This window comes from Lissotriton vulgaris, chromosome 7 (assembly GCF_964263255.1).
Source record: "Lissotriton vulgaris chromosome 7, aLisVul1.2, whole genome shotgun sequence".
In the NCBI taxonomy this organism is placed as follows: Eukaryota; Metazoa; Chordata; class Amphibia; order Caudata; family Salamandridae; genus Lissotriton; species Lissotriton vulgaris.
The window spans coordinates 1,584,882,240-1,584,954,328 of record NC_141695.1 but is presented as its reverse complement, the minus strand read 5'-3'; positions in this window follow the sequence as shown (position 1 = coordinate 1,584,954,328).

Below are 72,089 nucleotides of genomic sequence, written 5' to 3'. Positions count from 1 at the left end.
CCCAAGAGCATAATCACAATGCCCCTGCACCTCTTCCACTCCCAACGTGCCCGCGTGTATGAAACCCCACCACACCATCAGATATTCGTGGAGTCAAACGTAAACCAGGTCTCAGACGGCTGTCCAATCAGTGGTGCCGCACCATCCTACCATGTGAAATGCCCACTCCACCAACATCCATGTTAGCTCCTCAGTACTCACCATCACGGCCGGCAACCAAGACCTAATTGTCCGTTCCCAAAAAGGAACCAAAGTCCCCACCGCAACCTCCTGAAGTTACACATAGCCTCCTACTGCTGTGCAACCAGCACTAATCCGATTATCCTACCTCCCGCCACTCTTCGAGCCGAAACTAAAATTGAACACATGTACTCCACAGTACCGATATTCAATCATGTTATGAGCCCGTAGCGCCCCCATGAACGAATCCAACTGCACTTACATCCCCTGTACTTTGCTCGTGCAACCTCGCAAGAAAACGTAACGTGACAAACTAAAGTAATGCCCGAGTTCCGTGCATAGCGCTGTACAACCCAACAAAAAACACCCAGCCACAGTGAAACATACAGACCCATTGTTGCCTAAATCAGTCCCGCCCTCACTAAACTCGCTTCAACAGTCCAGTCTTCGCTGATGCGGTGCAGCTACGCTATGGTCGCTCCTGCGATTACGCGACCAACTGCACAGCAAACATGTCGGCCATAATGGTATGGAGTCTAATGCCTGACTTTGCCTCCAACCCAAACGGGCGCGTGGCTAATAGCCCCCATATTCCCACTTCTCTGCAACAACTTTGGACCACCCTAAAGGCATAGAATTGTTGCCTCTATGCCCGCTCATGTCTCCATTCCCACCCGCAATAGAGATCTCTTATGTGGCTACATGGCCAAACCTCGCACAGGCGATTAACACACACTCCTGCCCGACCTTGCGAGCCACCACCACGGAATAACAACCTACCCACTGCTACCCCTCAGGGGTACTCCTGATCCCCAAAAACCCCTTTTTCTGTCCCTTAATGGCCGCTTGTCTGAAAAAGAACCCTAACCAGAACACCGCGTCCTTCATCCGTAGATCTTGCGATATCTCATTCTTGTATCTACTGGAACTAATGTGTTGGGAAAGAAATATACCACAAACTCGTGTCCAATGTATTTCAACATCCACAAACTTCTGTCCACTGATTTCAACATCCGACCATAGCGTTGGCATAACCACAGGACTCCCCCACTGTTTCCACAACTATACAAATATTGTCCAGCTAACACCACCTCCTCGTTCTATCTAAGAGCGACTTAAGCTTACCCCTGCTGCCTGCGTAAGGACCACCCCATCCTCCCGGTAGACTGCCTGTTGCAGGTTGCCTATCTATCCTACCCTACTGGCCGAATACGTTGAGGATCCCAGAAAACCTGATGTGGTAATGACGAACTCCTATGGTAGAGATAGCACAAGTGTGACTAAGCGTGTATAATGAAAAGCACATGACAATGAAATTAATATCCTTGCCCCAAAGGACGTGTAAAGCTTGCCCGCGAGCATTCCACAATTGTAGCCCCCCAATGTCATCCGCATTGTCTTATAAAAGGAAACGAAGCTCTCACCAAGACCCCAGCTGAGTTGATTGGTAAACGTGCAAAGATTGCACTTGCGGACCACTATTTTATCTTTGAATACCAAGTCTAGTCAAGTAGTCCTCCTTGCCGTTGCTCCATGGCCGCTGGCGAACCCCAGGCCGCTGGGGGCCCTGTGGGTGAGAGGGACTGGCGAGCCCGCCTGGGGCCTTCGTAATCCCCAAGCCGCTGGAGGCCCTGTGGGTGGAGGGACTGGCGAGCCCGCCTGGGGCCTTCGTAACCAGCCGCGTCGAGACCCTCGCGTACTCCGGGCCTGCTGCAGGAAGCACAGCCCTCCCTTCTCCTTGGTGCCACCGGGCCGCCCCAAGCCATACCAAGTCCGGAGCCCCACGCCGGCTGACCCCCTGCCAAAGAAAAGGTACTGCTGGTGTACTGGGACCTTGAACCGCCTGCCCCCCCCTCCCCCGCCCCCCTTCATCCCCCCGACCTCCTAGTACCCCCTCCATATTAACCCCCCTTCTCCCGGTCCCCTCCCCCGGCCAGCTCCCCTCCCGCCTACCCACCCCCTCCACCGGCACCCCATGACTCGAAACCTCTAAACCCTTTCCGCTCCCTTTCCCTGCCCTCTTGGGTCTTAACAATGCCGCAATGCTGGTGAGAACCCCCCCCCGCATGCCCCCCATTACCGCCCTTCGGTAGCCCCCTACCTTGCGCCCCCTTAAGCACCCTCCCTGCCAGCCCCCCTGTCCCCCTCTCTTGCCAGGCAGGTGAAGCGCTCTCCTGGCTCCCCTTCTGTGGTGGGCTGCCTCCCCTTGTCGACATCCCCTTTTTCCCCCCTTCTCCGCCCCAGTTCCCTGCACGCTCTCCCCCCGCCCCCCCCCCGATCCTGAAGGCGTGCGCTTCCATCCCTCCCGCCCCCTTTCCCGCCCGGTGCACCAAACGCCCGGGAGGCCCCGCTCACCGGCAGAGCCTCCGCGACCTCGCCCAGGGCGGCCGCAACACCCCTCCGCCTCGCTACCCGCCCACGGTCTCCAGCCGCCCCGCCCTCCCCGCCGATTCCATTCTGAAGGACGGCGAGGCGCCACTAGCAGCGCGCCTCGTCCGCCCTCCCTGCATCGTTGTTTTATCCCCACACCGCCCGTCACAAAACAGGGCCGCGCTCCTGGTATCCGCGCAGCCCTGACCCCTACCTGGAAACGCGCAAACTTCTGTGGCGGCGCGCAGGCGATGGCCGCCGCCGCCACGCCGCGAAAGCACGCCCCGCCGGGCGCCCGCAGAGCCACATCCGGGTAGTGCCCCGAGGACCCGCCCCTCGCCAAGCCCCCGCCCTAAAACTAGCGAAAGCTGCCCCAGAAAAGCCTAACAAAAAGCTCCTGACTAAAACTTTCCCGACAAGCTGCTAATTACGCACCCAGCCACCAGGTTTCAATACCTAAAATGGTGGCTGGGCGGAAGTGTAAACCCCCTATATGGCCCCTTTGGGCTTGTTTAGCATTAATTGGGCTGCCTTTGGGCTATCCCAGGCAGCCCAACAGCGGCAAAATGGCCGCCTCCATGATTCCCACTTCCCCCTCCCAAACCTGCCCAGGGGGCAGACCTCGCGGCTCGGCTGCCCCCCAAGTCCCCCTTCCAATAGTTGAAACTCCTTCATAAGTCTTTTCAGACAAATACTTCAATGTATTAGCAAATGCAATATTGTGCAAGCTTGCTTTATAAATACACAAAGCGTATATCAAAAAGCAGTATAATATCACAGTGGGATGCAAAATAGACTGTTACTGAACAGACACCTGTGTTGCATGTGTAAAGTTAGAGCTTTTCAACTATTTGCATTTACAACAATGTATTCCTTTTAGTACTTCCGTTAATTATATAGAGTAGAAGGTAACTTAAATAATACATAAAGGTCCTGAAAAACAGCTGTATTTCGTTATTTATTGTTATTTTGCAACGTTTGGTCGAGCTGCTGCAAACCCAAATGTTTCGAAATATCATTAATTAAACAAAGTGCAAACGAAATTGATGCATTAGTTCTGGGCTTTTTTTTTATCCATCTGGTGGTCACTATTTAATCTCCGGAATGCCAACTAGTTTTTAATCCGTGCAAAATCAGCAATTTTATAGTGAGATTGGGCGATTGCTGTGATATACAGCAGTTGGAGACTGGAAAATCTCGTGTTAAGTGCTACCTTGCTGTAATCAGAGTGCCTTAAAATCTTTGTTGAATTGTTATTTTACGATGTAAGAGGGACTCCACAAATCGTCCAGTGTGGGGACTGTGACAAAGCATATTACCACTGGGAATGTTTAAAAAAAAAAAACCTATGTGGTTTACATCTCGTTTTTAAGTTAGAAGGCAGAAACAAAAGCAGACTCTACGAGGAAACAACCACGCACTCGCAGAGGAGGACATGGTGAGAGGGAAGCGCACACAGTGACCAACGCCAAAGGCTAAGGGCCAGATGTACGACCGTGGAAATAGCGCCTCGCAAATTGCAAGATTTTTGCGCCACACAATTTGTGAGGCACTATTTCCAATGTACAACAGTGTATTTCACACTGTTAGCGATTCCCAAAGGGGTCGCAAATTGAGAGGCTTATGAATATTAATGAGCCTCTCGCAATTTGCGACCTCATTGTGAATGGCAGGTCCTCCCAGGTATGGTGGTCTGCTGGGTTCAGCAGACCACCATGTCTGGAACTGTTTTTAAATAAAGCTGTTTTTTTTTTATGCAGCCCGGTTTCCTTGAAGGAAACGGGATGCGTTTAAAAAAAAAAATAGACCGTTTTTGTTTCTTTTTTTAAGGGCAAGCAGTGACCCCTGGGACCACTGCCTGCCCTTAAAAATATTTTCCCTTGCATTTGCAAAGTGGAGGGGGTCCCCTGGGGACCCCTTCCCTTTTGCGAGTGCATTACCGTCCTCTTGAAGAAGGTGGTAATTTGGGAGTGTTTTGGGCCCACAATTGCGGACGCAAAACATTCTTACATAGGGTTGCGATCGCTATTAGGAAGGGAACGCCCCTTCCTAATAACAAGTCGCAAATACCTAATTTGCGAGTTGTAAAAAATTGCGACTTGCAAAACAGGGTTGTACATTCCCCATGCTGTTTGTGCATTCGCAAATGGGTTCGCAAACGCGTTTGTGCATGCAAAAATGGTCATACATCTGGCTCAAAGTCTCTGAGGAAACAACAACGCACTTGCAAACAGTGACGGGTGGCAATTAAAAATAAAGAAAGAGTTCTCCTTCACAATACATGAAGAACCACAGTGTAAGGAACATGTGCATTACCTGTACTCTTAGCCTTTACCGGAAGTGACGTGTTGGCTGTTGGAACCAGTTAGAAGCCAGCAAAGAAGAGGGACACGGGGGTCAACGAATAGTAAGCAGCAGGTGGGAATGATGTACTTTTAATGAATGCAGCAGGTCTTGCAGACAGGCGCTTGCACGCTGATGCTCGACCTAAAAAACAAGTACACCTGGGATCTCTGGATCCTTCATAGTCCTCATGATTGAGAAAATTCGATTCCATGTCCTAATATATGTGAACATCTCCAATGCATGTCTCTACTTGCTACACTGTCTGAATCTTCATGTAGAACTGTTTTTTATGTCCTAGTGACAATATTTTCTGTGTCGCAGCGTATGTTTTGTTTCAGTGCCAGTGTATTACATTTCACTGCTTGTGTCCTATGCCCCATTGCCAGTATTTACTTATCCAGTATCAACTGTATTAGTGTAGACTCTGCCTGAGTATCTGCGTATTTATTGTCTGTGCGTGTTACAACGTATTGCCCTTGCAAAGTCAGTGTCTTCTGTGTTTCACTTTTACTCATTTTCCTGACCCAAAGCCAGTGTATTTAATGTGAGTATCTGTGGATTCTATTTGTCCATGCAAGCCTAGGTGGAGACTGAATCACATGACCCAGTTTTGAATATAAAATAGGAAGAATTGCAATTAGGAAGGACGTGTGGCAGGCTTACCTACTTGTGAAATGTAAATGCATTCATTAATTTTAACGTAAGAAAACAATAACAAATGTATTGCCAACTCTCTGATGCTGCACACACCCCTCTAGAGCTGCTCATATGCTGCTTTCTCTCTCTGGCTCCTGCCACTTTTGCTCACCAGTGGTGGCTGGCGATCATTGAAAGCAGTGGTGGGCAATACTTGGCACGAATTCCAGCAAGCAAGCCAGAGTTCTTCTGAAATGGGTTGAGAGGGAACATTTCAAAATGGTGCGTTGTAGCAATACAATGCACCATTTTGAAAAAATGCGAATAAAACAATCCCCTGTTGGAAAATATCTGATTTCCTTATCACAACAAGAAAGTCCACGAGTGCCCTTCCATAGTCTATCTCTTCTTAGCAATAAGAAGAGATAGACTATGGAAGGGCACTCGTGGACTTTCTTGGTATGCTAAGAAAAATCAGATATTTTCCAACAGGTGATTGTTTTATTCGGAAATAGCCAAATAGTGTCCCATCATAGGCCTGGGATTGCGTTTAGTATACCATGGCCAAAATGCTGCCAGGGAAGTATCAATATGTCAATCATTACATACAAAATGGCAGGGCTTTTGTTAAGGCATGTCGGCATGTCACCATGGGGGTCATCCACATGTCAGAAAAAAACTCCAATCTTCAAGGGGCAACATTTTGCCCCGGATACCAGGCATGTCAGTCAGAAGTTTTACCTATGATATTGTCCAGGATCTACATTTTGCCAAAGACAACATCCTCTCAGCCATATACAATGGGTGCTCTTCTCCATAAACCAAGAATTACCACTTCACAAGCATAATAGAAACGCACTCACAGACAAATCTACTCACAAAATATTTTTGTTGACAAGAATTGGATCCTGAAGAAATTCTAGCATTATTTTTATTCAATACACCCAGGCCTTGCAGTCAGTGCTTCATACAAAAGTAGATGTTATTTTTTTAGTTGCACTTCCGGTGATGTTGGGAACTGGTTTCGTACTGTGTGTAGTCCTGCTCCTTTCTTCCATATTTTCGGAGAACATTTTCAGCTACTGTAAAACCAATCTTACCATTCAGATCTCTCTATACACAGATCTAAAATGTACTATTTCCTGGGCAAAGTAACGTTAATGATTGCTTGCGACTAGTACGGGTTTCAGTAAAAAAAAACGTTGCTGACCTGCAGGAAAACATTTTTGTAATCTGCATCACAAAGTTTTAATGATACTATTTATGTGAGCAAAATGTATTGCTTTCATGGCTAATTAGCAAGTTTAATTGGTGAAGGGCATTTGTGTTTTTTCATAATCCCACACTAAAAAAATAAAATAAGATCTTGCTGTTTGGTACTGCTATTAGCAACGTGTTGTTATCAGCCAACGTAATAGTTATTAACGAGGATGAAAGGATAAGTGGGCCCGCAGTGAATTAAAGTCATGACTTAGATGTTATTTCAGTCTCAGGTAATGAACTTCAGAAGATATGTAATGTCATAATTATGGTGCTGTATTTCACATTCAGAAATGATTTTAGCGCTTGAAATCCACTGGCATAACATTAAATTACAGAATATTACAACAACTAGAAGGTTCATATGTTCATGTATAGTCACCATTTTTCACCTCATTTGGTGCCAAATGACATCACTACTCAACGTAAGTGTTCTGTGGGGGGGGGGGGGGGGGGGTTGCCAGAGACCAGGCACACAAGATATTTACACTGCCCTGAGGCTGTAACCGTTGGGGACCATAATACGGTATCATCTGCTCCACACTACCTGTCTACCAGCTGTTTTGCGGTGGAAATGTGCATTTCCTGAGTACTGCATGGCACAGCACTGTGACTTGCTCTGGTTTGCAGCAGTGATCTGCTTAACACAATGACTGGAGTCAGCCTGGCACGCGGCCTAAAGACGATGGCACCTGGCGCGTGCTCCTACTAAGCCCACGGTGGTGTGGTGGTTGGCGGTGCATGGGTGTGCAGATCAGTCTGATCGGCTCCTGAGAAGGACCTCCACTGCTGCACTGCTCAAGTGAGGAGTGGTGCTGCATTCTCCTGCTGCAGGAGTCCCCTGGAGGGGCCTGCCACACCCGGTGCAAGCCCTGACTGTCACCCTCACCGCTCACTGGGCCCATTCCTCCGCTTCCCTTGGGCCTGCAGGGGCCCTGTTTGTGAAAGTGGGTTCTACAACCCTGTGGCTCACTTACACAGTGTGCAGCATCAGCTGCATGGCCGAAGATGAGAGGGTCTGCTTGTACCATCCAGGTGCGGGTGCCAGCGCACAGGGACTGAGAAAGCAAAAAACACACAAAAGATGGAGGAATGAAGAACAAATCAAACATTCACCACCAGTCAAAAGATCTGTGTTAAATCTATTGTTCTTTTGGTCGCCATGCCACCTCAGTTTAAACCCAGTAATATGGAAATCAGTCTGACCCTGCTCCTCATGGGAACACTTGAGCCGAACTGCCTAGCCAGGTCCTCGCTGGACCAGAAACAAGCATTCAGGGCCTAGTTTCAGGCTATTACCGCTCATCAGCCTAGCCAGTTTGATTCCAGTTACACAGTGAGCCGGGAACCACGTCTGGGCATACCTGGCACACTTTGGGCATGAAAGAAAAACACACACAAATGATGCCTAGAAAGAAGAACAAATCAAACATTCACCATCAGTCAAGAGATCTGGGTTAAATCTATTGTTCTTTTGCTCACGATTCCACCCCAGTTTAAACCCAGCCATATCCAAATCACTCTTGAACCTGCTCCTCATGGGAATAGTCCAGCCCGAACTGCCAAGCCAGGTCAAGCTAGCCTGGCTGATGAGGGTTGAAACAGAAACTGGTTCCAGGATGCCTCTTTCAGGACCAGGGAGAATCTGTCCTGGCAGTTCGGACTGGACTGCTCCCATGTGGAGCAGGTTCAAGACTGATTTGCATGTGACTGGGATTAACCTGTAATGGTATGGGGAGCAAAAAGCAATGGATTTAGGCCCAGATCTCTGTACTGGGGTGAATGTTTGACATTGTTCAGCATTCTGTCTATCAATTGTTCTTTTTAGATTTGTCAACCCAAGTGGGATAGGTGTGCCCAGATGTGGGGCCCGTGCTATCCATGACACTGGAGTCAAGCTACCCTGGCTGATGATGGGTGAAACCCCGAAACCGTTCTCAGGATGCTTGTTTCAGGTCCTTGGAGGACCTGGCCTGGCAGTTGAGGCTGGACTGCTCATATGGGAGTAGGTTCAAGACTGATTTGCATATGGCTGAGTTTAAACTGGAATGGCATGGGTAGCAAAAAAACGATGGATTTAGGCCCAGATCTCTGTACTGAGGTGAATGTTTGACATTGTTAGCATTCGGTCCAATTGTTCTTTTTGCAGTTGTCACCCTGAATGGGGTGGCTATGCCCAGAAGCGGGTCCCATGCTCTCCATGCTACTTTTGTCAAGCTAGCCTGGCTGATGATGGCTTGTTTCCAGTCCAGTGAGGACCTGGCCTGGCAGTTTGAGCTGCAGGTTCAAGACTGATTTGCATATGGCTGGGTTTAAACTGGACATGCATGTGGAGCAAAAATGCGATAGATTTAGGCCCATATCTATGTACTGGGGTGAATGTTTGACATTGTTCAACATTCTGTCTATCAATTGTTCTTTTTTCATTGAGCACAGGGCTGAGGCAGGATCCAGTGAGGCCTGGAGGTGCTGAGGACTTACAGGGACTGTGTGGTGCCTTCTCTGCTTTGTTCTAGTAATTGTGGATTCACCCTTGGGGCCTAGCCCGATGTACCCTGCTTCTGTGGTTGACTGCACGTGCGCTGTGAGTGGCCATCACACTGGCGTAAGTTTGGATTTGTAGTCTGGGAGCTGCGGGCCCAATAGTTTCTTCCCATCACTAGTGCTGCTCAGCTTGCCCACTAGGACCACTTTAGCATTGCACCTGACTCCATCATAGGGCGCTATGGGTAAGGTGGACAGGCTGGCAAAACTATATTTTGAATACCGCAAAGGGGGGAAACTGTCTCCCTAGGCTGGAGGAGGTACAGAGGTGCCTGATATGTACCTGAACATGGTAAGTTTCAGATATCAATGTCAAGTATGTGCTTAAAGCTATGTGGGAGAGCCTGACATTGTTAAAAATTGGGTCTCTAGGTGACAGAGGTATGCACCCTGTCCAAGTAGGGACCGCAATCCTAGTCAGGGTAATCTAGATACACACGAAAAGATAACTTGTTCTAACCTCTGGTATCGTGGCACAGAGCAGTCAGAGGCAATATGTAAAATATTTGTGCAACACACGCGTTCACAAACAGTAACACAATGAAAACACCACAAAAATACTCCACACAGGTTTAGAAGAATAGAGACTACTTTTATGAACAAAACAATACAAAAATGTCCAAAAATCCAATAATTAGAACCAGAGTTATGAATGTTTAAAGCATAGATCAAAAATAGTGCTTAGAAGTCAATAGTGCTAGGGGACTACTTGAGGTCGAACTAGACTGGGTTAAATCAAAAGTTCAGGCCGACGATTGAGGGCAGGTGGTTACAGGACTCAGACAGGCCCCACTGATAATGTAGATTGGATGGAGAAAGTGTTGACATTGAATACTTAATGCGAGGAGTAGAGGAGGCACTTCATCGATCCTGCGGATGGAGGCGAAGTGTCAGCCGCGATCCACACTGCCAATGAAAGTTTCACCATCAAAACCCTTTAAGATGGAGGCGTGGCATCGATTTCAAGCCTCGCTGTCTGTAGGCTCATGCAGATGAAAGGAGAAAACTCCAATTTGTTAAGGTGGTCCATATCCCTTCAGTGAATGGACTTTACAGTGGAACACACACCTGGGACTGACCATGCCAAATCAGATGGCCTTTCCAGGTTCTTCCACTTTGGAGATGAAAATTCTAAAGGGATTAGTCTCATCCTTTTTCGTTTGGTGGACGGCCATCTAGGAAAGTGCCTCTTTTTGAATGGTTAGGCCCCACTTTCTGCCTGATGCCTCATGTGATGTAATTTTGAACTGTAAGTGCACTGGGTCCTGCTAAGAAAGTTCCTAGTGCCAGATCTCTTTCCCAAACACTGTACCACCATTGGTACAATTCAGTTACCCATGTAAGTTCCTAGTAAATGGTACTGCAAGTACCTAGGGCATGGGTACTGAAGAGAGCCCTCTGGGGCTGCAGCACTGGTTGTGCCACTCCAGGGACCCCTCACCAAGGCTATGCACTCTGCCATTGCAGACAGCATGGCTTGGTGCAGAGAAATCTGAAGAGGCGACAATGCATACAGCCCTGTGTGCCATGCCACCCATACTCTGCATAAGATGTAAGTAATTCACCCCTTCTGTAGGACTTTAGCCCTAAGGCAGGGTGCACCATGTCCTATGCGAGAGAACGTCAACATGAGCAGATATGCCCCTACAATGTCCAGTTTATTCTAGGATGCTGTAAGTGAACAGGGAAGCCATGAAGCGCACATGGGATGGATATTTGTCAACCCACATTTTCTAGCTCCATGATGGCTTTACTGCTTTCTATGATATTTGGTACCAAACATCTTGTCCTAATACATGCTCACGGATGCAAGTGTTGGAATAATAATACATTCACACAGGTAACCCTTTCATAGAGTCTCCCAAAAACCTACCAATCACTGGTGTGGTCCCCTACTTATTTAAACCAGTCTACCACCACCAGATATGCTTCTGACCTCATGGGGTGAGAGCCAGCACTCTCAGAGAACAGAGGCAAAGCCTGCTCTGAGTGTTGTTGCTTCACACCACCTCCAGGACAGGATTTCCTTCCTGAATGGGAGGTTTCAAAGGTGATACTGCCTCTGAAATCCAAACCAGGGACCTACAGATAGTGGAGGAAGTGAAGCCCCCTTTCCTGCTCCACTTTTGGTTGGAGCCAAGATGGAAAAATTAGTTAAATGCGGAGGAGGTTCCCCACTTAGCCTGCACCACCCCTAGGGTGCAGCAGGCAATGTGAAGCCCTCTCCTGAAATTCCACCACCTTGGGATGTTGGAAAAATAACTTATCAGGGCTTGGGTAGTGCCCCTTCCCAAAGAAAGTGGTCACTAGAGGGTGAAGACACCTTAAGAGTAAGTAGGCCATTGGCTACTACATCTCTCTCATTGTAACACCCCTAAATTTCATATTTAGGTGCTATCCAGTTTTGAAACCTGAAAGAACTCCAAGAACCCCGAAATCACCAATAAACTCCCTTAGAGTGAGGGTATCACACCCATGCATCCAGCAGGCACTGATCCCATGAAGTCTGGTTTGTCGACTTGCTGCTCCCCAATGACCTTGATGCAGCACTGCAGCAATAAAAGGTCCAACAGCCTGGAAGGGATAGATCTGACTCCCCACCAAGGTTGGAGTACCCACGACGTACCTGAGTTGGAACAAACCAATACCAGAGGAATCATACCCCAACAGAAAAAAACAAGAAGATGAGTCCATACGGCATTCCCAAAGCACCAGAAGCAAGTACCCATTGAAGGATGTGCAGACACCCGAGATCCACTTCCTGATCCACCCAGCTGTTCCGAGATCACCTCTCCAAGTTTCCTGCTCCTGAGTGCAAGGACCTGAAGACGCATGAAGCCTGGCTGACCTGTCTGTTCTGCACCCACCCCCACCGGCCCTTACGCCGACTAATGAGCTGTGCTCCTGTGGTCCCCAAACCCTTGCAACCTCTTACATCCAAGGAGAGCCACAGGACTTACATGTAAGTCCTCCTGAGCATTGTGTATTTACGGTGTCCCCCTTAGTATGCGCGCACCAGCATCCAAGACACTCTGCACTCTGCTCTCGGCCGATCCGGTATGCTCCCAAATTTCTCTTGCTGGAACTTTGGACCTTGTCCTGGCATCAACCTAAAACTAGAAATGAACTTAGTGAAAGTATTGCCTGATTTTTTATGCAATTTTATACTTTCCCCCCATTGTTTGCAATAGTGCACAATTGCACACAAAAGTGATATATTAATTATTTTCTGAACATTGAAAAATCGTAACTTGGAAAGACCTTAGCATAAAACTGTGTTCTTGGTCTTAAAAATTACATAAAAATCAACTTTATTTTCATAAATTGGTGTCGTATTTATTCTTATGTGTGTGTCTCATTTATTGCCTCTGAGAGTACAACAAATGTTTAGCACTACCCTCTGATAAGCCCAACTGCTCGCCCACACTACCACAAAAAAGCATTAGAATGATATGCTTTTACCTCTGCTTACCTATTGGGGATTCACTGGACTCTCTGCAAAGTGTTCTTCTTTTTAGTACATTATATCCAGAGCTAGCTTCCTACATAGTCAGAGAAGTCCAGTGGATATTCACACTCCTCTTCCTGTTCCCCATCGGTCTCCAACAGCATGGTGATCTCAGACCTCTCAAAGTGGGGTTTGAGACGATTGATGTGAAGCACCCTGTGGGGTTGCCAGGGAATAGTAAGGTCCACCCTTCTTCTCAGTCAATTGAAGGGGCCCAGTCAAACAGTCCTGAAGCGTTCCTGTGTTCCACATGTTCCATAACCCACACTTTCTGCCCAGGCTGCATATCCACAGTGGTAGAAACCACTCTTTCATTGCAGCATCAGTGGCTTTTAGGTTGCATAAAGCATGCTTTCACAACATAGCCATTTGGCTCCAGAATTCCAGCATGTGGCTCACTACATCATGGGTAATCTTCCTTGGAGCTTGCTTCCACCCTTCCTTGACTAAACTCGGAGGTCCTCTAACAGGGTGCCCATACAGAAGCTCAAAGGAGATGTGGTACTGTGGTACCTCTCTGTAGGCAAAAAACAGGCATGGCAGAAGGATGTCCCACATATTCCTCAAGGCCTCAGGTAGGCCCTTAATCATGCCTTTTAGGGTCTTGTTGAACCTCTGATCTAGCCTATTTTGGGGGTATAGGTGTTAAAGGTTGGAGAACTTGTAATGTACCCCAAACTCCTTCCACATTGACTGCATGTATGCAGACATTAAGTGTGTGCCCCCGTCAGACACAACTTCCTATGGAATCCCAGTCTGGGGATCCACAGACCCAAGAATGTTGATGGCTGCAGGCATAAAGGATGTGCAATCACAGACAAGCAATTAAAGGGTCTTTTAGCCTCTGTCATGCCTTCCTACTGGTCTGACAGGCTACACAAGTCCTGCAGAATGCCTTCGAGAAAGACTTGATCCAGGTTCAATAACAATGTGGGTGAAGCCATGCAAAGGCCTTGTCTTGGCCCAGATATCCTGCCAGGTGAATCTTGTGAGCCATCCCAAGTAGGAAGGTCCTGTAGAATTGCAAGACTACCAGGGCTATTGTTGTTCCAGGCACAGGAGCCTTAGGCTTACTGTAAAGGAGGTTGTCATCTTAGTAAATGTGATAACTCCCAGAGACATCACCTGCTGCTTGGGCTTCAGCCTATTGGTTTTTGCCCTCAAGAGTTGGATACTCTCGTTGTGCCCTACAGAAATCCTCTTTTGTGGGACTTCCTTCTACATGCCATCCAGCAAGTATAGGCAGGTCACCAAGGGAAGCAGTGTCCTCCTCAGTGGGATCCAGGGTGGCCTCTCAAGGTGACCCATTTACCTCACTGGAAATCTTTCTCTAGCAGCTGGCTGGGCTATTGTTCCAGTCTCAGCTCTTTTTGACTCCTATCCTGTATAGCCATGGTCCTTGTTGTTGCCCAGATACAATCAGGTAACCTCAACATCTCCACATGAGCTTGGAGCAACAGTGTGCTCAACAAACAATCCACAGGTATGACAGGGATCAAAGCAACCTTCGGAAGAACTGAACCTCACCCCCACTCAAATAGAATAAGGGTCACTGGATAGTGACCCTCTCTGCTGTCAGTCACCACAACTTGGTGGAATGCATTTGGAATTACATGCTCTGGGGATACCAGCTGACTCCTTTCCAGAGGCATGCTGGTACCTGAATACCTCAGAGTCTCAACACCTTGCCCACTGATGGTGACCCATTGCCTATTCTTAGCAGTATTTGAGGGCACATGGATCTTAGTAACCATCTCACTGTCATCTAGGGACACTAGGGTAACCGCCCCCATTAACTAGAACATACTCCTCCGCTAGCACTGCACTAGCCACCCCTGGATTCTTTCTTTGGATTTTTTCTTTTTTCTTTCTGTGCCTATATGTCGACAGAACTTTGGTCCCCCACCCTTGGAGTTGTCTTATAGGTTTACTCCACTGGCCATGATGGAGGCCTGTGATTGACTCACTAGTTCTCCTCCTACAGTTCCGGAGATCTTGTTAAACCAGAAGGATTCCCCAGTGCATAGCAAGGGGGGCGAACGTGTACGTGACAACAATATAATATCATGGAATATTGCAGGTCTGGTTAATAGGTTCTCTGACCCCATATGGACGGCATTTGTGAAACAATTCTGTGTAATTTGCCTGCAGGAAACATGGTTAGTAGATAGTGTTTATTTTTTGTGAGGGCTATAAGTATTTTTTGCTCCAGCTTCCCCTTCTACGGCTGGTAAACCAAAGGGCGGCCTCGTTATTTATATATCTCTGGCAGTAGAATGTCAGATTCAGGTTCTGTCCTCAATTAGCCCATGTTTATAGTCTCTGGTCTTAGGAAGGGCAGCCAATAAAATGGTTCTCATGAATTTCTATACCTCTTCATCATGTCTCTCTGATGGGTGTAATATCACACTTTTCGGGTCTTTCATAAGGCAACAATGTGCTGCTGAACTACAAAATCTTATGGTTACTGGGGATTTTAACATACACCCCTGTGGAGACCCAAGGACTAGAAGCTCAGATGACCTAGGATGTCCACGGGTGAGGGGGATCCATTTTGAACACTGCTCAGGGGGACGTTTTGAATAACCTCCTACACAAATTTGACTTATTGTCTCTTATGTCAGTAACTGATCCGTGTAGCAAGGCACACATCCCTTCTTTTAAAGGGAGAGGTAGAGATACATTTATAGATTTTAATTTCATCCCCCCTAAAATCTTTATTTCAGGGTTTTACTATACAGGAAAGTGTCTCTAGTGACCACAACCCTCTCTGTGTCAAAATCTGTGGACCCTTATTGATAAATAAAAAAAGGTGCTGAGCGAAAGGGGTTGATAAGACCAACAGATGGTAGAAGATGGTTAAGATGGACAAATATTTTCACAGATGTTTTTTATAAATCAGTAAAAGAAACCTGTGCCAGTGAATTGCCTTTGTGTACCTTGCCGTGCACATCCCCGGGGGAGGTTATTAGCGCTTTTAATATTATTTCCACTAGAGTAGGAGAACTTTTAAGTGCTCCAGCGCGTAGAACAGCCATGCCGACCCCTAGATGGTTTGATTCGTCCTGTTCGCTGGCTGCAAGAAAGCTGCAGGAAGCCCTTGAGGGGAGCCCTAGAAACCAGATCTTGGATAGAACGTGCCATAAAGATTATAAATTGAAATTGGCAAAACGCAAATCCATCCTGAAGGCGGAAGCATGGAGGGAGTTCACTAAGGCAAGCACCCTGAGGAATAGCTCTAGGTTCGGTAGCATCGTTAACAGACCGTTTTTAGAGCACAACGAAGACAGCGAATCGGGTACACATATCACCAAGGATGAATGGGTACTCCACTTTAAAACTATGTTTGAGATCCCACCCAAGACAACCAGTCAGTCAGGTAGAGAGGTAGATGCCCCTGTATTAATACTTGCTCTGGAGGAGGTTGCGGGAGGTATCATCGGGTTAACAAGTAACAAAGCACCAGGACCCAATGGCATCCCTCAGGACCTTTTTAAATCTGACCCATCCTTTTGGGCACCCGGTCCTTGTTGACATAATTGATGCGGCGGCAAGGAAAGGATGCCCTGAGTCCTAGGCTACCTCGTCCATAGTACCGTTTTTTTAAAAAGGTGAGCGTGACAGTACACACTGTTACAGGCCGATTTCGCTGCTGGACTCGGTGGTTAAGGTGGTGGGCCATTGGTTACTTGACAGACTGACGACCTGGATGGAGGGGGAGAGTGTAGTTTACAACAAGAGGGAGAGGTATTTGAATAAGGGCAATGACCGCTCCTAATGAGTGGTAGGTCCAGCCTCAGCAGGCGTGCTAAAGTTGTGAGTGAAAACAAAGAATGCTGAGCTGTTCCTCGAGTTTAAGGAATGTACGTGTCAATGTAGTGTGTAGGATGTTGTAGAAACTCATAGAGTACTACAGTTGGGCATCCATTTTGTTGGATGTAATGCCCTCACACACCCTTTCAGGTGTCATGCTTCATCATCTGGGCTGCTCCTCGTTGGGTCGGCGGTGCAATACCCAACGGGCGACACCTCAAAGAGGGTCTCTTTAGCGGAGATCTTCTATCCAACTGCCGTTAGGTGAAGTGTGGGTGTGGGGCCAGAAGAGCGTAGACGTGTTAGTGTGGGTTAAAATAAAGCTAGGACTACCAGGAACGAATTTATTCTGGGGGTACCCTGCTCTAATTAAAAATAAGACTGACTGGTACTCTCTGGAATGTTATGCTTCCAATTACGAATCACGATTCAGTTAGTGCTCCAATCGGTCGACATGTTTCTCGTTTATGTGCAGTGACTAGCGATTCTTCAGGACCTAAAATAAAGAATATATCTAAAGTTTCGACTGTCTACGTCAGTGTGTTCTCACTAGTATCTAATGTTGAGTATACATTCAAGTGGATTTACTAACAGAAATTTATTTTGTTTCCTGTATTATACCTGTGTTGAGCTGCATCTACCTGGTTTGGGAGAGAAAGGAGCAAATCACAACAGGTTGGAAATAAAACATTGGGTGACTCTGTACATTCCTTGTGTCATGCTAGAATAAGTGCAACTAGCATGTGAGTTAAAACCAATGAACTGGTGTTCATGCAATTCCTCAGTGAGCAACATTGTGGGCATGCTCCTGTGGAAAACTGGAATTAAAAGCTCTTAATTAAAAACAATAAGTGCAGCAGCAATAATATGGTATCTAACTCACCTAATCGGTTTAGTATACAGATAACAACAGTATCCGGTGGGTTAAGCATCGGGTTGTGCCATCCAACATGTGGCTGGTCATGGGAGGAAACCGCAGTTACACGCTTGTCACTTATGGTGTGTGCAGCAGGCTGTGATTGTATGACAGTGGTGCCGTGAATGGGGGTGGTTGACGCCCTCTTTAATAGGCTCTGTGACAAAAAGTAGATCTGACAGAGCGGCAGGCCTTCCCTTGGTGGTGGTAATGCCCCACGTTAACAAGGGCCCCCACTCGTGTAGGTGGTGATAATCCGTACCTCCCTTTGACTCACTGAACTTACAAAATCGCTGCTAGGTCAGCAGAAGGTTATGAGTTGATTTGAGTATTTGATCATATCCCTCATGTTTAAAACGCCTGTGTGTCATACCTCTAATGACACCACTGTAACGTGCATTCCCAGTATTACCTAAGGGCAGCGTATCCCTTCTTAGTAATATGCCCCTCTTGTCATATTGGTCCCAATTTTACGCAAGAACTACGTGAGGGATCGCCAACTTGCTAATTAGGCCAGCGGTATCGCAGTAACAGCGAGTGTAATTGACTGCTACGGGTCCAGCAGTGTCAGCTACGTGACTATAGCAAAAACTACCTGGAGGTGGCGTGTCACTCTGTAGTCAATGTTAAAGCAATGCCCGGGACTTAAAATATGGAGAGTGCCCTACAAGGGAATCGGGTCGGCCTCTCTAAGGCAACCTAATGAGAATGGGCTGGTACACTTACTTGTTAGCTCCCGTGCACACCCCTGTGGCACCTACCCCTCGCCGCCGGATCCGGGTGGTGATTGGGGATACAGCGGCTTTGGCTTTTGATTGCGCAGAGTGAGTCACGTGGTCGCGTGACTGGGCTGAAAATATATGTCACAGGAACGGTGTGGTTAACAAGGCGGCCATGATGCAGTGGGGTTGTGTTCATAAGCTTGTATGGTACTCTTAACTACATTAATTCATAACTTAGCCAGTGTGGTCAAAAATAGGGTATGAATATGTGTTACATGTCCTTAATAGGACACCCAAAGTGAATAGCGGGCGGGGAATGATTGTATAAAATGTATTTAGGAACGTGTGTTGATGATGGTTTAATTTGTTCAGATCCACAGTGGGCAGTATAGTCAAAGCACTGGGTACAAATTATTGTATATGGTATCCTGTCGGGACCCTCGAAGGTTTGATCAGTCGGGAGAAGTCCTCACATGGAAGCACCTTACTCCTCCTCAGATCACATGACAGTGGTTGTTTGACAGGCAGCCATTGCAGAGTGGAGCTCTAAAGTGGAACCTAGTTGAGCACCCCAGTTTCAATTACCGTCTGGGGGCAGGTGATCTATAATAAATGTTCACTACATGGTGTAGGTAGTGTGGGGGGCATTTGAGTTCTCCCTGCCGTGCTGTGGTCTCTTGTATACAATTAGTGTTTGACTAGAATTGTCAGTTAAGGTGAGTTAGGTTTGTAGTTCTGTGTACAGGCTCGCCTACTAGGCACTCCATGGTATTTCCTCGTTCAGGCCTCTGCTGTCTGTTGCAAGTCTATGTATCCACCTTTGTTCCTTAAAGAACAAACTCTGTTTGAATGTCCTGGGGTTCGCTTCCAGGACCAACCAATGTAGTGAGTCAGGAGTGTGGTTCAGTTCAATGTAGTGTCTGCACATTTTGGTATTATTCTTCTTACACCAGAAGTTGCTCCGGTGTTTGGAAATTCGTGTCTTGACTGGGCGAGTCGTCATACCAATGTAGTACAGTGCGCATGGGCATATTAAGAGATAAATGCAATTGGCACTATTACAATTCGAATGTCCCCTCATTACCCAAGTGAAAGAGTCGGACAATTTGATTGTCTTGTGTATTTTCGTAAAGGGGCAGGCATTGCAACTCCCGCAGGGGTAATGTCCCTTCACTGTGGGCAATTGCCAGAGGGTGGTTTGTGTTCCTGAGGTTTTTTCCTTCTTTGGTCTCGTCTGTACCAGGATATCCTTGATGTTTTTGGACCTGGACAGAGGAACATGATATACTTTCAGACGTACAGTATGGGTTCCGTGCAGGTCGTTCAACCGTGGCCCACTGCCTTAACCTAACCCTGATACTTAATAAATACACAGTTGCATGTTCTGGTATTATTTCTTTAGCCTTCATAGACCTGTCTTCCACGTTTGACCGTGTGAATAGGGGAAAACTGTGGCGGTCCATGAAGGATATTGGGGTTATCAGCAACATTGTCCATTTCTTGGATGATCTTCACCGGTCAACCAAGCCCAACGTTAGTTTTTTGCAGGACCTCAGTGTGTCACGGAATTTTGATATAAAAAGAGGTGTAGAACAAGAATGCATTTTGTCCCCTTTTTGTTTAGTCTTTATAGTAATGATTTAGAGAAAGCCCTGTTATCAACAGGTGTAGATTATCCACATGCACGGTGACAAGATCTCCCTGTATTAATTTATGCGGATGACGCAGTCCTTATATCCTGGACCGCATTGGGGCTGCAAATCCTGCTTGACGCCTTTTCCGACTTTATGTCGGAACGTGACTTATCCATTAACAACTCAAAATCCTATGTTATGCAAGTGAGGACACACCCGAAAAAATGCTTTCAATTCAGGGTAGGTCTTTCCAATGTACCCCGCACAGATATTTTTTCATATCTGGGGGTCATACTGGATGATCAAATTAATTGCGGGCCGCTTAAACAAAGAAAGAAGGGGGATTTGGTACGGGTGAATGACGCCATTCTTAATTTTGCTTCTAAGTTAGGAAGTAGGACCATTGCTGCCTTGTTGAAGATCTACCAAGCTAAGAGTGTACCTATAGCCTCATATGGTAGCGAGATCTGGGGTCATACCTCCATCGACGCTCTACAGGTGGTCAAGAACACCTTCCTAAAACGTCTGCTGGGTGTCCAGGTGGAATGTCTAACTTGGTGGTACAGGAGGAATTGGGGGTGCCCTATTTAAGTGACACCCTGGCAATTCGGCCCAAACATTCTGGCTTAATATCTGGTTGAACAAGGGATTATCCCTGAGCCAGTTGATTTTAAGACTGTATGACTCTCGACTACGCACTCAGCATACCTAGGCTTAGATATATTAAGAGCAGTTTTGAAAAGTTTGGACAAGTCAATTTATATACCAACACTGAAATAAAAAACAAAAAGGATCTGGGGATAATAAGGGAGTCCTTCAGCAGTTTAAGGAAATTGAAGAGGAAGGAGCTGGATCTGTGGAAACCTAGGGGCCCATTAGGATGGCGGGCGGATTGCCCCCGCCAGGCTGGCGGTAGCCACCGCCGGCCTGGCGGGGCAATCCGCCATCCGCACCTAAATTCCCCCGCCATATTAGTATGGCGGCGGGACCGCGGCAGATGGAAAGACCGTCCGCCGCTTTCCCGCCCTGGTCGCCTTGCGGCCGGGGCGGAAAAGGATTAATATGGTGGCGGTGTCTATTAGACACCACCAGCCATATTACAATGGGCTAAGTTAGATGCCTTTCTGTGGCGGCGATGCTGCCATGGAAAGGCATGCAGTCTTCACTCTGGGGGCCCCCAGAGTGAAGGAGAGGTGGGGCGTGCACACGGGGGGTACCTGTGGTACCCCACAGCATTTGTATACATGAAGCAGCAGGCACCACGCGGTGCCTGCCGATTCGTGTATGCAAATGCATACATGCATTTTTAACATTGTGGCGGGCGGTGCAGAGAGCACCGCCCGCAACAATGTTAAAAATGAGGGATGAGCCCGCCACTGTGGCGGGTGCATCTTAATGCCACCATCGGGACCCCCCCCCTTATGGCGGGCGGTCCCTTTTTCCGATGGGATGGAGGGCGGACAAAGTCCGCCCGTCATCCTAATGGGGGCCCTAGTGTCTGTACATTTTTAATGCTAAAGACAACATCACTAGCCGAGCTTTATCTTCTAGGGCTTTTATCTGTTTATGAGCGGCTTCTATTGACCAGGTTTTGCCTGGATCTTTTCCACCTCCTGCTTGCTATTCCTAGGGGGAGCAGTAGAGGCCAGTTGTTAGCACCCCAGGGCTGCGACATAGAGTCTCCCCAGGACCTGCTACACTTTATGTTATTCTGTAAATTTTATGAGGTTCGCAGGAAGTCTTTTTTAGTCCTGATTTTGAAGAAGATTAATTTCAAGCAGGCTTGTCCAGCTCTCCTGTACCTACAATTGCTGAAGGAAGAATGTATTTTCTTCGTCGTTGGATATTTGAAATCTGCGGTGAAGTCTAGGGCTTGTTTTGATTAAAAGCTTTTAGGGTTTAAGATTCTTTTTGAAGACACACATATTTGCATGGGTTGGAATAATCTTATTGGAGAGTTTTAATCTAAGGGGGAGATGATGTGTGTCTGGACTTCACATTTTTATATTACAGATTACTATGGGTTGTTGTGTAATGTATTTTAATAATGATAAACTGTGTTGATATTTTATGAAATTAATATATTTTATGTAATTCTGATGTATTGGTAACTTTTATGGTTTTATCATTTCTGAAACCAAATAAAGTTTACTTGAATTGAACCTCCAGTCTTCTGGATAACCTTAAACATAAAGCTTTCAAGCTAATCTTGCACATGCATGAAATACTAGATCTGTCCCTGACTAAAATAAATTCTGGACTTGTCCAGTGAACTTGAGGGCCACATAAAGCATGCACTCATCTGTTGATAGCAGAGAACATTGAAAGAAGTAAGAGATGTAGTTTTTTTTTTACTATGATTTATTAGCATTACAAATAGGTGATAACAATGTATACATTTCGCTCAAGACATCAACTCATTATCTCAACCATGTGTTTGTATACAGATTTATTCAACATCCCCCTGCACTCCCCCTCCCCCCTTCCCCACCTCAGGCTCAGTCAACCAAGATCTCATCTCATACATGTGAATCCAGGTTACCTTGTGTTTGGGGGGAATCCTCCGGTTACTACATCCTTCATCTACGTGACCTTATGTGTGTAGATTAAGCATATTGCACCACACTTGTTCATTGAGGAAGAGATATAGCTTGTTCTGTCAAAGGTGTTAAAGTTATCAAAAATATTTTGTTGGAATGCTAGTTATTTAAGTTTTTTAAGGCACACAAGATTGTATGTCACACTACTGAAGTCAATAATAATGAACCACATATACATTGACTCCACAATATCAATAATCTACATATCATCAAGGTAAGCATAAAGTTCAGTATAGATTTACTATTCTTTTTTTTAAGTTTAAAGAAAAGTTTATTGAAAAATGGAGATTGCAGTAAAGAAATTTACAATACTTCGTCACTATTAGTTGAAAAATGCAATCAAACTAGAATACTATACTACAGTATAGGTCAGCAAGATAAAAAAAAGAGAAGAAATAGAAAAAAGATAAAAGAAATAAAAGAAAGGAAAATATAATTGGCATAAAACAATGTAACGCTTCTAAGAAGAAATTCATATAATAAGAAAGAAACGGTTATTAACAAAAAGCAATCAATATTAGGAGGAACATATCACCAGAAACATATCATGGTGGTTTAGGTACTTCTTCAATAGAAGGGGTATGAATTGGATGAGACTGAGCAGATTTGTCTAAAAAAGTAGTAATCGGCAACCATAACAAATCACGTTTAATAGCAAGTGTAATGGGATATACATATGCTCTGTCCAGTCTGTGGTTGAAACAAACACCATACCACCAAGCCTGAAAGGAAACAGTGGATGCATCTTTCCAAGATTTAGTAATCTGCTGAAATGCTACCGCTAGGAGGAGATTAATAATGGAGGTGTTAAAAGAAGAGGAAAGATTTGCTATTCTTAACTCCCCATCTATCTAACTTTACAAAATGATTGCAGTCTGTTTTTCAGTCAATATAGGTGAAGGATGATATTAAGACTTCAATAATAAGGTAGAGTTTGAGGATCAATATTCCAAGTTCATGCATCTGTTTCTTTATGAACGTTTGTCCTGCCTTAATGTGAGTGTCTCCCCACAGTGTTTATGTATGTTCTGCCCTTGCTATGGTATGTTACCTGAATCATTGTTAAGGCACTTGTCCTAATATCACTTTATACATTACCCTATGACAGTTTATTCCATATTTGATCTCTGTGTGCCTCTCTTGATTTTCTTCTCCCTGTCCAATATGGAGGCCCGATTCACAGAACTAACTTAAGGCAACATCCTAAACTTACTACCATTTGCTCATTTTGGAATTCACAGAAGGCACTTACTCATTTTGGTATTCACAGAGGGCACTTACTTATTGATGAGTAAGTGCCTTCTGTAAATACCAAAATGAGTAAGTGCACTTGCTCATTTTGGTATTCACAGAAGGCACTTACTCATCAATGAGTAAGTGCCTTCTGTGAATACCAAATTCAGTAAGTGCCTTCTGTGAATACCAAAATGGTAGTAAGTTCAGGATTTTGTCTTAAGTTAGTTCTATGAATCGGGCCGGAGATCCACATGACAATATAGACAGTGTATTCTGTGTTTCAGTGCTGTTGTATTAGATGCCACAGTGTAAGTGTTCCAAGTGTCATTGTCAGCTTTTCATCACCCAGGATCAGAAGTATTAGTGTAAACCCTGAATGACTGTCAGTGTGTTCTCTGTGCCTATTCCAACATATTCCTATGGCAGAGTCAGTGTATTCTGTGCTCCTGTTTTACTCCATTTCTTGCCCTATGCCATTGCATTCAATGAGGCCTTATTCAGTGGATTCTCTGATCAAATGTGCATGGGAGCCACCTTCACAAGATTATTGGTGGACCTCAGGTCACAGGATCTCATTTTGAACTAGGCCTCAAACAAGGATGCGTCTTAGCACCGTTTTTGTTTAATTTGTACCTGGCGGAGCTGTCCTCTATAGTCAACAGCGTCAACTCGCATCCCCCTAAACTATCTGGATTTAGAGCTTCTCTTGTGCTGTATACTGATGACTTTGGTTTGATCAGTCACACAAGGTTGGCCTGTCATGACTAATCTACACAACAGCTACATATGCAGCAAAGCATGGACTTCAAGTTAACCTCAACAAAACCAAGACCATGTTAGTCAGCATAAGAAGAACTCCACCACCCACATTTCACCTGGATGGCTAAGACCTGAAACTCGGGACAGAATACAAGCACTTAGGTGTAATCTCTGATTCGAGTGGCATATTCAACAAGCAGTGCAGCTTGATACAAAGGAAAAAAACTCCCTCTCTCAAAGGCTTGATTCTCCAACTGCTCCTTCAAGTCATGGCTGCTAAACATGTCTCCTCTATAGCACATGGTGCAAAGGCTCTTAGAGGGAGAGCGGATAAAATAATTAACAATGCTGTCTTTAATCCAGGAAACATTCAGGCACACAACTATTAAAATTGGACTCCAGCTCCGTTTTAGGTAGAGGCTCTTTGGATCTTAACTCTCACCCAGCCAACTTTAAATAAGGCACTAAATTCAACAGTAAGACAGCTTTCCTTTGTCAACGACAAAGCTCTGCTGTCAAAAAGGTAATGTGCCTGGACGATAATAAGCTCTTATGGTCTTTTGAAGCCTCAATGTACCTTGGGGAACTGTTTGGTTTAAATGCAATACTCAGGGTACCGAACCAAGGATTTGGTTGATTCCCTGCACGTTGCAAGCCACCAGTCTGGAGAAGAAATGCTACCGAGATCGCTTGCCAGCTCTGCCATTTCCCAATAGAAGACATTTGTCACATCATCTGCACCTGTTCCGCCATACTGCCAGAGCGAAGAGGTCTGTTGAAACAGCACTTTATAAGGATCAGAATTTGTACATGCAGGCAGGTAATTATAGCCTGTCTAAAAGGAAAGGATCTAATGCTCTGTTGGAAATTCTTGAAAATCATGACTCTGGCCGAATCAAAACTGACCAACCTGGACCCATAGAGCACAAACGCTTTCTAATGCTCACCATAAAACAGGTGTGGGTTATTATCAGATTGCGGGCACGTGATATATGTTTCCATCTGTTTCTCCCATTTACTCCCTCTCAGCCAGCTATTTCTAATACCCGACTATTACCCAACTAACTATTGGCAGCAAGAGTCCAACAGCACTTACACTGGCAAGCACTCACTCCTACTCTATGACCCACTGGCCAGCTCATGGCTCAGCACTCACTCACCTGCTTTAATGCATTACACTAAGGACTTTCTCTCAGCACCCAATCCCATTACATGCACTTACTTTCTCTGCTAACTGCAATCAGCACTTTCCTTATGACTGAGCACTAACATAACAATAATGCTTTACAAATCCTACCGGTCTTAAATTGGGAGCAACGTGTATTAAACAATTTTACCTTGTGAGTTAATAAGACACAGAGATCAATGTTACAGCTGGTCTTTCTTATTGTATTTTCTATTTTAACAGGTGTTTTTCAATTGCAAGTGTTAATTGACTGAACAATAAAGATTCATTCATTCATTCATTCATTCATTCATTCATTCACTCAATCATTCATTCGAACTTGGAGGACTTAGAAGTAGACACAAGGAGATGATGAACGGAGCTCTGAAACCTTTTAGACACTCACCCCCAGTCACAGATGTGTGTTGAATCCATCATTGTTCTCTTGCTCACTTCGCCACCCCAGTTCAGACCCAGCAATATGTAAATCAGTCTTGACCCTATTCATCATATGAACAGTCCAGCCCGAAAAGCTAAGCCAGGTCTTCCCTGGACCAAAAACAAGCATCCTTGGACTGGTTTCAGGGTGACACCCCTCAACAGCTAGGCTAACTGGAATCCAGTGGCAAAAAGAGCAAGGAACCCACGTATGGGCAAACACTGCCAACTTAGGGCGAACAAAGCAAACCCAGGGAGATGAAAGACGGAGTGCTGAAACTTTCACAGTCACATATCACTACTGTATGGAGAGGGATTATGTTCCAGCTATTGTGTAAGTGCTGTACAGCAAGCAAGACAATAGTCATTGGACTGACAATTTTCAGGGATCTCTTCGATACGTAATGGGGATGATCTGAAAACAAAAGTACTGAAGCTCCAACACTCCAAAAAGTGAGGTAAGTGTTGATTTAATATGACAATTAAGGGTCTATTATGATGTTGTTCCAAAAACATTCTGACCAAATCGGTTTTGAAATGCTCTCTGACCAAAACGGATTCGGGGAGTCCGTCCGACCGATTACAATAGTTCCAAACACTGTTCGGTCGGATTCCTATTAGCTTCAATGGGATTCTGTGTTCCGACCGAATACACAGGCTCCCATTGAAGAAAGGGGTGCTTGCTGAAAATCTTGCAGCCTGTGGCGAGCAACCCAAAGTGCCTGCCACACTGTGCACGGTTGGAAAGAGGGGACCCATGGGTACCCCCAAGGGCCCGATTTGAAGGCCCTCGAGTAAAGTGGTCCTGCTACGGGCCCCCAAAGTCAGCTTCCAAACGCTGATCCTTGTCGGAACAACCGATTCGGAAAAGCTGTCTGAATCGGACATCCTAATCAACCATTCGGAAATGCGGTCCATAGATCTGTATGAGTCAGCTACAAACGGCTCGGTTACTCTGAATGCTGTTCAGAACCGAGTTGGATAGTCCAAACGGTCTCCGAACAACATGATCTGTTGTTCAGAAATGTTTCTGAACCAGTCGGAAACAAGGCTTCTGAATCAGATTCGAACAAATCGAATGCCGTACGGAGCCTTCCCGAACAACATCGTAATCGTCCCCTTAGTAGAGAGGAAAAGTCTGAATTTATATGCAAATTTCACAATAAAGAAGACGTTTACTAAATTCTCAGACTTACGTGTACAGTTGGAGTAAATATATATTTGTGTCTTTACAAACTCTACCACACCCCCTTGAAGCTGTAATGGTCACATTTGTCCACGAAATACTCACATTCGTAAACATTGGCATATGTGTAGATGTGTATGGTGTAAGGATGCACATCTGCAAATGAAGGGCCTCATCTACAAGAAAATTATGCAGCTCATCTCTGCAAGCCATTTAGCTGCGCCGGTCTGTGTCATTTTCAATGCACAAGGATGCGTAGTTTTAACAAAAATATGGCACATACCGGTGCTTTCCCCTGCACCGGTGCACAATTGGCTGTCAAGAGCTAGCGCAGGCACCCTTGCGTCATTTTGCAAGGGTGTCTGCAATGCGGGGATGATTGTTTTTGTATAGGAAGGTTCCTGCACAAAAACAATAATTAATGCAATTTTCCTCTTTCTATGCATGGAACACCCACAGCAATACCCATGGAATGCCCTTTCAAGCAGAGTAATGCTTGAAAGGGGCCCATATTTACAACGCCGTCAAAAGTCTCCAGGGTGTTTTTCAGTGGCCTTGTAAATATGGGCAAACCCATTGCGCCGCCGGTCTGTCATAAACAGTGACTCACAGGCAGCGCAATGGACTTGTAAATAAGCCCCAAAGTGTGTATTTCTTGAATATTCCGTCATCTAAATTGTTTAGATTTTTGCATTTTTTTATGCCTGTGAAATTTCACATATTAAATGCCCCTTCAACTGTTTTTCTGCACATTATGAAATTATTTTCAATGCTTTGCCAGACGATTTTGAGTCTAATCAAACCCACGTCAAGTTGGAAAATGTGTACGTGAAATTTCACATATTAGTGCCCCTTCAACTGTTTTTCTGCACATTATGAAATTATTTTCAACGCTTTGCCAGATGATTTTGAGTCTGATCAAACCCCGTCAAGTTGGAAAATGTACACACAATTGTTCTCTGCAAAGTTTTCTGTTTGTGACATAGGCTATAGCAATAGTCACGATGTTAATGGAAATGTGAGAAAGCCAGTGGCGGCTGGTGTTAAGGGGCGAAAGGGGCGTTGCCCTACTAGATTCGGGACTAGGATCGCGGAGGAGATAAGAGAGACTGTGTACACAAAGCAGCAGCTCCCTTCCTTAAAAAAAACAACCAGGATTTTTATTCAACACACAGCAGCGAGCACTTCATTTGATTCAAATAAAGTACTCACTGCTTTGTGTTTTTTAGGAAGGGCTGAGGGCAGGGACCTCCTGTGCATGTGCTGGCTGGGGTGAGGGCTATTGCCCGCCTTCAAAGCAGACACAAGAAGAGTGATGTCATCATTGAGGGAATGGCCGTGAATTACATTGTCATCTACAAGGAGGCCTTCGGGCGCACATTACAGTGGCCCAGGAAAGAGTTAACAAAACTTCATTCATTTCAATGGGAGGGGGTGGGCCAGGCTGCGGCCGAAGGAGACAGAGGAAGTGGATTGGTCATCCCGAGAGTGGGCAGGGTGTAGAAGGGGTGCCTCTCTGAGTTCTGAATATTGCCTGTATCACCGTCTGGTGTTAAACTGTCTGGTTTGCTTTCGCTTTTGAAATGTCACATGTGCCCTGAAATTCGCGTGGATGCAGATGGTGGGCTCGGCTCTCGGGTTTCTGGCATGTTCAAACTTCACACTTGAGTGGGACTGGGGGAAGCTCTGTCTGTCCTGTCATACTTCAGTTCGTCAGAGCGTCACTTACAGCAGGGCCTGGAGCCGGTACGTAGGCCGAGAAGGGGACCTGCGACGTACGCCCCATCAGGCCCGGACTGGCCGTTGCCGGCACCGGGCAATCCCCCGGTGGGCCGCATGGTTGGGGGCCGTTTTTGTTACAGGGCCATTATGCTGCAAAAACGGCCCTGTAACAAAAATGTCCGAAAACCGGCCCTGGCACATAGCGCGGTCGCACCTCCTCCTCCTCCCGGAGGGGGGAGGGGGCCGGCCGAGCACTTTGCCAGGGCCGGTTCTGGTTCCCAGTCCGGCCCTGCGCCCCATGTCCAGGGTGTGGAGCGAGGAGGAGTACCACTGGCAGCACATCCACGGGTCAGTTCTGTGTCTTGGGGTGCAACAGTCTGGGAAGGAGGGAAAACCTTGCAAAAGTTGGCATTTACTTTCTATTTATTGGGCATGTCAAGTGCCTTTTGTGTATCACAGAGCTGTGATAAAATTGACACATTAATTTGACTGGCATTTTTAGCTTCACACTATATACATCGAGCCCGTGTTATCTTCTCCCTTCGCCCCAGTGATATTAAATCACTCGTGAGACAGGTTCATCCTTTGTCATTGAACTGGACTAGTTTAGTTTAGGCAATTGATACTTATTGATTAGTTTCTAAGTACAAGCCTGTCGCCAAGGGTGCATATGCTGTTTGCCAACTGGCTGACCATAGCGGATACTAGCTCTTCGCATCATCGCATACTCATTTTATGTGAATATTGATTGAATAATTTATAAGAACTTGTTTGAATACATCAATTTTGACACGGTCTGACTCTGCTTAGTTCTGGGGTGTACTGACATTTTGTTTTCTCACGTCTCCTTACTGTGATGCTCATTTTGCCACACACTACACACTATGTTTTGTTCTAGTGGGGAAGTCATTACCTGCCCTTGGCGGGAATCTGCTGAAATCCATTAATTGGCCCATGACTATTTATTGTGCTAAGTTGTAACACCCTTTTACTGTGCCCCTTCAATAAGTGTTTGCAAGCTAATCCTGTGTTCTGTTTATTGTGCCGAGACCCCTCATCATGCTTACCCCCCCCACCCCTCCACTGACACCCCAGATCTTGCTGCACATTGCTGGCAGTGGAGATGCCGTATTTGCTTCCTTGTGAAATGGATCCAAATATCGGAGTCAGGCCCAAAGCGCGAGATATGTGCTTACTGTGTAACATGTGCTTACAGTGGCCAGTCCTCGGATGTATCTTTAAACAGGACAATGGTCCCTAGACAGAAGAGGATTATTGAAAGATAAATATAGGCTAAATAGACACTATATTCTTTGTCCAGCCGGACAGATTTATTTTCTAGTGAGCAATTTTCAAAGAATTTATAAAGTAATAACAGCAGGACACCAGCCGATGTCCAACTGACACACTAAGGAAAAAGACAAACAAGGCAACTCAATCAGTCTGTGTAGTCAATTCATAGTCAGACTATAATAATTGCACACTATTGCTGGCATCAAATAATACAGTTCATATACATATAGTGTGACACTGTCGACGACGTTTCGAACCTATGAGTTAATAAAGGTTCATCCTCAGGACATTAAATATATGCCTTCTATTTTTGTAAAGTTGTAAAAAGTCACAATTAACTTTCCCAACCCCTACTAAGGACAACAATTGCCAAACATATATTAATGCAACAAAACAAGAAAATATGAAGGAGAGAAAAAACAAATTACATAGATTAGGACATTTCTTTAGGAGAAAATGTACACACACATAAAATATAACCTTGGTATGTTGCACCAGTTACCCAATAAAAACGAAACTAAACCATACTTGTGTGGCAAGGGGTTCATAAACATTGATGCATCATAAGATAAAAACATTTTTGTGCAGAAGCCTTAACCTCGTGAGTTATAACCCATGAATACCAAATGGCAAGTATAGTGCACGTGACTAGAGCAATGCTCGCGGGAGGTGTCTTGAGAGGCCACACGGTAGTTCTAAACTATGAATTCCATATCACAAGTGCAAGAAGTGGAAGGTATTAACCCCTTAAGTGCTTCGAACGTTCGGCGGCCGACGGCACCACTACCTCGGGAGTGCTGCCGTCGGCCGTTGAACGTTCCAACTGCACCTGCGCAATGGAACGTCCAGCACTGGAGCTGGACGTTCCATAGCTGCTAAGGTGTAAGGGCATTCTAAGAGCCCGTCACCTTGCCTAAGCACATCTAAAAAGAAATGGAAGGGGGTAAATTGTACCTGCAAGGTTGGCGCAGAGGACAATAGCCTGAGTGTTAGGAACTACCTAAATAATAAGAATTAAGTGATTAGAGTCGAGGGCAAAAAGTTGTGAGCCTCAGATGTATGGCATTTACACTGGCCCTGTGTACATGCCCCTAAGTTAACACTGATGTTCAAAACATCGTTTGACTTGCAAACAATGAATGTTAAAAACGTCGCGGGAGTGCATTTCAGCGATTTAGTTCCTCTCTTTTTTTACATGTTTACTTGATCTTGCATTCCCCATGAGTTAACTATTTTATAATATTGTTTATCTGTATTTTCTACTGTCCATACTTTGAGGCTGGAGCCATGCCAGGTGTTTATGAGGGGCTTTGATTGAGTAGGCAGGCACAAAGGTTAAAGCCAAACAAAGTGCCTGTCAGTGGGTTGGCCTCTCTGCAGAGCACACAGAACAATATTTGTGTATTCCATTTGCAACTGAAATTCTGTGGAAATGTGTGTGAAGGGGGTTCATTGATGTCAAAATATTTGCGAGGCAAAAGTAAGAGAAGTTAAAGTGCTTATATTTGAGGGAGTGCAGTGCATGTTGGGGGTGGTGAAGTGACAGATATGTGAGGAAGGGTGTTCGTGAGAAGAGTGAAAAGAGGATGTTAAAGAGCAAAGAGAGGGGGTTGAAGATGTGCAGATGGACAACATATGCAGAGAAAAAGAGGATATATATTTAACAGAAAGCACACATAATTGAAGGCCAAAACTCTTTCCACAGGCCTCAATGCTATTTAATTCACAGACTCGCTATTTCAGAATTTAAGCATTTTCAAAGTTAATTATTTATAAGAAATCATTGTTGTTACTCATTTATCTTAAGCAGCTAACACCTAGTGACAAAGCCAATCATACTGGCCTTAGGTGTATGTCAGTTGCTGCGCCATTTATCTGGATAAAGTTACATCTCAGAGAGAAACCAAAATACTGGTCTGATGGCACACTAGGGAAATCACAGAAATGCTTTAGGGATGTTTCTTTATAGGGAGCACACACTTTTTTCATCTCTCTTAACGACCTGTCTGCACATATTTCTATATGACTGGTTACAGCCAGCAGCTCTGGGTGCTTCCCGAAGTCGGGTTAGAGCATATTTTTCCACAGTTAATGCTGGGAAAGCATACATTTTAAAGGGTTAATGTTTTCATGCGGAACAATATACATATTACAGTACCTGTGGAACAAATTAATGCAAGAAGAAACAGGGCAGTTTTTAATGTGTTTAATATTTCAAGACTATACGTTCCCATTGTGTAATACGCCTTGCTTTATCGCTGCATTGATTTGCTTTAAAATGCACCATTTGCCAATCTTTTTTAAATTTCTTTCTCAGGAGAGGGACTCTCCCTAGATCGTAGGTTTGTCCATTGAACTTGTTCACATCGCTAACTAGTGTTTTCTATTGGGAAGGGTAGAGCCAAAGCAGTCTTGCTTAGTACCATAGCCCTCTTCAGAAGTCAGACTTGCTTGGCAACCCAGAAATTCTCTGTAATAATGTATGAGTTTTCTTTCATGAATGCCTAGATGAACTGAATTTTTAGTCCATTTATCACAGAAATAGTGCTGAAAATTGCACCAAAAAGATGCCAATTTAAAAAAAAAATCTTCACAGGGGGAGAACCACTCTTATTGCCTTCGAGCTAGCTCGCTCGCATACTTTGATTCGTTCTGCTTACACCCTACCAGTTTCAAATTCCACCAGCCGCCCCTGGAGAAAGCCTAAATTTCACAATTGTTTGAAGTTTGTGAAGTTTCCATGAACCTTTTCGAAGCATGTGAGAAATGTATTTTCAGATTCACACAAATCTGCTTAGCGAAAGGGAATCAGCACTTATTAACTTTTCATTTCTCCAGGAGTCACAACATTTTTCCTCTGAGAAACCACTTGCTCTACACCCTCACAAATTCTGAACAATGTTTTCTCCCATTCCATTCCTAGTCTGAGATCAACTCCTGCCCTTAACAGCAGTAAACAAACATCTACCTGCATGCAGGGTGGGAATACTCATTCCAAAGTTCCTGAAAATACACTAAGATGCATGTTTGTGAGAGTTGATTAACAGTCTGTGGCGTCCCCACCACGTAAAACTCACTATCTAATATTACAGGTAAGGAACTAGCAGCCTGAGGGTTAATACAACATGTAACTTTACACTCGTACCACAATAAATTCAAACACCCCGGGACTCAAGATGCTCTGTGAATTGGGCCATAAGTATTGAACTTTCTACAGGACAAAAAGACACAGAAGATAGTGATATCCTGTTTCTTTTGGGCTTTATGGGATTGTTTAGAAAAGCAGATGACGGACAGGGGATTATCCGGACCAGCTTTGCTTTCCTGCTGAGCCCCCATTGGACTTTGACGCCTGGCCTTTGGGTTGAGGGCTGAATGTTTACGTATGAAGACATGTTGCGGGGGGTGGGTGGGAGGTAGCTCATTGATTTTCTTGGTTTTATGATGCTGGTCGTAAATGTAACGTTTTTACTGATTCCTGCAATAAAAATATATTTAAAAAAAAAAAAGATAGTGATATCCTGATGTCGTACAATATAGTCAAGAGATGAAGCTAGGGAAATAAAGCAAGTTTCCCTATCCCACAGTCAAACTCTTGGTCACTAGAAATGTTTCCAGTTTTCAAGCTTTGCCTGTATACTGACATGCCTCGTCACCCAGCATTGAATGCTGATGATTCACTAGTTATTGATGCTTTTTAGATCGGGTCTATGAGTCATCTTTAGCTGTCTGGCCAGAATACTGTTAAAAAAAAGAAATCATAGATAATATACAAACATAGAAGGGCTTATGAGCAGTGGGCTTCATCCATTGGTCTGTGAATTGTCTTTCACATTTTGCTTCATCCAACACCTGGCATAGCATATGGGGCAGTGGCTGAGCCAACTTAACCTTTTGATTCCCATGTGCAGATTGTTGACCTCTGCTTGACAATTCTTTCTTTCTTTTCCGGTACAAAGCTCTTTAATTTTATTTTTGTGTATTATCTTTAAAAACACCTATTGCTTTTGCCAGCACTTCAGGTGCCCAGTTTGTGGTTTATTTCCTGACTTTACTTTAAAGTTACTGTTATAAAGTTGCAGTTAAAGTGTGTGAGAAATTGGGATTTTGGTTGGCAGAGGTAGGCACCCTGTCCAAGCAGGACCCCCAATCCTAGGCAGAGTAAGGCACAGTGCGTGTGCTGTGGTTTGTGAGTGGTGGGGCTGGGCTTGTTTCTGGAGGGAGGATGCACTAACCAAATAGGCCAGACCTGGCTGGCATTTTCCCACCTCACCTGGCTGCTGAACTGGAGGGAAGCTGCCTTCAAGCCAGGCAAAACCGACTCCTCTGTTTTTTAAAGTAGTGGTTCAAGTAGTAAGTGGTTCAAGCCCCAGTGAATTCCAGGTTGGACTATGGAACCTCAACCCTCTCTTGCCTATCTAGGTCAATGCTGTCCACTTTAAGGGCCTCTTTTAACTCTGCTATAGAGGCTTATTACAGGATCTAAAACATACAACCACATCCCTCCTAATCTACTGACTCTAAACTGGCTCCCATTTGAATCACGTTAAAAATCACATGCATGACCCTTGAAGCTCTACATCTTATCACCCCTTGCCCTCTGAAATCAGACTGAAACCCTCCCCTGTATAAAAAAGGAAGTCAAAATTCTACAAATGAAAAAGTTCTTGCTCTAAGGTTCTTGCACCTTAGCAGCCACAAACGCCTACATTTTCCACACCCCTATACAGTTCTGGAAACCTAGAAACATTTAAATTCTGTGGTGACTTGGTCCCATTGGTGGCCGCCTGCCTCTTTTTCGCACCCACCACATCTTTTTTATCTTGTGATTTTGTTCTTTGTTTTACTGTTTCTTACTTCATGGCATCTTTTAAAGCACTCCAATGGACTCTTAGGCCATGTTTGCGCTTACTAAACTTTTCAAATAAATTAAAATTAATAAAAGCAAACAAACCATCATTCACAGGCCCAGATCCCAGTAACGGTCTATGTATTCCAGTCTCTTTCTTTATCTAAACTTCGACTCACCCATACAACTGTAGTGTTTATGGCACGTACCTCTCTCTTTGTACTACCATCTCTGCAATTAGACGTTAGGGTCTGCTACATAAACATCCCTAACGGCACTAAATCAAGCGTGGCGTTGTTGATATTTTTCTTCAGCTCTGAGATCCTGTGAGTGAGATTCAGTGAAGCTTTCACCCACTGAGCCATGTTTGCTGTGAGTTCCTGAGGGTGCAATGCCTGTCTTTTAACTATGCAGCTGTTCGCTTCTAGGTGTTGCTGATCTTTCACACCACCTTGCTTTCAACCAGGAAGTACCACAGGTAGAAGAACAATACTTTACCCGGCCCAACCGAACTAGTGCATCAGACTTTGTTAGCAAGAAAATATAGGCTTCTTCTTGTTTTAGTTTCTGGAACAAAGATCCAGAACAGGTACTTGATGAGCAATTTGAAATATTCCATCTCTGTTTCCTTGGTATTTATATTTCAGGGCTCAGGGCTTTCCTTAGACAACTCCAATACAATGGTTTGTAGCATTTTCTCTGTTTGTTTCTCTCAAACATTGCATAAAAGTGTGTTGAACAGACCAGTTCAGTGTCAGCACCAGGAAATAAAATAACCCACCATGGTGTATTTGTACATCTCACCCATGCTCTCTGCACCCCTTTCGTCCCTGACTGTAGACAAACACCCATGGGGACTAGTACAAACACATGCTCTTTTTTCCCCAAGAATGCTGAAACTCTGACAGGATGCCAGGCTGCATGATCGAGCCCTTACCTGCACACCCTTTTTCAATCAGCGCCTGCTAGCAGCTTACCAAATATTACTAACAGAACATCTGGATGGCTTCCTTTAGACATATGACCCAAAGCTGGCCTGCAGTGCACAAACAACACCTCAGCCTTTGCTCCCTCACCATTGTCACCACCTCAAGTCTAGCTAGCCTGGGACTGGCAGTAAATCATGTGCCACTCTGAACTGGTGCTTCACGAAAAACGGTTATAGGGGGGTCCAAGAGATATTTAAAGACCAGCAATGATTAAGTCCCCAGAGAGGTACTCAAAAACCCACAAACAAAATTCTTGGGTCTGAGATACCTGGGCAAACAGTCAGAGGCAGTAAAGGTTATCTTGAGGAGCCTATGGGGGAATCCCTTAAAGGACGAAATCCCATACCCACCGAAGGTGGAATGCTTCATCATCTGGGATTCTCCTCTTGGCAGGAATGCCTAGTCCCACCAGGGCTACAACTGCCTCTCTGAGAGGAAGGAGCTCAGGGATGTTTTATTCCTACTCAGTTTAGGATATACTAAATCCTGCAGATGAGAGGAGCAAGGATGGGTTGTGGCGAGGGCGCAGTGCAACAAAAACATTATTTCAAACTGTGTAGGTAGTGATGTTAAAACTAGTGATCTGGCTGGGTTCCACTACAGAACTGTTAACAAGGAACCCTAGGATGATGTCTCTTTTTACCTGCTGAGTAGTGTAAAGGGGAGAAACAGTGCATCATAACAATTAACTTTCCCGTACCAACCAGGACTCAAAGATCACAGACTCCAACTTCAGTTTAGGGGTAAGCATGGGCGAATTTTGCGAATTTGGCGTTCCGCAAAATCCCCGAATTCTCGCGAATTTGTGGATTTTTTTTTGTGTTCGCAAGGGTTTCTGCCAGTTCGCAAGGGTTTTGTACCAGTTAGCAATTGCGAACTTACTTGTCGGCTCGCAACGGTTGCGACTATGTTGTTTCTACGTCTGGTTCATCATCACAGGTTCCCAGCACCCTCTGTTTCACCACTGCCACCCTCTATTTCACTCATGCCTCCCTCTGGTACATCAATGCCACCCTCTGGTTCATCATCACTGTAGATTATGGGGGGGAAAGGCAAGCACACCTGCCCTGCTTCAACTGACATGAATTAATTTGGGGTTGATTTATTAATGTGTCACTGTTTTAAAATTTCAGTCTGGCACCTGCTTCCTTATCTGTAATTTGCTTTCTGTTGCAGTGCAATTTTTTTCCAGGACCTTTGTGGCCTACTTGTAGCTATTCTATGAGCCTGCTGTGAGGGTCAGAGCAGGGTCATACAATTGTTGCAACTAGGACCTGAACTCTGGAGGGGCCCCAGTCAGGAAGCAGTACAGGGAATGGTTACTATTACTAATGATGAGTTTGAACTTTTGCACCTGATGAGTGCTTTCAGTTTAGCAAAATTCTTTTTTCTGCAGAACAGCACCTGTAATGCCCCAAACAAACATGTATGTATGTATGTATGTATTTGAGCTTATATAGCGCACAGCTACCCGCAGTGGGTTTCCCGGCGCTTGCTTAGGGAACCCGTCCTGGTATTCCCCTGTGAGATAACCCCGCAGGGTATCCACAAGGTGAAAGCCAGGCATCCCGCCGCGAGGGGCCGTTGTGGAGATTAAGCAAGCTATTGCCCAGAGTCGCAGAGTGTGAACCCGTGAGTCGAGAAGGCACCGGAGCAAGAATTATCGAGTCCGTGGAATTTTTAGCCCAAGACCCGCCGAGGCGGGGAATTGAACCCTGGTCCAGGGCCGATCTCAGCTTCCGGTTCTGCCGCCTCTAACCCCTGAGCCACACTTCTCCACCCTGAGCCACACTTCTCCACATAGGCAACTGAACTCTGGAGGGGGCCCTCAGGAAGTACTACAGGGAATGGTTACTAATGATGAGTGAACTTTTGCACCTGCTGAGTGCTTTCTGCAGAACAGCAACTGTAATACCCCAAACAAACTTACTTATGAAAGTTGATTTCTAATCCAAAAGTGATCCAAAGAGAGTCAAAAGGCCTCAAATCCAAAAAAGTGCAGGCAAATGTCAACCTGAGGAGTTATTCTGATAAAAATAATCATTTTCAGAAAGTCTATGCTGCTTGCTAGTGGATTTCTCGTGCAGAATTGCAAATTTTGTAATTTCGTGAGTGCGAGATTGTTGCTGCCGCCGCACCTACATGTTCGCAATTGCGAACTCTCGCGATGCGTCGCCAAACTCCCGCGGGATCCCGCAGCAAGATCCAAAATGGCGCAGCACTCGCAAAATATCGAGAAAAACAACTCGGCAAACGCTGAATGACGGTAAGTGAACGCCGCAAAATTGTATCACCAAGAAAAAAAATCCGCTGCGTGCGAATTTGCGGATTTTCGGTAAATTTGCGAGCGTTCGCGGATTGCGAATTTACCGAAAATCGGCAAAATCCGCGAGCGGAACGGATTTTCCGCCCATGCTTATTTAGGGGATTTATCACAAAGCCAAAAACAACTGAATATACAAGCACCTCAAGAAAAGGTTGTAAAAATACATGGGAACTAATACAAAGCCAAAACTACGACTGAGTCTGCTCCAATGGATCATGAAGAGGATAAACAACTCTAAAAATAAAACACAAGCAAGGACTGCTCCAACATTTAAGAGAGCCTTCATCAGTGGCTGAAAGTGAAAAGCATTAGACTGTCCCTACACTATCTCTAAGATGACATACCTACTTAGTATTTCTCCGACCAAATCAGTCAAAAGATGTCAGATTGTGAAGACTTCCTAAGAAGCACATTCACAATACAAGTCATGCGACTAAAGCAACAAAGTTTGTTCTAATTTACTCTTTAGATATAATCATATAACCCCTTCTCCTAACTCAACCTGTCCCCTCCTGCCTCTCTTCCCTCTGGGCACTTTCCCTAATACAAAACACAAAAATGTGGAACACACCCACAGATCACCTCATACTAATGGACACCTCCCCTAAGTAGTTTTCCACCGTCTTCTCCATGTGTATACCGTTGACCTTGTTTCCCCGGTCTCCTCAGCGAAAAAGAACACCGGCTCCCAATTATCGATCTTCAAAGTAACACTTCTCCTCTATGCCTAACTCCTAAAACAAAAGGTGTTAGTTCTAACTAACAAAGACAGCTTCTTCCACCTGCAAGTGAAACGTGAGAACAGAACATTTCTACGAGCGCAGAGAAATTCACTGACTACTTCTAAATGTGAGAGCTTACCAGGGAAATTACATTTCCAGGCCTAAATAGTTCGGCTAACATAGGAAGACAACGAATAGGCCTTTCATAGCACAACGTGAGCATTCATTTAGGCCTTTACACATCAGGGTTTACACATATATTAATAATGCTGCTTGCAGCAAACATCTACACTCACTACATGTTAACCATATCTCATTATTTCTTTGTGCAATCTCCATCTTGGTGCACGTTTAAATCAGAAATGCATTCCACTACACATAAGCTTTTCGTTAGGCAACTGCAATATACCAAGGGTTACAATTTCAATGTAAACAGCATTTCATTTCTCTTTGTGTAAAACAAAATACTTTTCGTTCCGCCAGTTTGAGGTGAGGCTTCACCACCTCTGATATGTATCTGGGTTGTCCCCCTGAGAATATCACAGCCCTCCCTCAGGCCAACTTGCATTGGGCAGGACAGGAATTTAGGTATGCAGGAGGTGCAGACCTCGAGGAAGGCTGGCCAAACTCCTAGAATGAGCATCCTGATCCACACACCTAAAAAAGAATGTTGCAATCTTTAAGAAGGCAGAAATAGTGGGTTCTGTGTAGGAAAGGTGATCTACACCCCGGATGTGGTCACCTCAAGAGCAGATTAGCTGCAGGGACTAGCTGTCCATTGGCTACTAGCTCCCACAGCCTAACTCCCTCCTTAAATCTAGGATGTAAGGGACCCCCCCTGACACCAGTCGCTGACAACAAGACTTTTCCCACTGTGCCAAAGCAAAAGAGGGATACTTTGTTCCTGAGGCAACAAACCTGGCACTGAGTGAACAAACCTTGCACTCCCAAAAACATACTAAGGAATGGATACTAAAGAGGATGTTTCCATGTCCTGCACCTCGCTTTCTGTGTTAATGAGTAAATAGGCAGTATCACTTGTCCTCTGTAATTTAAGACCTGCTACTGCAGTATTGCCTAATGTGTCGTCACTTAATGTTGTGACTCTAGGATTCTACAACTCTGAGCTTGGTCACACCCTATCTTGCAGGTACTGCATTACTGGGAGAAGTAGAAGAACAAATAAAAGCAAATGGAAAACAACTTAATTGGGCACAAGGCTGAAGTGAATATCTCATGTTTCAAATTACGTAGCCTAACCACAACGTACATAATGCCTTCCTTTGCAATCCGCCCACCTCTCAGCGATGTACAGTCAGTGTGCCAGTTCCAAGCCCTTTCGTCCAGAGGATGGCCTCTGTATCAGAATGCTACTCTCGGAGTTGGACACCTTCTCCTGGCAGACCAAAAGTGCTGAGGAGACTCATCATGCCTTTTGCAGCATTTAAATTGCCACTTCTGCATTTCTCAACTACCACTCATTTCACTTAGGGCACCGAACACGAACATCTAGAGGGTCAACTCAAAAGATGTTTCCTCTTTGCATCTGATGATTATACCTCCTGTGTGTTACGGGCCTTTGGACTGGCTTGTCTGCCTGGCTCCGCCCATTTTACTTCTGAGTAGTGTGATTCAACAATAATTCTTCCTAGATCAACATTGAGTATACATGTTGTGGGATACCCAATTGATTTTTAAAACTGCATCTTTTTTGCTAAGCGGGTATAACACTTTAGGTTTTCAATATTTTTTTTGCTACTTTTATACAGCATTGTATGCTGTGCACTTCGCTAATGGTTCGGGCCTAAGGAACAGAAAGATATGCACAAATATTAGGTGGCACCCTTCATTCTTGTGAAGTTGATCAGTGCAAGCTCAGAGGCTCATGCCAGCAGCCTTTCTCTCCTTTGCAAAGCAAGCAGGATGTTACATTATTTCATGTCCAGATGCTAGCTGGAGGCAAGCAAAGGCAGAGGATCAATAGGAGCTGCTGGAACAGCTGCATTATCGCACGTGGAGATGCCCCTGACACTAAGACTACAGAAACCCCAGAGGGTGATGCGGCTGAGGCGAGAATGGCAGCTGATGAAGCATGCTTCATGATAAAGGTGCTGCTGCTGGGCGGGAAACTCTGCTACGAAACAGAGCGGAGGTTTTTGCCAAACTAAGTGCTCCAAGCAGAGCGTGGAATAAGCAAAACTCCATGAAATCTTCTGACGGAGCAGAGTTTACCGCACACCGCTAGTTTCAAGCCTCTACTACACTCATGTGGAACTCCAGACACTATAGTTATTTTCGGCTACTTTTACAGCTACTAAGGCACGTTGGTCACCAGTCCAGTAACCAACCGCTTAACTCGATTCTGCATTAAAAGTGCTTTCCACTGCTATTAACAAACTTAGAAACAACCCGGTCTCCAGTTTTTCCATTTCCTTATCATTAGCACCGTCTAAGTGGTAAAAGCAGGTTTACCACGGGTCCCGTTCAGCACCAAGGACAACTGGAACTACGTTGCACCCAGCATCCACAGGCTAGGTAAAATGTAACTGACTGTTAGGGTCTGGTCCTGGGACCCGCATCACATTTACCCTGCAAAGGTAAAAGGCAACCATACCCCTAAGTGACCGATTGTCACAGATATTTTTTTGCAATTGACCGCAATGATAAAATCTCACTGTATTTACGGATTTTATTTTATAATACTTTGAAAACCCATAGCTCGAGCTATCTGTATGCCACCTCATTTGATTTGGTGTTTAAACTAAGATAAAAATACACTCCATTTTTATAAATAAGTATTGGATTTTCCCCAAGTCGTGCCAATTACTTATCGTCCAAGTTAGTACTCTGAAATGCTTAACACATGTTTCTCTAGTAAAGCCTGACTGCTATCTGCCAATCAACATAGACTGAGATAAGCATTTATCAGAGTGAGTCCATTGACCATCTCTGGGGTAGTGTGAAAATATTTCATAGTAAAGCTACTCAGCGATACCACATAATATTCCACTTTCCTACATTGGTGTTTCACAGTACCACTTGGTAATACGTTATTTATGGATGAGAAATCCTCTAAAGTTGAATTTAGCATCAAAAAGTATTTATTCAGAATTTGTTTAAGTTTTAAAAATTGGATTCGTAGGGTTCTGTGTAGATCCCTGTTCCAAAAGTATATTTTTGTAAACAATTCTAGGTAAGTTAGGTTATGGTTTAAAAAAATATAGGTCAAATTTTAAAAAGCCCCGACTGTAAAAAGTGAGGAACAATGGAGGCTTGTCAGAATCTTGACATGACAATCATCCTAGCCCTGAGGATCATGAATCTGAGAGTGTTGTGCAAAGTCAGGTGCATTTGCTACAAGGTGACTGCTAAAGAGGAATAACTTGAGAAGGTCCTCAGCTCCTTCGAGAAATAGACACAAGAGATGGAGGGCCATGCCTCGGAAACAGATCCTGAAGAGGATGAGGATAAAGCCCTAGCTCAAAATGAGAATGATGGCAAGGATGGTGAGGGCCATGGCCTTACCCCCTTCACTAGTGGGAAGTGGCAGGAGTCACTCTAGTAGACCACACAATCGTAAGGTGATATGATCCCATGAGAGCAAGCTTGAACAAATCTCCTTGTAGGAGAGAATGCTTTAACTTGAGGAAAGGAGACTAGCCCTTAAAGTAAGAAGGGTTAAGTTGGGCCTTATGACCTGAGATGGTGGCAGTAGCAAATAAACCAGAGAGAATGATGAATCTTTTACCCAAAGATACCCAAAGGGACTGTACCCAAGTTTAGTGTTGGTGATGTCATAGGCAAATGGTTTGCAGCCTTTGAAAGGACCTGATACATGTGAAGGATAGGTCAATACTGGAGCTCTCTACTTTGACAGTTGTTCTCAGTAAAAGGCAGGAATAGAGTTCTGGCCATTTATGGCAATATCACTGAGTACTACAAGCTTATGAAGGAAACAATCATAGAAGGGTTTGGACTCACCACATAAGAGTATACACTGGCGACTAGGGACACCCATAAGGCCAGGTATGGGTGGACTTTGTGCACTGTTCAGTCAAAGCACTAGATATCTGGATAAAATGCAGTGAGGTAGACACATATGATAGGTTTTAGAATTTGAACATGAAGGAGCACATTTTTACAAAATGTACCGCAGACAAGTTCAACAGCATCTGATAGATTCAAATTGTTTTAGCCATTGAGAACTGAGTAAGAAATCTGTTGCGTGGGTAGGGACTAGAGTACCCCAAAAATACCAAGGGGTGACTCCAGAAAGGAGGGACTCGGCCCACAAAAAGCAAAGGAATGAAGAGAACTAGTCCCCTGAAAACTTCAGGTAAAACAATGCCTAGGAACCAAAGAATCGCTGGCCATTGGGCACTCTGAGGGTTCATCCAAACGTATATGTTGTAGGAGTTGTAGTTTGGCTTTCCCAGAGTTTCAAGACACTACCACACTTCTGGATATCGAAGTTACTTTCTGCTACTTTTAACAATACCAAGGCTTGTTGGTCACCAGTCTGGTAAGCGACCCCTTAATTCTACGCTACATTAAGAGGGAATTCATTCCACAACACCTGTGACTAATGTGGGAAATTATACAGCTCATTTTCTTTTCAGAAGCAACGTCTCAGTAGTAAAAGCAGCTTTACCAGGGGTCCAGTATAGCACCAACGACAGCCATGACAACTCTGCACCTGGCGTCCACTGGCTAGGTAAAATTTAACTGACTGTTAGGGTCTGGTCCTGGGACCCGCACCACCTTTAGCCTGGAAAGGTACAAGGCAACTCGACCCTTAAGTGACAGATTGTCACGAGTAGTCTTTGCCAATGACCACAATGATAAAGTCTAAATGTATTTCATGCTTTGAGTTTATATTACTTTGGAAAATCCATAACTTTAGTTATATGTATGCTATTTTATTTGTTTTGCTATCTAAATTAAGATAAAAATATAACCATTTTTATACATTACTGTCAGATTTCTCTCAAGTCGTGTTAATTACTTATTGTCCATGTTGTTACTCTGAAATGCTTAAAACTTTTCCTCTACTAAAGCCTGACTGCTCTTTGACACTCTACTGAGCTAAGGATTTATTAGTGTGAATCCAAGGACCATCTTTGTGGTATTGTGCTAATATTTACTGGTAAGGCTATTCAGCCATGCCACAAAATATTCCACTTTCCTACATTTTTCAGGTGTAAGAGTCAGAGTCAGCTCCTCCCTCCGAACCTGCCCAGGTTGACCCATCAGGAAGTAGATGCGCAGTCAGTCACTGCTATGCTCCCTTTGTGCGTGACTGTTGGGAGGTAATGTAAAAATTCCAGCTGTCGCCCACCCATACATGTACTGGAGACAGGCTGCAGGCACAGAGGGCTAAGAGCTGAATAAGGCCATCTTTTTAAACGCGCCATATTTAAAAGGGTAATGATCAATTCGACTTTACAAGTAAAGAGGATTTATCATTACCATTCCAGTGATATGAAACATGACAGCTTTACTCCTTCTCAGTCAGGTATTACTTCTTAAAACAGTAATAAAACATTCTCAATGTTACCCAATGAGAGGGGTAGGCCTCACAGTAGTGAAAAACGAATTTGGGTGTTTCTCACTACCAAGAAATGCAAAACTTAAAAGTACATGTCCTACCTTTAATTACTGCTTGTCATTTACATGGTTACTTGTCCTTGCAATTTGAAGTACATAGGTATGACATGCCAAAAAGCAAAACAGAGAATATGTGAACACCGAAGCAACATCAGGTGTGAAAAATCCACTACAGGAATGAGCAACCACTTTCTGAACATGAAACACACCATTGAAGACATCAACTGGGTCGTCCTAGAAGCCTTACCCACGAAGAATAACAATGCAAAGCATTTCATCTTTGAGAAGGAAAAGCAGTGGGTATATCATTTAAAAAACTTTGACCGAGGCCTGAATGACAATATACCATGGCTCTCTATCATCCATTGAATAACATTAACAATATTGAGACGATTATTAATTCACCCACTATATCCTTGGACACAGTGCCACACTAAGAAAAATACCCATTAACCACCTATTCCGCATCAGGAGATTCCATCAGAGGAATATAACCTTTCATTTTATGTTACTAGCACACGGTCTGTTGAAAGAACAAATGCTTTTTTAATCAAACTATCAGTAACTGTATTGTGGCTACAGCCCATTAAACTGTCATAGTGACAAAGCCTTTACAGCTTCCAAACTTACTGGTCCACTATTGTCATCAATTACAACTAATTATTCTTTTACCCTTCTTTTATAATATTTTTTACAGTACATTATAAGAGTATTGGTGTATTCCATTCACAATATCTGCACTATGTCTTTCTTCCTTTTCTGAGGAAGGAGCCAGCAATTGCTTTGAAAGGACACATTTGCTGCCCACATTAACAATACCTGGGCAGGGAAGGAAAAGTCAGCACAAGCATGAAAACAGAACCTCGATAATGTATTCTCCATGTCAAGAGTGACTTATTGCTTCACATAACCTTTTTAGACTGACCCTGTGATATTTATGATTTTTCGGTTTTCAGAAAGAGCCCTTCCCCTTTCCCCACCCTTCCAGAGTCACAATAGCCTCCCTAATAAGTTATCATCCTTTTTTACTTCCTACTTACTTTATATTTTATTTCACCATCATCTTTGCATTAAAATCAGTAGTACCCACATACAAAGAGATGCACTACTTTAAAAGGAACAACTGCATTTTGGCAGTTCTCTGGTGCAAGAAGATGCCATAAATATCAAACTAAAGTTTTATAACATCTAGGCATTCAGTACCAAATTCTACTGCTCCTTAGCTGTTAACAACAAATGCAATCTATCATACATGAACAAGCATGCAGTCAAGGTGCTTGTGAAAAAGTGCTACTCCATCCTGAGCACCGCATCACCACAAACACCTCCTACATAACCTCGTATGGACAATGATGATATGCATAGCCTGAATACTCAAGGCTGACCCTAATTGAGTGCATGCCCAATTGACATCGGTCCCATATAGCAACACAAAGATGTCAGAATGCCGCCCTCCATGAACCTGTGTACATAACATTGAGATTTTTTAAGATAATCTCTATCTCAATTTACTCCATCATTCCTTATCTCTGTCATAATAAAACACCATACTATATGTTCTCAATGTACAACTAGAACAACTAGAGTGCCTTACTTAATTCAGAGTTGAAGATGACTTACCATATACTGACTAGTATCACAATCACATTGTTGATTTTTAAATGTATCCACAATTGTTTTATGGTCTTGTTCCCACTGCCTTTTATCTCTTTCAGTTGTATAGAATAATATCACCTATAACTTTGATATGAAGATTAGAGAATGGGCTCTCTAAAAGAAGAAGGGAATGTCAATTATTCACCCCCAAACAGCTACTCTAGGGTTGCGAACATCAACCCGGTCCTGAAGAAGGCTTAAAGACCCGTAGGGGCACAAGTGGCCAAAACATGTAGACCAAGCGAGACCAACAAGCAGGTGCAGTCGAACATTTACCCTTCCACCACAGTACCACCTCTTCATCTTTTAATCTTGCCCTAGCCTTGGTAAACAATTCAACTGAGGAAAAGAGGCACTTTTATTTCTCTCTTCACTGTTCACTGTACACCACCGGACTCCTGATTGGCACTGTTAATAACCAGTTGGTCTACCTCCAGGTGGAGGAAAGGAGATCACTTGGAGAACCACCTACTCAAGTAATAAAAAGAATCAATGATGATGCTATTCACATGAATAATAGAATGGAGACTCAAGATATACCACACCGTTTGTTTGATGTGCCTGAGGGTTTTCACAACGTTTGAACCCTAGACCCTGGTATAAACAGGATGTTTGATCCATTCTCTTTTTATTTACTACTACCTTTGATTGCACCACACCCCTGCCTTATGGGCTTCTTGGAGCTTACCTTAGCGGCGGGTTATATATAATAAAATGGGAGTCTAAGGCATGTCATGTGGTTTTAAATGCCATGTCGACATGCCAGTATAAACTGCTCACCTAGGCTCAGTCGGGGAAGACTAGAGACATGTTTAAAGTGCTACTTGTGTGGGTGGCACAACCCGTGCCTCAGGCCCACCTAAATCTTTTAATTTACAGGCCCCAGGCACATGTAGTGCACTCTACCAAGGAAAAGTCAATATGCCATTTGTGGATTAGTCAATCAAACCATGTTTAGGGGCGAGAGCACATGCACTTTAGTGCTGGCTAGCAATGGTAAAGTGCTCATAGTCCTAAAGCCAACAAAAATTAGGTCAGAAAAAAGGAGGAGGAAGGCAAAAGGTTTGGGGGTGACCTTTCAGAGAGGTTAATTTTCCAACAAAGTTTCATTGTGTCCCTGTAGTTGTCTGGAAGTTTAAGTGCTGTATTTTTCTTTTCATCTTCACAAAAAAGAATAATACTAAAATGCATTACACAAATTAAAAGCTTTCTTTAAGCAAGACCAATAGTAAAATAGCTGCATCATTTAATGTTTATAAAAATTATAAGTTTTCATTGCAAGTAGATGGTAGCCACATTTAACTGCAACCTTTTTTTATTTTAGGGCATGTGCTTGAGATAGCAGGTGGAAAACAAAACATAACCATTGCAGCAGCATGCCAAGGTCAGACCAACTGACTTTGCCAAAGCTTGTTAACATTAAGTACAGGCAACATTTCATATTGACTAAGCAGACAGCACTAATTGGTAGAGCACGTCGCTCAGTAGTTTTGGTTGCCATGGCGCTAATTTCTGATGGAGGCACAATTAACGAAATCATTATGGCCAATAGAAGCCAAACAGAAGGTCATGAGAGGACTCTCCAACAATGAGAATTGCGTGTTTCAGTGCAGAATCACTGACTTTATGACAACATTCATCCCAAAACCTAAAAGCATAAATGGCTCATTTCAAAACAGTTAGATTTTGGAATAAATGTTAAGGGCCACATTTACTAACCTTTTATGCAAAGCTTTGTAGCAAGACAACTTGATGTGCTGCTTGCGAGAAAGGGAGAGAGCAGATATGCAGCATATCGTTTCGTTTCATAAACTTTATTCGATTGTTTTAAAAAACATCATAAAAGTGTACAGAATAAAACATTACACATATGAAGTTACAACACCAGGGGAGGTACTTATCATGCGGTTGGGCTAAAAGTTTAGCATAAAATATAAAAATTATTGTACATAATTTAGGGGAAAACCATACTTTGTCTTACTGTGATTGATTTTAAAATAAAAGTTGCAGTAAAGAAACATAAATCCGGGCTTGCAAGTGAAAATAATAACTTCATAGCATTTCCTGTGGTATACGTAGAATATTTCAAAAACATAGGTTTAAGATAAAAAATACGCTGAGCTTTGTACAAAGGGCAGAGTAGGAGAAAGTGCAGTGTGCTTTGTTTGGTTAAACCGTCACACGGACAAGGGGTAACAGAATGGCATTTCATTGTAGGGAAAGCAACCAAATTATGTACGATCCCTAGTCTCAGTCTTGAAAGTACAAATTGATGGGACCGTCTGCTAATAGCATTAAGGTACATAGGTATACCAGAAACATCATCTTTAAGAGAATAATAAAAAACATGAGTAGAATACTCTTTTGTTACAGTTTTCCGCAATTCGGTTTTGACCCGCAAGAATTCATTTTTAACCTCCTGTTTGGACAGAGAATTAATACATACAGGATCTTTACTCACGTCCATATCAAACAGATCCTTAACGGTTGAAATCACATATTTTAACCAAGGAATATTGGAGACTTTTTCTAAAAGTAGACAGTCCTTGATGATTTCTTTAGTAAAGGCAGTTTCAGTCTTGGTAAAAATGGATTTCCAAACCAATAGTGGTCTCAGTCCAATTAGGTCAGCTAAATAGTCCAGACCTAATTCTATGTGTGTTAGGACAGTGGATGCCGAGGGTGGGAGGCAGAGCAATCGTTTGAGGAACATATTTTCCGTAATTTGCAGGGCCCTTACATTACAATGTCCCCAAACCCCGGAACCATACAGTGCTACCGATGTACATCTATGTTTATAAATATTCAACATATCTATGATACGGCGGCTTCCTACTTTTGAGGCAAAGCGGAAGACGCCTAGGGAGGCTTTCCCCATTCTTGCTTTAACATTAGTTTGCTCTGGGACCCAGGAACCTCTGTTATTAAAAGTAACGCCCAGATAACAGAAATTATCGACAACCTCAATACAGTTTTCCTTGAAATAAAAGGGTTTAAGATGTTTTACCTTTTTGCCACACACCAAAACAAAAGTTTTAGAATTATTAATTTTAAGTTTCTTCCCCTGGATAAAACCGTAAAAACAGTTCATCAATTTTTGAAGGCCTATTGGAGTCCTAGAAAGTAAAACGGTATCGTCGGCATAGAGTAATACCGGTATAGGAAGACCTCCTGCTTGTGGTGCATCAGCTTGGATTTTCTTTAAGTCCTGCTCAACTGAATTAATAAAGAGCGAGAAAAGCAACGGGGCCAAAACACATCCCTGTCGGATGCCAGATCTAACCTTGATCTTTCTTGTGCACTCCCCCGCTGGTCCATAACGAATTTGGGCTGATAGGTTGGAATAAAGTCTAGCTAAGAAGTGGATAATAGCAGAGGGGGCGCCCATACCCAATAAAGTTGACCACAACAAGGTGTGGTCAACCAGATCGAAGGCGCTAGAAAGATCCGCAAAACACAGGTACAGAGAGCCCGGTTTGGCCTTGGTGTATTTTCCAATTAGGAGGTTTAGGTTAATACATTGTTCTATAGTACCAAGGCCCTTTCTAAAGCCATATTGGGATGGGGCAAGAATATTATTGTCTACAGCCCATTCTTCCAACCGTGTTAATAAAACCCTACTCATGATTTTTAATGAGGAGTCCAGAAGGGAGATAGGGCGGTAGTTCTAGGCCTCTCCTCTATCCCCCTTCTTATAGATTGGAATGATAATGGATTCACTCCAGGTTGAAGGAGTGTTGTTGTCCACAGCGGCATTAAACGCTAGGGTTAATAATGGACTCCACAGGGCCAGATCATATTTATATAGGTCAATTGGTACCCCATCTGGACCAGGTGCCTTCCCTCCTTTGCTACTGTTAATTGCCATGTCTACTTCGTGGATCATGATTCCCAGGGGTTCAACTAGAGTAATGGGGTTGTTACAGATGTTATCATGAAGCTCCCTGGTTGGGTCAAAAATCCCTGTGAAATGTAAGACCCAACTGTCTTCACTTACTTGAGCGGTAAGGACTGGGAATTCTTCCTTTTGGAGGAATGGGCTATTAATAGTGCTCCAGAACAGCTTACTGTCCCGGAGAGCTGCAGCTTTATTTAGGCCGTCCCAGGCTTGTTCTCTTAGCTCTTGTTTTCTGTGTTTCAGTTCGATGTTATAATTGGCCCTCAAGTGTTTGACCACTTCCCTGTCTCTAGGTAGGTTGGAAAGGGCAAGCTTAAGGGCTTTTAATGCCTTAGTACACGCCTGGTTAAACCAGCCCAGCGTTTCCCGTTTAATTGGGGCCTTATTGGTAGTAAGGGTTTGCTTGATTATGGTGCCAAGTTTCTCGAAATTATTTACAATGCATTCAGGTGGGGCATCAATTTTGAGACAACAGAATATCGTTTTTAAACCAGCTTTCACAACACTACGATGTAGATTCTCGGATTTTTCCCCACACCATTTAATATGTATCCCGTTTGGCCTACATGGGATAATGTCGTCTACGACCCTGCCGATAAATACCTTCCTAGGGATCTCACTAAAGATGGACATAGTTAGAGCATTGTGGTCACTCAATCCAAGGTCCAGGATAAGCGGGACCGTACAAAGCGGGACAATCCGGGTTGAGATGAGCAGATAATCAACAATAGAAACAGTATTCCTCCCCGTAAAAGTAGGGGCCATATTACCCTCATTATCAGGGGTATGTTGATGGATGGACATATCATACTTTAACAAAAGGTTGTTAAGGGAAGTACCATAGGGGGAGTGTAAGAAATGGACTGAGTACTCCCCATTGTCCCCATCAAACCCACAAGCAGTTGTATAAGAGTGAGGGCAGGTTCTGATGTTAAAATCTCCCCACATATAATATCATAGGATATGGCCGATTTATAGCAAATTGAGTCTAATACTGTTTCGAGTTCATCCACAACAGAAGTACTGGTTGGATCAAAGGTGTTATTATAGTGGTTAATCAACAGAATATTTCTACCCCTACTAACCACTATTTCCAATATCTGAGAATGAAACCCCACTTGGTGGCTTTTTCTTACATGTACAGGGAGGTGTACAGATAATAAAATCAATAGTCCGCCTTTAGCCCTCCCCATAACAGATTCTTCAGCATGACAATTGTAAGAGACAAAGCCATCGTAATGAATATCTTCCACAGACCATGTTTCTTGCAGACACAAAATGTCAAAGTCTGTGATGTGCTCTCTCCAGCCCAGGGCTGCAGCTTTTTGCCGCCACCCTGCAATATTCCAGCTCGCCATTGAGTATCCAGTTGGCTTGGGGGCCTGCACCAGTTCAGTGGGGGTAACTATGGAGGATGATGTCGCACAACCCATATCTATATCTATAGGACCCAGGACATGGGGTGCAAGATAAACCGCCTTCGGGTCAACAGATGGTGTAGATATCATATTAGGAGCAGTTACCGTGCATTGGACCGGAAGTATATTATTTGATGGAACTTCCCTGTCTCCAGTGACAGTAATCAGCTCAGGAGATGGTACATCGGGGGGTAGTCAATCAACTCCCTCCAGGCCTTCTAAACAGCCATAGCGATTATATTCCGAAAAGGGGTAGGGTTGGGACATGTATTGGGGTAGCCTAGGAGGTCTGATGTCAAACGGTCCCTGCCTGCCCCTACGTTCCACTACAGTCCAATCCCCTCTTCTAGAATGGTGGAAATTGTTAGTTGTTGGGAAGAAGAAGGAAACTGGGAGGGTCTGAATAGTGGAATCGAATGATCTGTTGAAGCCCGCACAAATATGAGAAACCGTACGGGGATCTCTAAAGCTAACAGTAATACAGTCTCCGTTGATGGTTTTGGGGGTCTTACCAACCCAGGGAACCCTCCTAACCATGATGATTTCGTTATGTAAATGGGTCGGGAGGGGTCTATTCCAGTTAAGCCATTTGATGATCTTGCTTTTCAAGGAACTAAAGGTTTCTGTTTCCCCTTTTTCTAATGGCGGTACTCCAGCTAAGATAACCATAAACCGATTGGCTTCTGGCGGGAGATCAGGCTGTCTAAATCTAGGGGTTTTATATTCGTTGACCGGGGATCCCTGATTCACCTCGTCCATATGTACCGGGGGATTAGACAGACTGGCTTGTTGACTCGCCACGTGCTGGTCGGTTGTAGTATTAGTATTGCTGGGCATGGAGGGGATGGGTAAACAATTTACTAATGAAGGAATAGGGGGTTGGGTCGGATTGGGAGGGGGAGGGACCAGGGGGGTTAGGACAATAGGAGGGGTATTTTGGCATTTGGGCTTACTGGAAATAGCTAAGATCGAAGCAGTGGTTTTCTCTATGTTGGATATTCTAGAATCCAACCTATCCAGTTTTGCCTCTAGCGGTGAAATAATCGATTTAAGTAAGGCCGCAACCCACTCCATGGACGCCTCTCTCCCAAGGGGAGTAATTTCTTGGGGATTGGTAATCGGGGGTGGTTCAACCCGCAATTTTGCTGATTTAGCAGATCTTCCGAATTTGGTTTCTTTTTTATTGTATACTCTTTTCCGTTTCCTAATAGCGCCTTCCCTCTCCCCTTGACTCTTAGAGTGAGTAATACTCTCTTCGGGGTTAGACATGATAGAAACATTATTACTGTCAGGAGCAGGGTTGATATCCGCTACAGTAACAATTGTGTTAGCTAAGGTATCAGAGTCTACTCTTAGCGGGGGTACTACCTCCAGGGTTGTGGGCTGGGTTTCAACCATAGGGCTGGGATGTTCGCTATTTCTGGCTGGTGTTTTGGCATTGGCGAGGGGCCCTATAGATGAGCGTTTAAGAGAGATAAGTTCAGTAGATAGGCGTTTCTCCAAGATGACAATTTCTTTGTCTATGATGTTGTTGGCCCTAATAAGGAATTTTTCCATACCTCCAGCGGTTGAGAGGCTTCCAGTTACCAATGATTTAATCCTGGTATCTCTGCCGGCCATGGCCCAAATAACAGGAGGAGGCTTATAAAAGTTAGGGAGGTTGCCCGGTCCGGTCACTCCTGGTCACGAACGGGCACAAACGGGCCCGCTCTTGGCCCGGTCTTCGCCCGTGCGCGTCCGCGCGCGTCCCGCGGGCCTACTGAGAAGGTCCAGCGATATAGTCCTTGGGATAAAGCCACGCCCCTGTGTTCTATCCCCAGTGAGGAGGCGGCGGGAAGAGGACCAGCTGTGGCAGGTTAGCGCACTGCCCGCTGGTCCTCGCAGTCCCGCTGCAAGCCAAAGGTGGTAGGTGGCTTGGATCCTCAACTCAATGACACGGCTGTCTTCAGGCTCGAGCGGCGCCCGCGAAGCGGGGGCCGCGAGGCGTGGGGTGATTTCCGCTTCAACAGGGGGTGAGTCCGCCGACCAGTCCGCTTCTAAGCTCCAACACACACCAGCATATCTAATAGGATGTGGCCCACTTCTGCTCTTTCATAGCGCTGGCGCACTTCAGGCAGCCTAGTGCCAAATGCAGGCACCCTTGCGTCACAGTGCAAGGGTGTCTGTGTTACTAGGAGAATTGTTTTTGTGCAGGAAGGAATACCTTCCTGCACAATAAAATCTCTCGAGGCATCTTTTCCTCTGCAGGTGTGCTGCAAATTGCAGCACATATAGAAAAAGGAAACACCGAGGAGGAAAAAAAGATTCTTCTCCTTGTTAGGCCATCCTCTGGTATATCAATTTCAGCCAATCCAAGGTTAACAAACCTTTGTACATCTGGGATTGCATGAAATCCATGGGTGGATGCATGGGAATGCCCATATTCCACCCTTGGACACCGCTTTGAATGAAAAGTAACGCAATCCAGCGCAAGCCACTGTTTCGCGTTGCATTTTCTTTATTTTTTGTTACAAAGCCACGCAAAATGGTGCAAATCACCCCCACATGGCTTTGTAACTATCTACTGCCATTTTGCATCAATTAGCGCCACAAAAGTGTTGCAACCATGATGCAAAATGTTAGTAAATATAGTCCTAACTGTACAATTAGATATGCACATTTTGGTGCATTTTATTAGATTAGTGATTTAATCATACGCCTCTTGTTCTACGGGACATGCAAGTATCCATACTGGTTTGATTTTGATTTTAAGGTCTGCTTAAAAACTGTAGGGCATTTTTTTTTTATTTCATGTGCTTTGAAGGTGTGAAGGATCATTAATTAATATGATGTTCTGCCTTATGCTGTACCCTCTGAATACATTCAATAATTCACAAGTGATGGTTCCCAATTTTCAAGCTGGATTAATTTTACTGTTTATTGAAAGATTTTGGTGATCGGAGTAGCGGAAAATGGCAACTATTGAAATTCAAATCAAATCTGAAGACAACGCAACAAACAAAGGGTTTATGTGCTAGCATACCTGAAAAGACTTTCAAAAGCCATTGAACGCATGTGTGGGAAATGTGCCTGAGAAGGCACAATGGTATGGAGAAGACAGGGGCCGGACTGGGAACTAAAAGTAGTCCTGGCAAAAATCTTCAAACCAGCCCTGGTCCCTCCCTCCTCGCTTGCTTAGCTTTCACTCCTTCTCCTTCTCTCTTTCCCCTCTCCATGAACGTCAATTCATCAAAAAACCAGAGGTAGCAGAAATGACATTACATGCCCTCTGAACATCGATTTCACTCTCTCACACACACACACACACACACACACACATGCTTAGGCAGACGCACACATTCACACTTTCACACACTCTCTCTCACTTAAACACACATTCACCTGAAAGCGCGCACACACAGTATAGATGTAAAAGCATTTTTTTACTTACCTCAGCTGCCACGGAAGGTCATAGTCCAGCTATTTGTTCTCCATTGTCATTGCACTAGCAGTGTATAATGAAACATTATTCACTGTAAGTGTAGTAAAAAAATGTGAGAGTAAACAGAGTCCAGCCCCAAGTGATGTCCATACAGTCGAGCTGCCACTGTGTTCCTATCACTTATTTTGCCACCTCCAGGGCCACCTCCAGGGCCAGGGTTCACAAAGGCAGTACCAAGGGTTGCTAGGAGCAACTCAGGGGTAGCCGCTGCATCCCCTGGTGGCCCCTAAATAACGTTCATGCCTTTCCTCTCTCTTTACTGAAGCTCCACCTGTGCCTGTTGTAATTACCTGTGGAAGCTGGCCAAACTGGAAGACACGCCAGTAGCGCCACCCTACTGTACAAATCCACCTCTAAAAGCTCCAGGCCATTGGGGATATGCCATTGGAACAAAATGGGCAGTCCATGCTTGAAATCAGCATTAAAAACCAAGTGATGGATAGAATGCTCAAATTAAATTCAACCACTGTCCACCGCTCTGGGGTAGAACTGCAACCCATCATTTTTCGCCCACCATGACACCTCAGTTTGGACCCAGCCATAGCCAAATCAGGCTTGACCCTGCTCCAATGGAGCAGTCCAGCCCAAACAGCCAGGACAGGTCCACCCTGAACTGGAACACAAGCAACCTAGGACTGGTTTCACCCTTATTAGGGTTCATCAGCCTGGTATAGGTTGGTTCGGATGTATGACATTACAACGCATACTTTTACAACGCCTACCTTTACAAGGCATTTTTTACATCGCAACATCCATTACAACCCATACCATTACAACGCATACCATTACAACGAATACTTTGAAACTACCTTTACAACGCATTCCACTACAACGCATACTACATTTACAACGCATACCATTACAACGCATAACATTACATTGCATGTAAGGTAAGTATTGGATAGTGTAGGGGTAAAAATTACTATTCTAACTCCAGGGGGTGCAACAGTAGGGTAAGTGTTGGATAGTGTAGGGGTAAAAATTACCATTCTAACTCCAGGGGATGCAACAGTAGGGTAAATGTTGGATAGTGTAAGGGTACTATGTGTTGTAATGCTATGCGTTGTAATGGTATGCGTTGTAATGACTGCGTTGTAATGGCATGCGTTGTAGTGGTGTGTGTTGTAGGGTCATGCGTTGTAATGCTTGCGTTGTAAATGCATGAGTTGTAATGGATGTTGCGTTGGAAAAGTTTCATTGTAATGGTAGTGCATTGTAAAAGTTGCGTTGTAAAGGTTGTTTCCCGGTTGGTTCTAGTAGCACAGTGAGCGTGGGAACAATGCCTGGGCATGCCCAGCACACTTAGGGCATCAAAACCAAAATGATGGATGGAGCGCCTGAATTAGTTACAGCCACTGACCATCGCTTGGGATGCATCACAAACTATAATTTTTCACCCACTTTGCCACCTCATTTTTGACACAGTCATATGAAAGTACTTAGACATAGGTTCCTTGCTCACTGCGCTACCAGAACCAAGCTACACTAGACTGAAGAGCACCAATAAGGGCAAAACTGGACCTGAGTTGCTTGTGTTCTGATTCAGATACTACCTGGCCACCAGTTCGGGCTTGACTGTCCCTATTAGAGCAGATTCACGATTGATTTGCGAATGGCTGGATCCAAACGGAGGTGGCATGGTGAGCAAAGAAATGATGGGTTGAATGCTACCCTCAGCTGTTGTAAATTGTCAGACGTATTGCAAATATCTTCCCATAACTGTTTGAGGTACCACACTAAGGGCTCCATTATGATGTCGGGCGGATCGCCACCGTCATGGTGGCGGTGGCGATCCGCCCGACAGAAATGCCCGCCCGCCACCCTTTTCCCCCCGCCACATTACAATGGCGGGGGGGACGGCAGCGGAGGCAAACACCGCCCGCCACTTTTCCGCCCCGGTCGCCTTGCGGCCGGGGCGGAAAAGGGTTCATATGGTGGCGGTGTCTATCAGACACCGCCAGCCATATTAGCATGCGTGTGTATAGGTGCCTTTCCGCGGCGGCGATCCCGCCACGGAAAGGCATGCGGTCGTTGCTATTGGGGGCCCCTGCGGGCCCCCATGGTGAAGGCCGAGGTGGGGGTGCACAGGGGGGGGGGTACCTATGGTACCCCCCTTCATTTGCATATACAAAGCGGCAGGCACCGCGCAGTGCCTGCCGCTTTGTATATGCAAATGCAAAAATGCATTTTTAGCATTGTGGCGGGCGGTGCAGAGTGCACCGTCCGCCACAATGCTAAAAATTAAGGATGTGCCCGCCACTGTGGCGGGCACATCCTAATTCCCCAAACGGGACCACCGCCCTTATGGCGGGCGGTCCAGAATACCGATAGGGTGGCGGGCGGACAAAGTCCACCCGTGATCCTAATGGGGCCCTAAGTGTCCAAGGATATGCCCAGACATGGGCCCTTTGCTCATTGCGCCACTGGAACCAAGCTCCACCCAACTGAAGAGCCTCAGTCAGGTGGAAACCGGTCATGGGCTACTTCAGTTCCAGTTCAGGGAAGTGGTATGAAAGTTCGGACTGGACTGTTGCTATTGGAGCAGGATCAAGACTGAATTGCATGTGGCTGGCTATAAACTGAGGTGGCATGGCGGGCAAAAGAATGAAGGATTGGAATTCGACCAGAACAATTGCTCGTGGTTAGACTTATTGAGGCATCTTCCTATCACCTTTTGTGTTTAAATAAGAAGTGGGTATGAATTTTAGGGGGTAAACAAGGATTAACAAACAAAACTGGCTGATCCACCTACATACAGCAGGCGATCATATTGATGGTGCACATATATATTTTATACAAAATAATTTAAACTTTCTATGTGGACTGAAATAAACGTTACTATGATTTGTGGTAGGGCCAAGATCTGCGTTTCAATCACTCCCATTCTCCTCCTCACACCTCTCTCTTCTGCAGTCTCTTTGTTAGACATTGATGAGTGTTTCCCCCATATCTTTCAGAAACACTCAATCTGCGTATCTCACACCTCATCCCTTCCTTCTTCCACACCCTCTTTTCACTCTGTCCTACATGTACTTTCCTTTCATCTCCTTCACTTCACAACCTCCTCACTCACACACGCACAATGACCTAAATCAACTCTACGCACTGCATTTTTTGGGGCTTTTGTCCTGTCAATATTTTATACAGCACTCTACTTCCTTCACACTCTTTTGCATTAATCACAGATGACATAATTACACTTAGCCATTGTTCTATGTGCTCTGCAGAAAGGCTAGGGATTGGATGAGCCTTTATTCCAAACCCATTTATTTTCCACTGACAGACACTGTGAGAGATTTGCACTGTATTCAGCCTGAACTCAACAGCTCTCAATTTAGTCCCGCCCACAGCTAACTCACACAGCTACATCTGAGTGACACTTGTCACAATACACACTATAAATGAGTAATGAGTTGCATTAAAAAATTACAGAAACATACCGTCCTGAAGAAAGCAAATACTCTGAAGGGATGAAAGAGTATGAAAAGGGAGAAGAGTGGAACCATAACATCACTGCTCCAAGATGAGAAGGCAGGGTCTGTTTTTTCTGGCTGTGGCTGAGGTTGGTAGTGGCAAACAAGGGGGTTCAATGACCTACCCCAACTGCCTCCATATCCCCACAAAACCACTAGAAATCATATAATGTGTCGATTAAAAACCATTTGTGCAGCAGATGGTGTAAAACACAAAATAATGAAAGGCTGTAAAAGAAATCACAATACCAAACCTAGTGAAAATGTCATCATCCATATGCCAGTTGACTTAATGAGGAGCACAGAAATGCCTTTCAGCTTAAGGCAAAGGCCTTCAAAGCAAATTACAAGCACACAATGCACCAGACTGCCAACAACAATCAAAATGGAAAGGTGACATTAAAGTTTATTCAATTCTGATACACCCTTTCCGAATCATTTCCATCACCAACTAGATCACTACTTTGCCCCAACACTGGCAGACATCATTAAATCACCACATCAGGTGGAGGTACCTGTCCAGTGAAAAAGGTGTTAGTGACTAGCCTTAAAACAGGCCAATGCAAAGGTGAATGATCTTTGGAACTGTAACAGATCTTCCACTTCAACAAACAGCTGGCCGCCTTCCTCGAGACAAATGGATCCCTCGACCCCTCACAGTCTGGCTTCCGAGCCAACCACAGCACCGAGACCGCCCTCATCGCTGCCACCGATGACATCCGAGCCCTGATGGACAATGGAGAAACAGCGGCCCTCATCCTCCTAGACCTCTCCGCGGCATTCGACACTGTCTGCCACCGCACCCTAGTGCAGCGCCTCAGCAATGTCGGAATCCAGGAGAAGGCACTGAAATGGATCATCTCCTTCCTCGACGGAAGAACACAGAGAGTCCGTATACCACCGTACAAGTCAGAGGCCACCGAAGTCATCTGCGGCGTCCCTCAAGGATCCTCGCTGAGCCCCACCCTCTTCAACGTCTACATGAGCCCCCTCGCGGCCATCGCACGCCAACACAACCTCAACATCATCTCCTACGCTGACGACACCCAGCTGATTCTCTCCCTCACCAACGACCCCGCCACCGCCAGAGCCAACCTTCACGAAGGGATGAAAGAAGTAGCCGAGTGGATGACAACCAGCCGCCTGAAACTGAACTCAGACAAGACGGAAGTCCTCATCCTGGGCTCCTCGCCCTCCGCCTGGGACGACTCCTGGTGGCCCCCCGCCCTGGGCACCGCACCCAAACCGACAGACCACGCACGCAACCTGGGCTTCACCCTGGACTCCTCCCTCTCCATGACCAGGCAAGTCAACGCCGTCTCCGCGTCCTGTTTTAACATCCTGCGCATGCTACGGAAGATCTTCCGATGGATCCCCACTGAGACCAGGAAGACGGTCACCCAGGCCCTCATCACCAGCCGACTGAACTACGGTAATGCCCTCTACGCCGGAACCACCGCCAAGCTCCAGAAGAGACTCCAGCGAATCCAGAACGCCTCAGCCAGACTCATCCTCGACATCCCCCGACGCAGCCACATCTCCGGACATCTAGGAGACCTGCACTGGCTCCCCGTCAACAAGAGAATCACCTTCCGTCTCCTCACCCACGCACACAAAGCCCTGCACGACCAAGGCCCGAGCTACCTCAACAACCGCCTCAACTTCTACGCTCCCAAACGCCACCTCCGATCGACCAACCACGCCATCGCCGCCGTCTCCCGCATCCGAAGAGCGACAACAGGAGGAAGGTCCTTCTCCTACCTGGCCGCCAAGACCTGGAACTCCCTCCCGTCCGACCTGCACCTGACCCAAGACCACCTCTCCTTCAGGAAGAAGCTCAAGACCTGGCTGTTTGAGCAGTAGCAGCACCCCCCCCCAAGCGCCTTGAGACCCTCCGGGTAAGTAGTGCGCTCTATAAATGTCTTTGATTGATTGATTGATTGACTGACTTCCCAATTGTAGCAAAGATCATAGAAAGAAACACATCCAGATAGATAGGATCGCATACAAGTTTCAGCCCGCAGAGAGGGTAGCAACAACTTTGAAACTGGTTCTCTAGCAAAGGGGAGGGACTACTGAGAATCCTAAATGAAAATTCACGGGACACTTTAATATTGCAAGGCCTCTCAGTGGCCGAAGATCCATTTTAGTGCCTTAAAAAAATAGCAAAAGACACACAGATGATGGACGGAATGCAGAGCAAATCAAAAATTGTACCACAATCAATAGATCTGGGTTAAATCCGTTGTTCTTTTGCTTACCATGCCACCTCAGTTTAGATCCTCTTGACCCTGTGACTCCTGGGAATAGTCCAGATCGAACTGCCAAGCCAGATCCGACCTGAACAGGAAACAAGCATCTTAGAATCAGTTTTGGGGCATCATTCCTCATCAGCCAGGCTAGCTTGAATCCAGTAGCACATTGAGCCCGGGGCCCACGTCTAGGAATACCGGGTGCACCTAGGGCGAGAAAGCAAAAGACACATAGAAGATAGACAAAATGCAGAGCAAATCAAACATTCTCCCCTAGTCAATAGATCTGGGTTAAATCCATTGTTTTTTGCTCACCATACCACCTCAGTTTAGGCCCTGCCATTGACCCTGTGCCTCATGGGGAAAATCCAGGCTGGACTGCCAATCCAGGTTCACCCTGGACTGGAAACAAGCATCTTGGGGCCGGTTTCGAGCATTAACCCTCATCAGCCAGGCTAGCTTGAATCCAGAGGCACAGTAAGCCCGGGGCCCACGTTTGGGCATACCCGGTGCACTTAGGGCCAGAAAGCAAAAGACACACCGATGATGGACAGAATGCCGAGCAAATCAAACATTCTCTCCCATTCAATAGAGCTGGGTTAAATCCATCGTTCTTTTGCTCACCATGCCACCCCAGTTTAGACCCATCCAGATGCAAATCAGTCTTGACCCTGTGCATCATGGGAACAGTCCAGACTGAACTGCCAAGCCAGGTTCCCTCTGGGCCAGAAACAAGCATCCTGGGATAGGTGTCAGGGCATCACCAGTGAGGTGCATACTCCACTTATAGTTTCCATGATGTCCTTTAACGTAGGGTTTCCGCCCTCTGAGCCCGGCGTGGTCAAGGCAGTCCCTTTGAGCGATGTTTCAATGTCTGGAATTTTTTGCAGTGCATATTTATCAAGTTTAGTTTGGTGGGTCCCTTTTGTCCCTTGACCCCACCCATAGTATCCAACACCTGGATGGGAAAGAGCCAGCTTCTAGTTGTCTCTAGTGCTCCTGGGTAGTAGCCGCCACCTGACCGTGAAGTTACTCACTCCACTCGGCCTTTTGGGGTTCCCCTGGAGGGGGTTGTGTTTATTTTCTGGTGCCGCTTAGCTGCTCCTTACGGACAATTAATTGGTGGCCAGAGGAAAGCGCACAGAACAGGTTTGCCCCATATTATAATGGCTAGCTCAGTAAGTGAGATCTGTGCATAACTTTGGATGTGGCTTTAAGTATCCCAGGTCAACCAGAAGCCATAGGGTGCCCACGACAGACCCCCAAAGTCATGTGATTCACCCAGGCTCCATGCACCAAGGAGAGGCGAGGAGGGTGGTTCTTACTTGGTTGAGTATGTCGATCTTTAACCACTCTGGGATTCGCTGCCTCAATTGTTGCTCTAAGCAGCACCCACCAGGGTGTGTGGATTAGTTGTGACAGCTGCGTGTTGGGTTCCCTCAGCACTCTTCAATTGTAAAGTGGATGGTCGGCGTCCTGTATTGTCTGCTGAGCCGCTCCCAGCTGGACTCTTATCTCCTCCACTACTTAGGTCTAGGATGGGGGAGTCCCAGGGGACCCATATGTACTCAGTCCCACTCCGGTGACTTCTAAGTCACCACTCAGCTCTCCACTACACCGCACTGGTATCTGCTGATCCGGCCTCACCTGGTGCCTTGGTAGAGCCAAAAACAGGGGTGGAGGGAGAGAGGTAGAGAAGTCGCTGCACCCACATTCTCGCCCCAGGCTCCAAGTATTATCACTGCACGACCAGGCTCCACCTTCTTCACCGATCTCCCTTCCGGCCCAGCACTCAAGACCAGGAATTAGGGCCACCAATAGGCCTCGGCCCATCTTGTCAGCCTCTGTGTTGATGTGTTACCAGTCTGTCTAGAATTCAGCAGCACCAGACTCAGGGATTGTCCAACATTGCTTTTTGTCAAGCATTCGAATCTTTTGGCGGATTGATGGGTGGTGGAATCGAGCAAGTTACAAAGCCTCTCTAACTCGCTGTCATCTTTTTCAGCACCTGGTCATGCCACCTCATATCTATTCCTGAGTGTGTTTGTTCTCATTTATTTCCTCTGTCAGAACAACATCCCACTCAGCACTGCTACATCGCATCCGGAACCACTGCTTTGAAACCAGTGCATCACTGTCACTGCGTGGAGTAGGTTGACACATCGCCCTTCCAACATGTGTTAACCCATCGATTCGCTCCATGGAACAACTCATTGCCACAGATGCATTGAGAAATCCGGCGTAAAACTTCAACTGCATAGTAATCATTGACACATCTCGTACTGCTATAAGGACATAGGTACTTTGCTCAGGGGGCCCTGCGTGGGTCCTGTAGAGATCTTGCACTCCATCACGGGCGGCCTGAGCTCTTGACTTTGTCCAAATAACACTTTGAGGGCTATTTGCTTTTAAGCGCTATTTTTGTATTTCATCTTTTGAAATTCATATCTTAAATGAATCTGATTGGGTTCTGTTTGATTTATAAAATTATTCTCTATCTTTCTAGTCTTGTGTGGAGTCTTATTGGGGTGTTTTCACTGTATTACTATGTGTTACTGTGTGTTATATTGCACGAATACCTTACACATTGTCTCTTAAGTAAAGCCTGACTTCTCCGTGCTAAGTTAACAGAGGGTCAGCACAGTTTGATGTACGGTATATATCTGCTATATATCTGACTGTTACATCTTGCTTATGCTCTGCATTTCCCTTGCTTGGATTTCCCCATTGCTTAGCCACTGCATCTGGAAGAATGTTTGATGACACCCTAGAATGTTTGGTACCTGACTGCTCTGAGTAGAGGCAGTTGATGGCAGACAGGCTGAGCGAGAGAAGAACTGCTCCTGGTGGGGTTTTTATTATTACATCTATTGATCATTTAATTGTTAACTTAACTTGGATTAACCTACAATAAATCAAACCTATTCATACTTACTGGATTCAAGAACTTTATTTGCTACAAATTGGCGACGAGGTACAGAACAGAACCTATGCGTGGAAGGAAGACGGATTTAATATATTACTACTGCAACTAAGGAATTTCTTAAAGCTGGAAAAGAAAAGGTAACTGAAACGCCCTGGTTAGCCCCACCAGTGTCCCCAGTCATCTGGACAGCCTGCCATCCCAGGGTGTTTGATTTCAGACTGCATGATTTGGCCTGGTTTGGAAAAGAACTTTATATCACATTGGCCTGAATTCTCATATTTGGAGAGTGAACTTTTACATATTGGCTAAATTTTTTTTTTTCAGAGTGAAAGTTTTGCTTCGCAACGTTAGATTTAAAGAGACCTGCACTGCACTGTTTATGCTGTGTGCTACTGCTACACTTTACAAGTACTATTTGAGCTTCTGGACTGCCTCTGTTTATTTTTTTTTCATCAGTAATCCCTACTTGTAAAGTATACCTAGTATGGAAAACTTGGTGTGGCACTCTGATACTGGCAGCTGCGCAAAGACCCAGTACTAAATAAGCTTTAGTCTCTTTCATGAATTTATTTTTACAGAGCTCAATTTTATGTACTGTTTATGCGCTCATTCGACTTTGTCTTCCTGAGCTTTGCCGATAGTGACTTTGTGTTTACCCTCAACTGTCGGCATTGGCATTTCCACCGAGTAAAGCGTTATTTATTTTGTACTAATTTTATTGAGGGTACGCTACTACTATTTCTTATATTTTGCCAACTGCCAACTTTTGAAATTCAAAGTAAAATACAGCTTGCGCTGTCTCACCTGTGTTTTCCTCGAGCTTGCCATCGCTTCTTTGTGATGTCGTCGAATGCGCATGGGGAGTCAGTGAAGAGCGTCGCAAGTGCGTGAGCGTACGTCAGACGCTCTGGCCGCTCTGGAATCTCTACTCTCCCCACGGCAATCCGAATAATCTACTTGTCTTGTGGTGCAGGAAACTGTATGGCATGTCACGTTTCTGTGACACTCTTGGGGATCTTTTCATCTGGTGCGGTGTGTGCAGTGTTATCTGGGAAATAATACAGAGTCCAGGAACTTTATTCTCACCGGCTATTCCTGAACAACTTTGCATCTTGGCACTTGGATGATGTCAATTTTCGACATTATTAGTGTTATGTGTAGCGTTAACATCGTTCTTCTTCACACGAGTGACTGGACTTCAGCAAGTGACTGTTAGTGATAATCTACGTGGATACTGGAAAAGAGCTATGGTCGATCAGCGTTGGATGAGTTCTGCACTTCTCGGGTGAGAGAGTTCGCTCACCGGAGTGTATGTTCATCTTTTTGTAGGAATTTAACATCTTTATTATAACTTGTTTTCAGAGGGAAGTTTCATTTATGTATTTATTGGGAGGACACCACATCATTTTTATTTTGCAATGTATTTCTTCTCATATTATTTGCATGTGTGTACTTTGCATGTGTGTACTTTGCATGATGTATTTTGAATGTGGGAGCCATGTTTATGCTCAACGTATGTTGAGGTGCCCTATCATTTTTATTCAGATTTCTGGTTTTAGTTATTTATGGAGTGAGCCACTATTATGCTCTACTTTTGGTTGTGGTGCTCAATTTGTTTTTTTATTTCTCGTGTTATTTGCAGATATTTTTGATTCTGATATGCTGATTTGAACCACAAGTGTGCTCAATTTGTTTTTGAGGTGTTCAATGCTATTTTGTTTTCGTTGAAGATTCATTATTCAGGTGTTTGAACGTATTAGAGTGTATTTTTGCTGGCGCCACTTCGGTGCTCATGTTTGAGGCGCTCCATTTTGGATATGTACTTTTGGGGGAGCCACTTCGGTGCTCATTTTTGAGGCGTTCCATCCTTTTTAATCGTTTAATCTCGAAATGGACTCTGAGGGGTTCAATTGTTTAATTCTGTATGTACTGGATATGGACTCTGAGGGGTTCAATTGTTTAATCTCGATATGGACTCTGAGGGGTTCAATTGTTCTATGTTGTGAAGAGCCGTAGTTGCTCAATTTTCTTGTTATGGACTCTGAGGGGTTCAATAGTTACTCTATTTGGCTGATATGAACCACGCAAGTGCTCTAATTTTTTTTTAGAGGAGTTCATATTGTATTTATTTTAGTTATGGAGGTTGTCGGAAATTTTAGGAACATCTGTTTAATTTTTCCCTAGGAAGGGGGATGGGGTTATCATTTATATTTGAGAATGCATTTGTTGATTTATTTGAGAATGCAATTGTCAAGTTGTCATATTTGAGTATGCAATCATATTTGAGTATGCAATTATATTTGAGTATGCAATTGTGAATATATTTGTAAATGCAATCCTTATTATATTTCAACTGTTATATATTTAAGAATGCAATGCAATGTGTTCCATTCTTATGATTTGTATATATATTCTCTTATCTTTGTTTGTTGTTTTCTAGGGAAGGGGGATGTGTTACATCTTGCTTATGCTCCGCATTTCCCTTGCTTGGATTTCCCCATTGCTTAGCCACTGCATCTGGAAGAATGTTTGATGACACCCTAGAATGTTTGGTACCTGACTGCTCTGAGTAGAGGCAGTTGATGGCAGACAGGCTGAGCGAGAGAAGAACTGCTCCTGGTGGGGTTTTTATTATTACATCTATTGATCATTTAATTGTTAACTTAACTTGGATTAACCCACAATAAATCAAACCTATTCATACTTACTGGATTCACGAACTTTATTTGCTACACTGACATACCCTGATTAGGATTGTGGATCCTGCTAGGACAGGGTGCCTAACTCTGCCAACCGTAAACCCAATTTTTAACATTGGGTTTGAGCCACACAGCATGGGTTGATGCATGGGAACACCCATTTTTCACCCTATGTAATGCCTCTATGACACAAGGAAATGCAAGACAGCGCTATGCATGCTTGTATTACATTTTTAGTTTTACAAAGTCACACAAAGTCACAGAAATCGACTTTGTGTGGCTTTGGAAATAAGACAATAGATTTTGATCGGGATGCGCCAAAAAATTGATGCAGGCCTGGGACAATCTTAATAAATCAAGGCCCAAAAGTACAAATCCCAGGTCACTAACCAGTAAAACCCACATGCATCATTGTTGGTATTTGCGATTCCTAAATTGCGAAAATTAAGGAATCGCAATTTAGGAATCGTTTTTTGCGATTTCCTAATTTTCCTTATTTGCGATTCCTTAATTGCAAATCGCAAATAAGGAATCGCTTTACATTGATTCCTATGGGCCTAGAGGTCCATAGGAATCAATGGGAAGGCATTCTCATTTTGCGAATTCGCAATTAAGGAATCGCAAAATGAGAATGGAATTTCAAGGGTGCAGGGGGGGTCCAAAGGACCCCCCCTGCACCCCTGGAATGTCACGTAAGTACATTTTACTCACACACATGTCCCAAGGGCATGTGTGTGTGTAAAATGTAAGTTTCAAAAATGCATTTTTTTGCTTTTTTGAAACTTTTCGCAAATTACCATGAAGGTTTACTTCATGGTGATTTTCCCCTTCCTAATTGCGAATTCGCAAATTAAATAAAATCATGCATAGCATTTAAGAAATTGCAAAATTTGCGATTTCTTAAATGCTATCGCAATTTGAGAAATCGCAAAAAATTGTGATTTCTTAAATGGCGAAAAATGAAAAAAAAATGATGCATCCCAAAAAAGGTTTTTGCATTCGCAAACGGCCGATTTTTGTGATTAGCGCCGTTTGCGAATGCAAAAACGCTTGATGCATGTGGGCATAAGTGTATTAATCATAATAGAAGAGACATTATGCAAAACACTGCAAATCCCTACGAAAGCAGGGATAGATGATGTTAATGGACCACAGACCTCCATCCCTGTCTTTGCATTATTTGAATGGCAATTTGTTTTTGTTTTTTAAATAGTCTTTTCCCTTAAAGAAAAAATTTGTGACATATTTGGACAATAGTGTCTGAAAAATGGCTAAAAGTGGAGAGTTTAGGAGGAGGAAGGGAGAAGGAACCAAAACTATCTGAAGATGCATGCTCTGCCAGGTGATAACCAAATTAGGGATACACAAAAAAGTTGACTTTAATGATCTTAAACTTGTTTTTATTTTTACAAAAACTTTTTCACAGTACTTTTTTGAAAACTCTTTCTTTAATAATAATTCTCTACCTCACAATTGTTCCCGTGGGTGGCAGACAACCTCCACATAAACAGAATCAAGACTACATTATCTACAGCAAAACGTTTTCTTTTTTAGACCCACACATATTTATTCTTGCAATTGTCTGTGACTTTTGTTCTACCTTATCTCAGCTTTAGTCCCAGACCAACTGAATGTATCCTTGCACAGCATACAAATAAAATGCTATGTACTCTGGCCCAGCTTTCATTAGTATCTCATTCATCACAAAAACTAAGCAAGTAGTACATTGCTCCCGCTCCGGATTTATGAATTAACTGTTCAGAACAGTATGATGCAGCAAATGAAAAATATATATCAAATTCTTATATGTTTTCTGACATCAATTTAGCGCTCACTGTGTAGTAGTTACTATTAAGCAAGGAATATGGATTCTTACCTGTCTCTCACTGATTAAATGTGAATGTCTCAGCAAGTCTCACTCGTTTATGACACTGCAATTCAAAGCAGTATTTATTTGCTTTCTGCAAAGCCGAATGTGGGAATGAAGTATAAACCTACATCCTTGTACTTGCAGTTCTGAAGTTTAATGCTATCCACGACAGAGTAGGTGGTTTTGAGGACTCTCCCTGTTTTTTTAAGTTTGTGTTTATCAAAGAATAACAAGAAAAGTAACAGCAACATAATAAAGTATAACACATCCTATTTAACATAAAGATGTATAAGTAAATTAAGAATATATAAGGAACGACTATCAAGTTGTATACAAAAAGAAATATACACAATATAAATAATGAGGGAAAAGGGCAAGCGAAGGGAAGCAATATGTAATTAATATATAGCAATTGAGAGTAAAAACATAATGTATAAATGATTTAACATTGTAGGAATAACAATAACTGAGTTTGAATACTGTGATAAAAACATAGGGGTATGAAGAACCTTCTAATCATCTTGGAGTAGAGAGGCAAAGGGAGAAATTAAGTTGGTTTCCGTACATCATCTGATACATTCGTAGATTTAACATTAGAAGAGGCAGATAGAGATAAATATGTTGTTAATGGAAGCCATAAAAGATCTCTTTTAATTGCTAGAGATATAGGGAAAACATAATTAGTGTCTAGTTGATGATGAAAACAGACAGCATTCCACCAGGATCTGAAAGTGACTTTATCAGCTTGCGTCCAGTTTGAGGTTTTTAAATGAAAGACAATAGCTACCAATACATCTAAAAGTTTAAAACTCAGTGGAGATTGTGGCCATTGGGGTGATAGAGTGCCTATGAATATATTTTTGTCGGAAAAAGGGATCTACATTTTTTAAATTATATTAATTTGGGACCAAACCTACTGCCAAAATTGGTGGATAGGGGGACACTCAAATACCATGTGCTTTAAGTCAGCAGAAGGATAAAGGCATGACCGACAAGTAGAGGACACATCTGATGAAAAAAATGCTAGGGTCACTGGGGAGAATAGCACTCGTTGATAAATGAAATAAAGGGTTTGTGTGGTATTTGCAGCCCAAGATGTTTTGAGAAGCTTAGACCATAATGTTTCCCATATAGTGATTAGCCAATTCTGTGATAAATCCTTATCCCAAGCCAATTCAATCTTAGATTTGTGTCTGTCGATGGGAAGTTGTAAAGATTTGTATGTGTTGGATGCAGGGGGGGAAGTGTCCAGTATTGAAGATAGGTTTTTGTAATTTGCTGGAAAGTTAGGAGTTTTGGTATAGTACGGAGATATTGATTGAGGGATGAGCATAGAAGATTACATTGCATTTTAGAGGACGTTGGTAAAGAAAATGTAGGGGCTCATTAGGATGACGGACGGAAGTGCGACTGCAGCCCTGGAGTATGCGGAAAAAGGCGTTTCTGTGTCCGCCTGTCGCGGTCAATCCGTCCGCCATATCAGGATAGGAATGAGTGTCAAAATTCCGTCCGCGACGTAAGAGCACGCACCGCCGCCTAACTACACCCAACCACGCGGCGGACTGATCCAATCCAGAGACACCGCCGTACGGACTGACGTCAACGACCGTTCCCCAAATCAAGATGGCGGAAAATACACATAAAACTGCTGCGGTAAAACAACCTGCCTGAACACGGCGGATTCCCCACATCGAAGATACCATACATAGCAGAGATACCCACAACAAGCTGCTCGCCGCCATGGACCCAGCACTACACGCTTTCCCGATACTCTTCGCGATCCACCACCTGCAAGTCATGGCCCACTATCGACCACGACGCAGGTACCCCACAAACCATTCGCTTTTCGAAGGAGAGTACCTGTCAGGGTCGTGACGTTGGGAGGGGGGGTGTCATGTTCGAGAAACCGTTTTTTTGTCGCGAATACAAATCCTCAACTGGAGTACACAAGCAGGAATGACTACGACAAACCACGACACATAATTGACTTGCTTTATTACACATAATAGGGGTATAATCACAGAGTAAGCTTGAGCATGGGCATTGTGGGCACCAGAACAGGTATATCAGAGGCAGCACATGAGAGGGCAGACTGGAGTATCAGAACACCAACAGGTCATTGTGGCCAACACAGCAGGTACATCAGAGGCAGCACATGAGAGGGGCTAAGTGCATCAACAGTCCATGGCATCGAACAGGTACATCAGAGGCAGCACTTGAGAGGGGCTAAGTGCATCAACAGTCCATGGCATCGAACAGGTACTTCAGAGGCAACACATGAAAGGGCAGACTGCAGTACAGAACACCAACAGGGCATTGTGGCCAACACAGCAGGTACATCAGAGGCAGCACATGAGAGGGGCTAAGTGCATCAACAGTCCATTGCATCAAACAGGTACATCAGAGGCAGCATATGAGAGGGAAGACTGCAGTATCAGAACACCAAAAGGGCATTGTGGCCAACACAGCAGGTACATCAGAGGCAGCACAGGAGAGGGGCTAAGTGCATCAACAGTCCATGGCATCGAACAGGTACATCAGAGGCAGCACATGAGAGGGCAGACTGCAGTATCAGAACACGAACAGGGCATTGTGGCCAACACAGCAGGTACATCAGAGGCAGCACATGAGAGGGCAGACTGCAGTATCAGAACACCAACAGGGCATTGTGGCAAACAGAGCAGGTACATCAGAGGCAGCACATGAGAGGGGCTAAGTGCCTCAACAGTCCATTGCATCGAACAGGTACATCAGAGGCAGCACATGAGAGGGCAGACTGCAGTATCAGAACACCAACAGGGCATTGTGGCCAACACAGCAGGTACATCAGAGGCAGCACATGAGAGGGGCTACGTGCATCAACAGTCCATGGCATCGGACAGGTACATCAGAGGCAGCACATGAGAGGGGCTAAGTGCATCAACAGTCCATTGCATCGAACAGGTACATCAGAGGCAGCACATGAGAGGGCAGACTGCAGTATCAGAACACCAACAGGGCATTGTGGCCAACACAGCAGGTACATCAGAAGCAGCACATGAGAGGGGCTAAGTGCATCAACAGTCCATTGCATCGAACAGGTACATCAGAGGCAGCACATGAGAGGGCAGACTGCAGTACAGAACACCAACAGGGCATTGTGGCCAACACAGCAGGTACATCAGAGGCAGCACATGAGAGGGCAGACTGCAGTATCAGAACACCAACAGGGCATTGTGGCCAACAGAGCAGGTACATCAGAGGCAGCACATGAGAGGGCAGACTGCAGTATCAGAACACCAACAGGGCATTGTGGCCAACAGAGCAGGTACATCAGAGGCAGCACATGAGAGGGGCTAAGTGCATCAACAGTCCAGTGCATCGAACAGGTACATCAGAGGCAGCACATGAGAGGGCAGACTGCAGTATCAGAACACCAACAGGGCATTGTGGCCAACACAGCAGGTACATCAGAGGCAGCACATGAGAGGGGCACAGAGCATCAACAGTCCATGGCATCGAACAGGTACATCAGAGGCAGCACATGAGAGGGGCTAAGTGCATCAACAGTCCATTGCATCGAACAGGTACATCAGAGGCAGCACATAAGAGGGCA